Here is a 55,399-nt window from a genome sequence, read left to right on the forward strand (position 1 = left end):
AGATTTTGGAGTTTCTACCTTCTGTGGACTTCCTCTTTTTCAGGATTCCTTTTTCAATTCCCAGCCATTGTTGAGAGTGGGGGAAAAACATGTAAATATGGATTGCAACGAGAATATTTCCTTTTTTTCAATCATTTTATTCCCTCAAGTATCTGCCTGCTTATCACTATCCTATGCTTTCAAATAACTATTTCATATGTCTTGTTTGACATTTATAATTGCTAGTAGCAGAAATGTTAGTATAATAAAATCTGTGCCAACATTATTCAAGGCAAGATGTCCTTAGGAAAACTTTAAAAATAAATTCCTGAAATATAAAACTTAAGCAAAAATAAAATACATATATTACACACACACACACACACACACACACACTATATATATATATATATATATAAATTAGCTGGGTGTGGTGGTGCATGCCTGTAATCCCAGCTACTCTGGAGGCTGAGGCAAGAGAATCACTTGAACTGGGGAGGCACAGTTTGCAGTGTGCTGAGATTGTGCCACTGCACTCCTGCCTGAGCAACAGGCAACAGAGGAAGACCACATCTTAAAAACACACACACACAAACACACACCTCATGGGACATTTTTGCAATTCCTTTAAGTTCACCAGCTATCATTAGCATTAGTATTTTTAGGTGTGGCCCAAGACAACTCTTCATTTTCCATTGTGGACCAGGGAAGCCAAAAGATTGTACTTCCCTGGAGTAGATGGTTTATAAGGCCTGTTTTAACCTCAAAGTGCTTGGATTCTACTCTCTTGGTCCCAGCCGCTGAGCAAGCATCTCAGTTCAGACTCCACCCCACGGTGTGGTCTGATAATGACCTTGATGAGGACCAATGACATGGCTGGTCCTCACACATTGGCCTGATAACATTTATCGGCCTCTGAGGAGTGGTGTAAGAAGTTTATATTTGATCAAAGTGCTGCCTTGAACTCTGACTTTGAAGAGAACTGCTGGACTGAAACGTTCACGGTGAATCAACAAACCCTTCCTTCCTTCTGCCGACCTCATCTTCATCCGCTTCAAGGTCGGCCTGGCCTCAGGCCGTGTCTGGACAAGGTCTTGTCCATGACTGCCAGCCTCTGGTAGCAGAGAAGCTTACTTGTCCTGGTCAATTCCTAAGTAACCTACATTTTTCTTGGTTTCCTACATACTGTATTCCCCCTGCCTTCTATCAAGGTGAAATGTTAACAAGTTTAAATATCCAACGATGCTCTTCCTTCCTTGAATGAAACTTTCTAAGCTCTATCACTTGTTTATAGGTCTGGGGAAATACAATGATCCTGAAGAAAACCTGAGCTTATGTGAAGCAACTTTGTTTTCCTTTGACAAACTCCCATTTCCAACACCAGAATCCAACTGCAAGGAAATGAAGCATGAACAGCTGAATTTACAAATCTTCTAATTCTGATTTTTTTATTTTTGTTTTTGAGACAAAGTCTTGTCCTGTGGCCCAGGCTGGAGTGCAATAGTGTGATTATAGCTCACTGCAGCCTCAAACTCCTGGTCTCAAGTGATCTTCCCACCTCAGCCTCCCAAGTAGCTGGGACTACAGGCAAGAGTCACCATGCCTAGCTACTTTTTTTATTTTTGTAAAGATGGGATCTTGCTATGTTGCCCAGGCTGGTCTCCAACTCCTGGCCTAAACAATCCCACCTTGACTTCCCAAAGTGCTGGAATTGTAGGCATAAGCCACCATTCCCAGCCTAATTCATATTTTTAAGCAGGAAGCATAGTCTACCTTATAACTCCTATGCTCTTCTTCCAAAACCTTTACCCTGTAGTTTATGAACTGCGATGAAGCACCAAGTACATCTCCATTCTAACAGCACATTATAATGTCCACACAATATATAAATAAAAGAAAAGCAGGCCGGTCACAGTGGCTCACACCTGTAATTCCAGCACTTTCAGAAGCCAAAGTGGGTGGATCACTTGAGGCCAGGAGTTCAAGACCAGCCTGGCCAAAATGGTGAAATGCCATCTCTACTAAAAATATAAAAATTAGCCAGGTGGTGGTGGCACATGCCTGTAATTCCAGCTACTTGGGAGGCTGAGGCAGGAGAATCACTTGAACCTGGGATCAGAGGTGGCAGTGAGCCAAGATCACGCCACTGCACTCCAGGCTGGGCAACAGAGCGAGACTCCATCTCAAAAAAAATAAAAAGAAAAAAAGAAAGGCAATGTGGTACCATGCCTTAGAATCATATATACGTCACCCAACTCGCTTACCTACTGTAATGGACATTTGTTGCTCTTGCTTGTACAGCACTCTTTTTCTAGATCTTCCTTTGGACAACCACCTCCTCCCTGCCTTCATTCCTGTGGTTTGGTGAAGCTGACACTTCTCCCAGCTATAGGGAGGGGCATGAGCCACAGGCCAAAGTCAATCAGTGCATTCCATCCACCAGCCCAGAGACTGAATCAGCAAAGGTCCCAGAGCCCCACTTGGGCCAATGACAGTCAGGCCAAGGACTTTGTGGAACTGTTGCTCAGAGGACAGGTACTCTCCTTGCACTGAGACTGGAGTTATGGGGGTATGAACCTGGGGCTACTAACAGCCATCTTGCCCCAGAAGGAAGTACTTACCTAAGTTTAATGCCTACCCAGAGGAGGGCAGAGCAGATAGATAAGAGACAGGGTTCTGGGGTCAACTGTGTCTGAAGTCAGAGATGTGAAATAAATTTCGTTTTTTGCTCAGGTAAGTTTGAATTTTCTGTCACTTGCAAACCAAGGGAATCTTAAGTGATCCATCCTCTCTGGATCTTGATAGCTAAACCTTTAAAATGAGAATGTTGAAAACTACTCAGTGCTGTGGAGGAACCATTGGCTTTTGGGGTGAGACAATTCTCTAGTGTGCAAACAGTCCTGAACATTCATTTTTGCCCCTGACCACTAAATTCCAGAAGCACCCCTCAGTCTTCATGACAAACATTCACCACCCATTCCACTACATAAACACAGAAATGCATACACAAACACACACACACACACACACACACACAACACATATTTTCAAATGCCCCCTGGGGGTAGCTGAAAACCAGTAAGCCAGTGAAGTAGAAAATCTCTAAGGTCCCCTCTAATCGAGCTGAAATCAGCCATGTCATGTATCAGAAATTAAGTTCCCTAGAGTCTAGTCTTAGCATCAACTGAGAATAATTTAAACTCTGTGTTCACTTATTTGTAAAATGAGGACACTAATATACAGCTCTATGGGTAAACCTATGAAAGGATGATCACAATCAGTTACTTGATATGGAATCATTCTAACATAACCTAAAATGGAGCTTTAACATTCTCGAGGAAAATATCTTAAGTGCTTTTGAATACCATTGTTGCTTATAATTTTCCTCATTAAATAAAGTTTTAAAACTGAAATTTTAAAGTTATCTTTTCGTAGCATTAATTTATCTATTCGTAAAGGATTAAAATCACTTATAAAGCTACTCACTATAGCCAGCATTTTTCTAGACATCTCAATAACATCTCCAGAAAGAGCAGTTGGCTTGGAGGAGGGGTTCATTTTTACAAAGAAATGGGGTTTATCACTTCCCAAGTGTTACTGCAAGGATGACGAGAGAACAACAGTGAAACTGATGGCTGGTAGTCAGCTATGCTCATTTATTTCTCCACGCCAGTCTCTTAGCTCGTGTAACTTACTACATGTCATTCTTTGTTAATCAAAACCACAAATGTTAAGTCCATGAGTGCCAAGGACGTCCTGTACCACACAGTGCTCAGTAAGTGTAAGAGAATAAAGTTTCCAGTGCTGTTTATAATTTATGAGTTTTAAAATCTATTTTCATATTACCTTTGTAACCTTTGTGAATTTGGGGGTTTTTTATTTTGTTTTGTTTTGTTTTTTTGCTTTAAGCCATGCTGTTTTCCCTTCTTGGCAATTTTGTGCTCTTAATGTTAATGCTCAAACAAATGGTCTAAATAAACTCTTCACTGGCAAATTCAGATAAGTCAGGAGAGTGGGCGCTGTTCCATGTGTTGCCTTTGAAATATGAGCACAATGAGATGACTTCACATTGCGTGTGTACGCCAACCAAATTCCGGCTGAGGAATACAGCCATGACACAAGACAGTCCTTTCATCCCAGCTCTCTATAAAACTGTCATAAATTATTGCTGTTGGATGTCTTGCCAGGAGCCTGGGGCCAATGTTCATGTGTAGGAGCATTTGAGGGGTATCCTATGCCACCCTACTGGCTCAACCACCTAACAACCTTTTCTCTCCACCTCAGCCCCTTGGAACACAGCAGTAGCTTTACACAATGCTATCTGCCCCTTGCAGCAAAGCAGTAATTTCACTATTTGAGGGATGGAAAAGATGTACCATAAAAGACACACAGGCGATAGACAAAAGGGAAGTAAGGGGAGGCAGTTAAACCACTTCAAAACTACTTTTAGAATTTCAGGCTGCGTAAAAAGTGGCCCTGAAACTGAGAGTGAAACCTCAATCTTTCGTTCATTCATCTTTGAAGCCAAAAGTTAGCGGGAGGCTGGCTCTGAAAGCACAGCCTCATGACTTAAGATGAATAGCAAATTTAAAAAATTTCCCCCAAATTTTCTACTTTAGCTTTGCTTTAAATTACTGCAGCTGCCCTGAATAGTCTCCCTCATCTTCTCTTTATTTCTTCTATTCCCCCCTCCCACCTTCGTTCCTCAGATTCAGGTCTTGCACAGAAACTGAGCCTTGATTTTCCGCAGAATATACTGTGAACAAGCCTCCTGCAGGGCTGTCTGTACATTAAAGAAATGGAAGCGTCTTGAATCGTGTCCATCGTCCCTCCTTTACACAAAGTAATCACCTCCAGCTGGGCCAAGTTGATTGAGGAAACGTTCAGTTTTCACATGATTTTGCTGCAGCACCATAATGAATGTATGTCTTTGATGGAAGAAAGAAGCTTCATGAAATAAAGTGCTTAAGGATTTGAAGCTGGAGTTGAAAACATGGGCTGCTTTGTTCTTAATGACAACTGCTTTGCCATCTAAAACATTTCTCCATTTTGAAGGATCTGTCTTTTCTCTTCCAGCCACAACCCTCAAGCTACAATAACAGGCTCATGATTTTTTTTAGATGCCAAGGTTATGAATACTCTTTTATGAATATTTTCCTTTGAACTCATTTCTCTTGAAGAAGAAAAATAGCCCTACGTATTGCAGGGTTGACAATAACAGACTAAATGTACAAATTGTTCTCTTAGGGGCAGTAAAATGCTCCAAAATGCACATAGAAAAATTCCAAATGCAACCTGATGTTTATGGAGCACTGCCCTTACAGCTATAATTTTTAAAAAGTAATATTTCTGACTGGCCTGAATTATACAGAGCATATTTCAGAGATTAATATCAGGTTAATGCCTTACAATGTCTCCGTTTATGACATCATGGCTGCTTTTCCCATATCAGTGCAAACTCTTAGTGAGTAGAATTTGAGGATATGTCTTTTCAAAGGAAGAAAACCTTCACTGAATTAAGCTGCTTATGGTTTTATTTTTTCTTTTATCCCATTTCAACATATCCACCAACCTCCTCTAAAAATAATTCAACTAATGTGAACTCAACAGATTATAGTAGATCTCTTATTAATTTCATTTTGCCTCCAAAGGAGCTTATCATTTAGGCTTATAATTATGTATGCAGTACTGTCAACTAATGTTTAGGTTCCTCATTAAAACTTCATTTCACTCTGTTTTAGTATCATCAGTCTGTTAGACCATTTATTTTCTCATATTAAAAAACGTGTTTTCCCTGAACTCTTTTCATATGTTTTCTCTCATCCAAAACATTAATCCAGAAAACTCAGCTCCCTTTAATCCTGCTTTGTGGCTTAGATACTTTAGCCCGGAACCACTCATGTTGATTTGTATATACCCATGCTTATGCAAAAATAGCCTTCACTACAGCAGAGTAATCATTCTGCATGGAAATTATGTGTCTCTGAAGCCTATGTTGTCAGGTGAATCGTGGCAGCAATGACCTAAGAATGCATCCCCAGTTTGAAACGACCTATAAAAATTTCAAGATACAACTATTGCTTTGCATTTGGCATCAGGAATATTCTGCATAGTTCTTTTCATGTAAACGGGCAATATTCTAGAGTGATTCCCAAGTATAAGCTTTAGAGCTAGACTTCTTGGGTACAAATCCCACTATTACCACTTACTAGTTATGTAATATTGGAGAATACACTTAACTACTCTGAGCATCATAAAGTAAGCTTACTAACACCTATCTCACACAATTGTTGTGGGGATTAAGTTAGTAAAACATATAAAGCCCATGTGACTCTGTCTGGCACAGAGTTAGCACTCAGTAAGTGTTAGCTCTTAATATCATTAATTCACAAACACACAACTTTCGTTTACATGACTTTGGAAGGACATGCATGACTTTGGAAGGACATTTGGAAAATAAAAAAGAATCCTAGAAAAATCTAATTCTGTAAAATTTACCAACATGAAATTATAGACAGGTAATGTAATATATAAATATATATAAATGTAATATATATTTGTATATAACTGTTATATATAGCATAGAATATATCTAAGTATACATACATAATTCTGGCTATATTCTTCTATATAATTTATGTAGTCAAATAGATGAAATTATTTTTATCCTTTTCTTACCTGAAAACTATGTTTTAGCAAGTAAATTACTTTCCCAATGACTTCCATTGTCATTTGGCACATTAATTCACTGAGTATTTACTAAACGTCTCATCCAAACAGGGAACACACAGAAGACAGTGGCCCCAACTAACTTCATCTGTATGTCAGGAACGATTTCCTAATTATTTAATTGATCAAGTTTGTATTTCTAGATAATTGTTTCCTATAGCTAAAGACAACTTATGAACGCCTATGTATTTCCAGAAAAAAATGCTCTAACTAACCAAATTGAATACCATATAATCTACCTACATAAAAATTGTCACAACTACTGCAGTACTACTGTGTTACCTTAATATTGACTCTAGAGTTCACATTCAGCAGTCTTATTCTGTCCTCACCTCAATCCAAAACCAAAACAGCAAATATATGCCTGGTAATCACGTAGTTTAACAGGAAAAAACAGGCCAAAAATTGTAATACAGTTTGATTATACCTTTATAAGAAAAATCTGCATTTAAGAAATGTGAGGAGGCTGGATGCAGTGGCTCATGCCTGTAATCCCAGCACTTTGGGAGGCCAAGACAGGAACATTGCTTGAGCCCAGGAGTTCAAGACCAGCTTGGGCAACATGGAGAAACCACATCCATGCAAAAATACCAAAAAAAAATTAGCCAGGCAAAAAAATTAGCTAGGTAGTGCATGCCTGTAGTCCCAATCACTCATAGGGTGGAGGTGAGAGGATCGCTTGAGCCCAGGAGGTCAAGGCTGCAGTGAGCCATGATCATGCCACTGCACTCCAGCCTGGGCAACAGAGTGAGACCCTGTCTCAAAAAAAAAAAAGAAAAAGTGAGGAAAAACTAAAAAGCGAACTAATGGTGATTCTGTTAATATAATAGGATTATAGTTTTCTTCTTTTCTCCATTTTCCAAAATTTTTGTTATTGACTATTATTTTTACAACGAGAACGTTAAATTTGCAAAACCCTATAAAAACTGGACTATGCATTAAATTATATCATTATTTTTATATATAAAAAAAGACATCACAACATAGCATTTAATTCTGATTGTAATTTCCATAAAATTAACCCTACAAAGATTTCTCAAAGAAATCTGACTGCTTTCAAACTACATGCTTGTTTTGTATTACATGTAATAGATTCCCACATATGAAAAAATCATAAAATGAAGGCTACATTTTCCAACCGCTATTTAAGTACTGTTTGGAAGACTATCATTGAATAAATGAACCTGATTTTGCCTCATCATGTTTATCTAAAAGAGTTTTTCAAAGATATTTATTTTCCATTTTCTTTACACGGTCCCTCTTTTTCAATCTGTAAATAAAAATTAATGAGCAATTTAGGACACAATATCACAACACAATTATTCTATAATTGATCTGATAACCAAAGACACCTAAGAATAGGATGATCTATAGGACAGATGTTTCCACACATCATTTGTCTGAAATCAGATTATTTTAAATGATGCCTTGACTTTTGAATTCAATTCTAGAACCAATTGTCATAAACTAAATCAGAGTACTACAAATGAAGATATTCCAACACAAAGACTTGTAGGATTTTGTTTAGATTGTCAATGGTTGATGCATCCAAATTTTCTTCGTTGTCATCCATGGTGTGCCAGACTTCAGGGAAAGGAGATGGTATCAGATGCAGAACTGGAACACCTATTAAGAAAGAACCAACTTATAACAATGTGCATTACTCCAGTGAGTAAACTAGAAAGGGTCATTCTTCAAGCAGAGGGAGCTCTGTACCATATAAAGACAGCTGATAATTCATCATCATCTGTGTACTTTCTCATATCCCACCGTTGTACTCCAAAATCAGGCTGCGCACACACACACACACACACACACACACACACACAGACACACACATTACCTCTTCTTAAAAATGGAATATGGTCATCCTGAATCACACCTCCATAACTGTAATTCTGGAAATACCGCCTCTCCAAAGAGTGATCCTTGAGCAAACCCAATTCGTGAAGTTCATGTTCTGTAGATGACAATTATACAGTAAATGAACAACTATTTTTATCTGATCAAGACTCATAATGTATCCTTATTTAAGGAGTTTGAAATCTTAGCACATGTGTCCATAATTTTTAAAAGATTATGCAACAGCAAGCATGGCCACACCCATGACAATAAACATCTGGGTTGAATAGGGATGTGTACATTTTGGAGCAGGAAGAAAGAAGAGTCACATGTGGCTCTAAACTTACAGGTGAGAACCTCCTTAGAGGTAGAAACTCCACAGAACAGTGGAGAGATAGAGAATGAAAAAAACAAAGGACAGGTGGGTGGAAAGGGGGAACACAGGTGCAGGTGTAGATGCTTATAGGTCCAAGATGCTGCAGGAAGAATGCCTTAGATGAGATATGGGGCTTAGAAGGGGAATACTCAAACAGAGTAGAGATGAAGTATATCAAGTGGACACTCTATGGGAAAGGGATACCTAGTGTGACCTACATCAGTGGTTCTCAAAATGTGATGTCTGACCAGCAACATCAGCAACACCTAGGAACTTGTCAGAAATGCAAACTATCTGGTCCCACCTCAGACTTACAGAAATTCCAGGGCTGGAGTACCGCAATCTGTGTGGAAGAAGCCCTCCAGGTGATTCTGATGCGCTTTAAAGTTTGAGAACCACTGGCCTACATAAGTCACATATTGTGTGTTACAAGATGACAAGAGATTACGTGAATATTATAAGACAACCAAATGAAACTTCCTAGGATAGCCAGGAACTAGCTAGGGTAAAACTAAACCAACTAGTAATTAATCATATGTAATATGATTCTAGGAACATTGAGAAAGCCCTAACTACCACCAAAAACAATATTCTTGTCTGTTTATTGATACTTGTAATTCCTTTACCATGAGACACAACTTTTTCTTATACAACTAGAGATATGGTTTGAAATGTAAATACCAATAGGAGGGGCACAATGGGTTAAAATTGAATGAAGGTGCAAGTTATTGGCATAAGTTCATTCTGGTACAGGACATACTAAAAGTGCACAAAATCTTTGGAAGAAAGCCAAACTCAGTTTCTCGAGGCTACCATCAAAGTAAGGAAAACATGCTACAAGGAAGAAGCCCAAGAAGTTTATATTAATAACACCATTATAGTAATTCTTTCAAACTAGGAAATGAAATTTGTCAATGACGTGCATCTGAAGTTCAAGTAGAAGTTTCTCTAAGATTCCAGACAAATTCTTTACTCATGGCAAAAGTGTGAGTTATGATGGCAGTGTTTTTCCCACCGCTTAGAAGTAATACAAGTCTATCTTGCTCCAAGAAGTTTGTGTGGCTAATAAGGAATTTCTAGCATGAAATTCTTGCCTTCAAAGCAGCCCCCTGGCCTGGATTCTACGATAAAGATCAATGTCATTCTCATCTTTCCCTGATGCCTGAAGAGTTTGCTTTGTTTTGTTTTGTTTTGGGTAGGGTGAAAGTACAAAGTTATTCTCCTTTTCTTTCTCCAAGCCCCAAGCTCCTCTCTTCAGACACAGATACATACGTTTCTTGGGCTGGCCTGGCCTGACCTGGTCTGGCCTAGTCTACTCCCATTTATTTGACTCTAAATCTTAAAGGGTCTAGTTACTCTTCATCCTGATCTCTTGCTTCTTTGGAAAATTGGCAGAGATTGTACTAGATTTAAAGGAAAATAATATCTGGATAAGGTAGAAAATAGAAGATGGCAAAGAGAGATGGAAAAGAAAAACTGAAGAATATCTTTTGGTATCATTATAAGGACATCATATTCATCATTAGCCAGCATGCTTTGTTGAGTAAACTTTCCTCTCGAAATGCATTCTACATGCTTCAAACAGGACTCTGGGAAAATATTTTCAAATATTTTCAAACCATTTTTAAGGATGTGCAAACATGAAATGTGCTATTTTATGTATCCATTTCAAAATATAGTTTCATGCAGGAAAATAAACTGGGCTTACTACAAAGATGAAAAGAATAATAAACTAATCAATTAAGCAAGAAAAAAAGCCAATAAAGTATATTACACATTTAAATCATATACTTAAATTATAATTTTTTTTCTTTTTTGAGATGGAGCCTCACCCTGTCACCCAGGCTGGAGTGCAATGGCACCATCTTGGCTCACTGCAACCTCTGCTTCCCAGGTTCAAGTGATTCTCATGCCTCAGCCTATCAAGTAGCTGGGATTACAGGTGCCTGCCACCACACCCAGCTAATTTTTGTATTTATTTTGTATTTGTTTAGTGAAACTCCATCTCTATTAAACATGAAACCCCCGTTTCATGTTGGCCAGGCTGGTCTCGAACTCCTGACCCTAGCTGATCTGCCTGCCTTGGCCTCCCAAAGTGCTAGGATTACAGGCGTGAGCCACTGTGCCTGACCAAATTATAAATTTTAAATTTTAAAATGTAGTATCTGTCAGTAGCAAGAAATTATGTTTTATTCATTAATAACAGTGGTGCTTACCAATTGCTTGAAGTCTTTCAAACCATCTGGCTGAGTCTGGAAAAAAATTGGGAAACGTTGGGTTTGGAGCTCCAATCAAATCCAATAAGACCAATAAATCCTGAGGGAGAAAAAGTAATGTTTAATCACCATCACCAAAACGCATTTTATATTCATCAATAGGGAAATACAATCAGTCGAAATTAACTGCATTTCAGTAATTGAGAATAATATGGCAAGCCATATGAATGAACCAAAGATTTACTAACATTTTATGCTAATTATTTTGGAGAACTCTTTAAATCTTGCTTATGTAATGTGGACAAATAGCAAATTATTGATTATTTGTGTATGTAACTCCAAGAGGATATCACTAAGGATAAATTAGAAAGAAGACATTTGGATGAATATTTTGTGAACTTTAGAAGCATACATTTATTTTCAGAAAGGAGTCCAAGCCTATCTGATCTTCTAATCCACTCTGTTTAGCCATTTTATCCTTAATCTGTAATGATAAAACTCCCAAAGGAAGGCACTTGGATAGTAACTATTTATTGATCAAGTAGCATCTAAGAAAAATTCATTGTACAGGAGCTATATAACATTGTGTCTCTGGATCTCCATTTCCTTGTGTATCAAATAAGAAGCTCAAACTAGCTGATCTCTAAAGCTTCCTTCTTGTTATAGCTCTCTATCATCTCATCACGAGGACTCTCTGAAGACTACTCACTAGATTAAGACCTCCTGATTTATCTAAGTAAAATAATGCGTGGATAAATATTTAGCGTACATCCTAACACACAGTAGATAAATATTTTCAGGGTCTGTGATCCTAAAGACATAGTATGAATAAATTCATAAACGAAAATTCAATATATTCATCGTAGGAAAAAATAGGCTTCTTTGAAATAGGAACATATTCACAAGGTTGGATAATCTATTAAGGGTTTGTTTCTGGAAAAAAAAGATCTTCATTCAACAAATTTATTTATCAGTCCAAATACATGAATCACTGTGGCTTCATATATTTGGACTGATAAATAACTTTGTTCTACTACTGATCAACCAGGCCTCTCCTCTTGTGAAGATGTTCTGAATGCTTTTTGGGCACTTGGGCACAAGTGAATGAATGAGATGCCGACCACATTCCCCTGGCCCATTAGGAGCTACCAATGGATAAGAGGAGGGAGCAAATGCCAACTGGAGGTGTGCTAGGGTCATAGGGGACACAGAATGTGACCATTTGGACTTTTATAGGGTGAAGGTCAGTGATAGGGCAACGGATAGGAATGAGTGGGGTGCTGGGAATAAGCTATCAGTTCACAGATGGGGTGAGCATCAGGGAGGGATGAAGGCACTGGGGAGAAAGAAGTCTCAACGGTAGCATGAGGTTCCAAGCTGGGGTTAGTGAAGATGTGGGGACAGAATGAAGATCAAATATGGGAAGAGAGTCAGAGTCAGGAGAAGATGCAGGGGTCGGGGGAGGGATTAGGGATGGAGTGTGGGCCCAGGAATGGGGATGAAAATGAGGCTGTGTGTTGCACCATTACTTAGTAATAATAGCAGGGTTTTAAGGCAGCATCAAAATATCCCCACCCCCATGTCAAAAATGCCACATCAAAACCAACACATCAAACTGTCATAGTCACACTGGAGTCACGGTAATACTTTGAAGCCACCAAGGAAATTCTTCACCCCCACCCCTCTTTTATTCCATTTCCCAAAGCCTCATGTTCTTCAGACTTATAAAAGCCTGAAAGAACGGGTTTGCTCTCTCCGCCTCCATACAGTACTGGGGGAATGTGCTCCCATTGAGCCCAACTGAATCTGATGTTCCTGTAATCCAATTTTTTACATCATTTTATCATTTTAATTAAGCTCAGTCAAACATGGCTTCTAACCAGTAATTTTTCTTTCTTTCTTTCTTTTTTTTTTTAAACAGTCTCCCTCTGTCGCCCAGGCTGGAGTGCAATGGAGCAATCATAGCTCACTGCAGCCTCGAACTCCTGGGCTCAAACAATCCTCCTGCCTTAGCCTCTTGAGTAGCTAAGATTACAGGCATACACAAGACCCAGCTAATTATTTTATTTCTCGTAGAGATGAAGTCCCCCTATGTTGCCCACTCTGGTCTCGAACTCCTGGGCTCAAGTGATCCTCCCGCCTCAACCTTCCAAAATGCTGGGATTACAGGTATGAGCCACAGTGCCAGCTCAGAATCATTCTTTTTAGCTCTGGGATTCCTCAAAAACCCAATGCCTACCAAAGAATGTTCTACCATAAACACTGTGCTCCAAGGATGCTGTGGCATTTTTAGGTCTTTACTTGGCTTTTGCAACCTTTTCCTTGGAGGCAGAGCCTACAGCTACAGTGCCACGGAAATTGCCCAGACTAACCATGCCATGCAGTTGGCTGGTGCCTCTCGCTCCAGGTGGGTGCGGGGTCGATGCCATCTTTGCAGCTAAGTGTCGAGACCCATAGAGAGAATCTTGAGGAGACCAGTGAAGAAAAGCCTCTTCACCATCAAAGAAGATCAGCTGGAGTGACAAATCTGGCTTGGAGTCTGAAACAGTCTGGTAAAAACAACAATAAAAACATAGCAAAAAAATACTGTGATGAGGAAAAATAGCATGATTTTCTATTAATTGGGCAAAAAGATAGATGTGCCATAAAGAAAGGAAGACACCAAAGCAAGTGAAACTATGGCAAAATTTATTCCACACCACTTCCTCTTCAAAAGTCATCACACCTCCCACAGTCTTCACCCATATAAACCACCTTCTTCCATTCCCTCTGAAAATAGAAGTCTTTTATATTTTCTCTTACTCCTCACAGAATTTTGAAACAATGAAAGTGCTGTGATGAATCGTGTGATACACCACCCACTTCCCCTACAGGAGGGTGTGTTGCCTCAGCTGCTGGAAGAGCCGTCAGTCACTTTAGGAATTGCCTCAGCTGCACCTTCCGGGAGTGTCTTACATCCAGTGCTGACCTACACGGGTACAGGGGACTCTCTAAAGAGCCATCATATCTCCAGAGCTCCCCAGGGGTTGGCTGAGGCCGTTGCTGAACCTGCACTGCAGCTCGACTTCTCCCTCCATCCAACACCATTTCTTTCCCCTCCCTGATACCTGTGTTGATCCAAGGCCACTCCCTAATAAGTGACCTGAATGCTAAACTCCATATCAGAGGGTGCTTCCTGGGGAATCCAACCTGAAACAACTGTAAATCTTTCTTGCTTCTCACCTTATTTAAGTCTTCAATTTTGTACTGAGTCTAGCTTCAAGAGTCTGCCCTAGGAATGCTACAGACACAAAGAATAATAATTATAGCCCTTCCCTTGAAATAGCCTATACTTTAGTTGGGTTGGGGAGAGATAAAACAAATACATGAGCATGGCAAAATGTGCCACCAGCCACAAATGTAACATAAAAGTCCTCTAGAAATTGGATAGAATGAGAAGCAAAATCCTGGGGGTGTCAAGGAAGGCTTTATGAAAAAGACAGTATTTGAATGGAACTAAGAAGAGTGACTAGAATTCTAACTGATTTTACACTTTCCTCTGTCTGACAATAACCCCTGTCTTTCAGATTGGTCCTGGTACTCTAAACTCCAAAGTCCTTCAATCCCACTGGAACTCCTAATCTACTGAATGTTTCACCTTTTCACGGTCCTTCACCCCCATAATGTCCTCACTTCACTCTATATTTGGCTTAAATTCCAGTCAATCATGCCAGTCACTCACTAGCATACAATCTCAACTCCCTTGCCCCTCTCTGCTTGGTCAAACTTTCATGGCAAAAACATACTCTACCTACTTCGTGCCAGCACTCATGCAGCTAAACCTTGCCAGAGAAAAAAATATATAACCACACTGTCTGGCCTTGCTTAAAGTTCATGACCACAAACCTCACATTGGCCTTTCATGTTGACTGGCAAGTCATGCTATATTTTCTTAGTTCAGTCACTCTGGCACTCTTCTAGGATTTCACATTCCTCCTCTCCCTGCCACCTCACCCATCTTCATTCCCAACCGACGACCTTGATTTCTTTCTGTCATGCTCATATCAGATGCCAGTCTCCCTGCTTATGCACAAAATCCTATCCTCTCTCATCTGCTCAAGGACATTGCTCTAGCAAATACCATTTCTCTCCTACATCATCAACTTTTCTATCTCTGCTGGATAATTCCCATCAGCCAACAAACATACTGTTGCTTTTCTCATCTTAACATATTTGACCTCACTATCTCCACCATCTACTGCCCAATTTTGTAATCCCATTTATAGAAAAACCCCTTGAAGGAGTTGTCTATTCACACTGTCTCCAATCCCGCTTCTTAAACTTAGCCCAGTTGGGTTTTATCTCCACTGTGTACTGAGACTGCTCTTGTCAAGACACCAATGACTCTACATGGCTACATCCAGTGGTCAACTCTCAGTCTTCATCTCTCTTGACTTATTGTCAGCATTCAGCACAGTTAATTACTCCCTCCTGGCTACACTTGCTTCATTTGGTTCCTAAGACATCATATTCCTCCTACCTTAGCACTAATGGCTCCCTTCATCTCCCTTCCCTCTTAACACTAGAGAGCCTCAGGGGATTGCTTCATGGTTCTCTTCTCTTCTCTGTCCACACTCACTCACTCTCTTGATATCTCTTCTTGAGGCTTTAAATCATATATGCGTGGGTATGTGTGTGTTGTGTGTGTGTGTGTGTATGTGTGTGCTGTGTTGTGTGTGTGTATTGTTATATATATAAAATTTTTAATATAATTATTTTAAAATAATAATAATAATAATATTGTAGAGATGGAGCCTTAGTATGTTGCCCAGGCTGGTCTCTCTATATATACATATTATATGTTATATTATATTGTATTATATTGTAATAATACACACACACAACACAACACACACATACATGTAAATATCAATTCCAAAAAAATATATCTCCAGCCCTGACTTCACTGCCGATCTCCAGACTACATATTCTGTTGCCAAATGAAGATCTCCACATAGACGTTAATAGACACCTCGAAAAAAGTGTCAAAACTCATCTCCTGAGGTTCCCCTGGAAATCTGTATTACCAACAGTCTCTTCAACCAAATGGATGGCAAAACCACCCTTGCAGTTACTCAGACCAAAAACCAGTGGGGATCTGTCTCTTTCTGTCCTTTTCTATATACACAAACATCCCGATCCAGTTCGTCCTGCCTCTGCAAACCTGTTTCCCACCATTCCTCACCACAGGCCTCTCTTTCCATTTGCTTTGTTTTCTTTGAGCCTAATATGTCTTCACCATTATGTGGTCAAGCGTTCCAGACACTATCACACCTTTATTTCTCGTGTCTGTCTGGTTTTGTTTTTTAAGAATGGGCCCTTCCGGAGCCCTCTGCTGCCTGCTCCAGCCTGGACCGACCACTAGGCCTGCTGCCCATCTGTTTGTTATCTTGGGGCTCCCCTCACCATCAACCTGCAGATTTCTGCCTCTCCTATATGGGACCCCCAGTGAGCTGAACTCCACGACTCCCTCTTCCTTGATTTCTTTCTTGATTTTTCTAGAGCACAGCTTTAAGCAACTTCCAGGGGAAAAATACAGTACATGGGAGTGAAAATTGTTGAGATTTACCTCTGAAAATGTCTTCATTCTATTTTCCTATTTAATTTTTCTGGGTCTGAAGATTCTGGGTTGCAAATTATTTTTATTTAAAATATTTAAGGCATAATTTCATTGTTTTCTAGCTCCCAAAGTTTCTATTGAGAAGTCCAGTGCCATTCTCATTCCCAATACTTTTTATATGACCTACTGGAATTGTTACAATTATTCTCCAAAAGTCATAATCATCTCCTTTTTGTCATTCCTCTTTCTAAAAAAAGATATTTCTTCTACTTTAGGATCCAACTGTTTTATTGATTTATTTATTTTGAAAATAGAAATTTTAATTTCCAAAAGCTCCTTCTTATTGACCAATTGTTCTGTTATTGCAGCATTCTGGTTTTGTTTCATAGATATAATGTCTCCTCTTATCTCTATAAGAATGTTAGAACAGTGTCCTTTAAGTCATTTTCTGCTCTATTTCCTCCAACTTCATTTTAAATTTGTATTATTTGTTTTGCTTTCTTTTTTTTTTTTTTTTTTTTTACATTTTAAAAAAGTATTTATTTATTTAAGAGACAGAGTCTCACTCTGTTGCCCAGGCTGGAGTGCAGTGGCTCAATTATAGTGTACTGCATCCTTGAACTCCTGGGCTCAAGCAATCCTCCCGCCTCAGCCTCCCAAGTAGCTAGGACTACAGGTGTGTACCACCATAACCAGCTAATTTTTTTTTTTTTTTGTAGAGAGGGAGCCTCACTATGTTGCCCAGGTTGGTCTCAAACTCCTGGCTTCAAGCAATCTTCCCACCTCCGCCTCCCAAAGTGCTAGGATTACAGGCATGAGCCACTGCTCCAGGCCCTTTCTTTCATGCTGGAGTCTGTCCTCAAATGTCTGGTCATCCTTTAACATTCATTCATGTTAAAGAATAAGATATTAAAATGCTGGTTGGAGACACAGATTGGTTGGCTTCACTGCAAGGCAATCTGGTGCCCAGCCAGTGTTTTCATTGAGAATTACTGAATGTCACCATCTGGGATTTTTCTGCGGGGTGGTTCACATTGTCTGAAGAAGAATCCTCCAGTTTCCTATCTGATGGCTTTCTGGTGCTGAAGATGGGAGAGAAACTATAGATCTCCCTGTTCAATGTGTAGGCTTTTGCCTAATCTCCCTGATTTCCATGGGGTGTCTCACTGTCACCCTCCTGTATACTTGCTATTCTCAATTCCATAACCTCCCTGGTTCAACTTCTCCAGAAAAATATTTTCTCATCTGTGGCAAAGGCACAAGGGGGCACTCACCTACCTGCCTGGTGTGGGGTGAGAATCTCTACATCCACATACTCCTTAGACAGACTTACAAACACTCTCCACACCAGCGCCTTCCTCACCTCTGCCTTCCTCAGCTTATCACATCTCTAATCCCTGAGCCTTTTTAGGATTCTATCAGGGAAACCACTGGCTTCTTCCATTTCTTCCCTCTCCAGGACAGTGTGACTTCTCTCCACTCTGATATGTCATCTGCCATTTCTCCATCCAACTTCTGTCTTCATATTGTGGTTCCTATTCACGGATGTTCTCTAGTTTCTTCAAAAAACGGAGTTTCCCTGATTGTTTTAACGGTGATTTCAAAGGAGAAAAAAATTGTCTTTATCATCTGAAAACTAAGTTAATTTTGTATGCTAATCATTTCATATTGCTCCTTAATTATACTATGAGGAAAGGACAGTTTAATTTGATTTGAATCCTCCATAACTCCTGGAGAGCATTAAGCAGAGGACATGTTTGTGCACTATAAATGCACTCAGGGTTTAATAAGCATTAAATAATTAAACAGATTTTCTCATTGGCAAAAATTGTAAGGTGCTTACTTCAGTAGAGACATTCTAAGCTTCCAGTTGTTTAAAGGGCCTTGAAAGTTCTAGCTTCAAATCAGACAACATAATCACAGAACAAGAGGGCAGAATGGGACCGGTTGGGACAAGAGGCATTCTGCTCATGCCCAGGGCAGAGGCAAACGGAGATAGTTTTTATCTCTTGCAGGCTTGACAGTTCAAGTACCTCAGTGAAACTTCAACAGCTGGGTGACTCCATTGATCAGTACAACGATTTACTTTCATTCTGTTCGCCTAATATCCATTCATTTAAGCAGCAATAAACTGTTGTGGACATTCATCCTGAGTCCCATGAGGCAACCTGCTCTTTTTGCTTCATTTCAGGAATGGCAGAAAAATAGCCATGGCCTTCGTTGCTAGTAACTCAGCCTAGTACCTTGGAGCTAGGAGAATCTGACTGGCCTGATGTATGAAGGTCTTCGTGGTAACACTACAAATGCCTAACTACCAGCGTTCACATAGTCAGTGGGTTATCTGCAGTCTTTCCCCATTCAAGGCTGTATCAGTTAGCTAATGTCGCAATAATAGAATAGAATAACACCCCATCAACACAGTGGCTTAAAATACCATTATGTATCTTCCTGGGATACATAACCTCTGTTGGTCAGCTAGGGAGCAGCTGATCTAGAATGGGTTTGGCTGGGGCAGCTCTGCTTCACTGTGCAGTCAGCGAGGTTGGTTCTGCTCCAGGTGTCTCATCCTTCTGCTGGGACTGGCAGGCTAGCCAGGGCATGCCATTCCTATGGTTATGGCAAAGACAAGGGAGAGCAAGCCCAATGGCACCAGCACACTTCCAGCCTCTGCTTGTGTCACCTCTACTAACATCCCGTTGGCTAAGGCAAGTCAAATAACCAAGTCCAGAGTGAAGGGATGAGGAAGTTCAACAGGCTACAGTGGGAGGACACAGCAAAGTTACCAGGCAAAGGATGTGGATGTGTAATGACAGTCCTATTACTGGAGAGAAGTGGGGCTATGAAGAGTTGGGAATAATCCAGTCTACTTATCCAGAGCTCTTTCAGGTCACTTCCCACCACCGTCTACCCAATCCATGACAGCTGACGAACTTAACTTCTCAATACAAATTTAGTTAAAACATATAACTGGAAGAATAAATCTGATACTCTCAAAGTCTGCATTCAAAAACAGCCTCTTAAAAAAATCCCCCACCTAACCATTTATCTCTAACAGAAAGGATTACTATGAGAATGTACATGTTGATTCGAATTTTTTTAAGGATGACCCCAATTCAATAACTCATTCAGACCTTTCTATCAATATTTCTGGTCGCCAAAAGCAGATATGAGCTATATGGGAAAAAGCAAAGGAGTTCACTCAGAGAAAATATATCCATTACACAGAACAATGTCTTCAAGTCATACTTCATTTTGTGTCCTTATACTAGAAGTGCAAATATGAAAAATTAGACTTTTGCATCAGCTTCTGAACTCCTTCATCCAATTGCTGGAGAAGGAAACTACTTAAAAGCAGGGCAAAGCATGGGACAAAGGGACTGTAGAAGGCTCAGAAAACAAAACAAACCAAAAAAAGAAGTGAAAAGGAGACTGAGAGGGTATAAACAAGTCTTGCTTTCTTCAAGTTCAGCATATCCAGCAAAAATAGAACCAAATATCTCTATTACTTCCATTACAAGATAAACCTTTTACTTCTTTATCCCCATTGTATCAAAGGCTGGACCCTTCATAAAGCTCTGAGCGGGGAACAAAGCATTTGTTGCCTGCGAACAAAGTTTTTTGTTTTTGCTTTGTTGTGTTTACTTGGTTATGAGTGATATCAGAACAAAATGTCTTCATCTAGTTTAGCACTTTTTTCCAATATACCCTTAAGAACACCAAGACTGAAATAACATCTGAGAGTCCCAGAAGTATTTTGAGCTGAGAGCATAACAAAAGCTCTGCTATGCTACATAAAATGGAGCTGAGATTCACAGATAATAACAATAATGCATTTCTGCTTCATGTTTTTCATCTTGATAGGTCTGAATTACCCGCTCTCCACTTCAGAACCACTTTACTGCAATTCCCTCCTCCAACCCAAGAGCCACCATCTCTCAGATCAGAAGGTTGTGATGTTTCGTGGCCATAGAAAGAAGAAGAAATAAACATAGTTCATCATAAAACACAATTCTCATACGATACCTGAAACAAACTTTTGTCTTCATTTTTCACAAAGAAATGTTGCATTTAATTTAATGTGCATCCAAGGCTGAGAAATCAGGTGCCAATTAATGAATGCATTGCCACGTATCTTAGGTTTATTGCCCATGGTTGATATTCCAAATCATGCAATCTTTCAATTAATATTCACAATAAAAATGTACCAAAAGTCTCCATTTCTAAATGGCCTTCTCATTCCTCCAAGGATTCTAGAATTCACTCTGAGTTACTGCTAATGTACTTTATCCTAGGAATCAACAAGCAGAAAACAGATACCTTTAAGGAAAGGAGTTTCTTGTCCAAGGCACGAGCAAGTTCCAACATCATTGCACATGGCACGGCTGAATCAGTGGCTCCTACAAACACTCTGTTGTTCCAGTGGGAAAAATACTTGGAGTCATAGTGGCAGGCGAGGACCAAATGTCGTTTAGCAGTGGGATTGAGGGTGCTGATGACATTTGAGAAAGACCGGTACCCATAGGGTGTCTGACTCAAGAAGGTGTCTATTTCCAAGACCCAGTCAGCCTGAAGCCTCTGAATTCGCTGCATGATGTGCTGATCAAAACAAAAAAACAAAAAATTTAGATCTAAAGAAACGGCTTTCGTTTTTTAACTGTGATTCTAAAACTTTAAGCAGTGCCTTTCAAATTAAAATTGCAATACACACTTATTGCATTAATAGCAATATTATTGCAATTAATAATTGCTTTGTATTGTTATTGTAATAATAGCATTTGTCCTGTTTAAAAGAGAAGCTAATCCTCTTGCCTCTCCCTTAAACTTCCTCTTACTAATCAATCTCAACCAATGTTAATATTAACCAGTGTTAATAGTTTGATGCAGATCTTTCGACATATCTTCTCCTTGCTTATGCAAACCTACAGTAGCATACAAACACATATATTTGGCAGAGGGGCATATGTTTTTGTAGGAAAAGAATCCTACCTTTTACATTACTCTCCCCTTGCTTTTCTCTTTAACAATATATTATGGACATGTCTACAAGTCAGGAGACAGAGATGCAGTTCGGTAATAGTAAAGTACACTTTTAATATTTCTAGGAGGCTACAAAGGCATGTTTAAAAAATTAAGTAAACCAGCATCCTACAGGTCTCTATCTCTAAGCTCTTCAAGAACAAGAACTGCAAATGGTAGCTCTTTCTGTCCCAAGTGCATAACATGTGTCCAAGTCCAGCAAATGCTTTATATGTAATGAACACTAATAAAAGATACAGATGCTCACCTGCTAAGGAAAATGTAGAAAGCTCCCATAGCTAGGGGGTGGTTGGGGTTATTTCAGATCTCCACTCACTCTAAGAATTAGTAAGCAACCCTGAACCATAATAACATATCAAGCAGCTTTCCCTCTGCACCCAAGGCAGGTTGAGACGCACTGCAAATGCTGGCAAATATAAAAGAGAATCTCTTTCCCCATCTCTGCTGGCCACCTTGAGCCTTATAAGGCAACACTGTGACTGACAGAAGAAAGCAACAGGTGGAGAAAGTAGCATCACTTCAGAAACTAGAAGTATTTTTTTAAAGAACATATTATAGACTTTGTGATGTGAGAAGTTATAGGTGAGTTCATTGCTGATTCATTTGCCTTTTCCCATGCTTATTTTATCTTGGCTTCACTTTCCTATGTTCCTTGGTTTTTTGTTTGTTTGTTTGTTTTGTTTTGTTGTTGCTGTTGTTGTTTAACAGGGCTTCACTCAGTCACCCAGGCAGAAGTGCAATGGTGCAATCTCAGCTCACTGCAACCTCTGCCTCCTCGGTTCAAGCAATTCTCCTGCCTCAACCTCCTGAGTAGCTGGAATAACAGACACATGCCACCATGCCTGACTAACTTTTTTTTTTTTTTTTGCTTTTTTGGTTTTTTGTAGAGATGGAGTTTTGCCATATTGCCCAGGCTGGTCTCAAACTCCTGGGCTCAAGGGATCCATCCACCTTGGCCTCCCAAAGAGCTGGCATTACAGGTGTGAACCACCATGCCCAGGCTGTTCCTTTTTTTTTTTTTTTTTTCAAATATCATATACATCATTGTAAATTGCCTTAAATTATTTTTATAAAAAGTCAAATGACAAACTAACATCAAAATAACTGACAATTTGTCCTTCAATTAACATCTAACCAAAAACCAACATTTCAGATCTAACAGTTCAGATCTAGACAGTTTAGATCTGGGATGGACCTTAAGATGATAAGTGAATAACTGGAAATGAATGTGAGGGCTTTTATTTATTTTTTTTTCCTCCTAAGAAATACAGGATTTTCTATCCTAGCCAAGTCCCATGTGGCCTGTGCTCACTAATGCGACATGACACGTAGGCAAGAGGCTCAAAACAACTGCGGCAGGAAGCTTCCAAGGAAAGGGGAATTTAAATAGCGGGAGGACACTGATCCTACAGTCAGTCCTGCAAAAGCCAACTAAACAAATGATTCCCCAGCTAGAGACTCCTTGCTTTTTATAGTGGGTGGACTTTGTCCTAAATAGCATTGTGTATGCAGTACCTTAACTTTTCTATTGCAAATTTACATGCTGTCTTATCACATCATCAAAATAAATGTTTATAACCTTTTTTGAAATCAGCATTCATAACTCTCCACAATTTGTAGTACTGTGCTTTGCTCACAGTAGGCTATCAGTAAATATGGGTTCATTCTAACAGTAAATATGAATTGATTTAATGAGAATATATAAAACTATATGATACAAAGCATTAGTAGTTTGAATAGAGAGAAATCACTATGCATCTAACATGAGTTTTTCTGCAGACTATGAAAATGAGTTATCCCTGGACTGTAAAAAAAAAAAAAAATTCCATAAAATGGGTCATTTAAAAGAAAAAAAGCATATACTCCAGAACATCTGGTATCCAGATGATAAAATGCTCCATAAAATGGCTTCTTCAACACGAATTGCAGATTGCAAGTTCACAAAATGAATTGGAATTTTAAAAAATATATCTGTTAGCATTACTCAGAAGTCACACACAAACTTATTTCTCAACTTGTTACCAGGTCTTCATCATAATTTCTGATGACCTTGTTGACACTAAAATCCATAAGAGAATCAGCATATAATCTCAAAAGAGTTTTTCCTGAAGCAACTTTTTTTTTTTTTTTTTGAGACAGAGTCTCACTCTGTCGCCAGGCTGGAGTGCAGCGGCACAATCTTGGCTCACTGCAACCTCCAACTCCCTGGTTCAAGCAGTTCTCCTGCCTTAGCCTCCCAAGAAACTGGGATCACAGGCACATGCCACCACGCCCAGCTAATTTTTGTATTTTTGGTAGAGACAAGGTTTCACCATGTTGGCCAGGATGGTCTCGATCTCCTGACCTCGTGATCTGCCTGCCTCAGCCTCCCAAAGTGCTGGGATTACAGGCATGAGCCACCGCACCAAGCCCTGCAACTTTTTTGTTCAGTGTAAATATTTTTTGTTTATCTTAGCAGCTAAGATAAATCATCTTTATAAACCATCAAATTGGCTGCATAATCTAATTAGTTCACCAATATCCCTTGTTGTTTTGTTTTTGGCTTTCAGACTTAGTCTACAAGTCCCCACCAGAAGTCTCTAGGGGAACTCCCCAAACTACCACTACTATCATTCAAATACCCCTAAGCAGGAGTATGTGGCTGTGGCAGGGACTCTAAAGCAGCTGCGCTTCCCCAATGCCAAAGCAGCAAAGGGCTGGGCCCTCCAGGAGTGCCGAAAGGCAATTTAGAATATAGATCACACTTTGGGTTGCCATATATCTATGTTTTAAAATGGAGAGGAGAGAAAAAGGGAGAAAGAGAAAGAGTGAGAGAGATGGAGATAGGGATAAAGCAGAGATAGATGGAGACTGAGTAGAGAAGAAAAAAAGTACAAAGATGAAGACATGAGCGCGAGAGAGAGGCTATTACAAGATAGTCTACTTCCAAAGAGTGGTAGGGGGATTTATTCTAGGTTAACACTAGTGAATGATCCTGGGTTTCATTTAATTAAACATAAATTCTAGTTTCCAGGTTCTGAGAAACAATGACATCAGTAGACCAGATTTGTTTGGAGGAAGCCGATTTTCCAGTATTTGTGCTAAGTCTGCAAACACATCATCGTCAGGATGCTGACATCTGCCACCCAAAGACTCAGGTACCTCTTTACTCTTGAGTGCACCATATATGAGTCCCTCGGGCTCCTCCTCTTAGGGGGCTGGACTGAGGGTGCACCTGGGATCTATGTACCTGATGACGTTCAGTTTCGGTGGCTCAGATGCAATGTGCACCTGTGGGGGATTTTACCCCCTGAAGTTTCTAGTTTGCCTCTTTTAGACAAAGGATATTGCTTGCCCATTTGTGAGACTTTATCATCCTAATTTTTAAATTTTTTTATTTCTATCTTATAAATCAATGAAATAGCCCCAAATGTATTATCTTCAAATTATTTATTTAACAAATAACTTATCTCCTCAAAATAAAAATATCCTAATAATCCAATAGGCAGCTTTGGGGTCATTGATCAGAGACCAGGAAAACGCATAATGTGGGACAGGGTTCCCCCAAAATATTCTCTTTCTGTAAAAGAGAATCCATAGTAATGCATATCTTTACTGGTAACTACAAAAGTTAATTCACAAACCAATTTTATATCAAGTTTACCCTTTTTTAATATTTGAGGATCTTCTCTAGTTAAAACCTTGAAACTCTAAATTATAAAACATCTCATCTAGTGTTCAAAAAGGCCTCAGGAGAAAAAAAAAGGTTCAATCATTTTTGTTTCAATTCAATTCTACATGAAAGGATCTAATCTTAGTCAAATTAAGGCCATTAGTGTAGTTCCCTCATAATTACTCTGTCATGTACCTCACTTTCAAAATGAGAATTCCTTTGTCTTCCACAGCTTAGAAGATAGGTCTCTAAAAATTAATGGTAATTTTCTTCTCAAAAAATTCTAAAATGGAATCTAAGTGAGATATCTAACATAGCCATCAGCCAGCCCATGCATAGGCAGCCCAGCAGTAGTTCCCAACACATTCTAAAATACTGTCCATAAATTTCTCATTTGCCTCCACCCCCATATGATAGTGGAGAACGTTACTGAAACTTCAGTAACACTTTTAAATGAATATGTATCTTTTTAACCACAACAGTATCTATGTATATTATGTATCCTATATACTGTATTCTGTTGAAGCTAAAGATCAACTAGCAATGTTTATTGTGTTCATGGATTTCCAGAGCCTGCAGGCGAGGAACCTCAGGCCTGAAGTATGCATATCATTCCTGGTTATATACAGCGCTCTGGGCAAATGGTATGGGAAAATAAAAAAGGTTGAGTTGAATAGGAAGAGTAAGCATCATAGACCTAGATTTTTTTCTAACAAAGAACTGAGGCTTTTGGAAAATGCCAATTAAGTGCCCTGGCCTTCTTTTAAGGAAATGCTTGAGAGATAAGGACCAGGGAATATTGTTAAAGTGAATGGTATGTGCCTCACTCTCCAACTTGGGCACGAGAAGATCGAGAGCTGGAGACATTTGAGTGCACAAAGCAGAGCTGATTCCTCCCAGCTCTCCAGTGATAGGATAGAGATCTCAAGCGGATTCTGGCCTCAACACTGGTACAAGTATAACCTTGAGCAAGTTAATTCATATACCTCAACCTCAGATCTTTTTAAATTCCTAACATTGAGATAATAATAGCATCCACACACTGTTCTGAAGGCTGAATGAGATGATCTATGCAAAGAACTCAGTAAAGTGTCTGACCCAGAAAAAACTGCTCAGTGAAAGTCAGCCATCATTGCTATTATTCTTCACTCTGCCTAAAGGTTAGACAGAACTAAGCTGCCTGCAGGGTGTCTACCGTCTAATTCCTTGGGAGAAGCCACAGCTATTCAGATGGAAGACAAGAGGCTAATGGGGAGACAGACATGTGGATATCTAGGCTAGCCTGAGAGGCAGAGGCTGTACACCGGGCAGAAAGGAAGAGCTCAGCTGGACGCGGTGGCTCACGCCTGTAATCCCAGCACTTTGGGAGGCCGAGGCGGGAGGATCGTGAGGTCAGGAGATAGAGACCATCCTGGCCAACGTGGTGAAACCCCGTCTCTACTAAAAATACAAAAATTAGCCGGGTGTGGTGGTGTGCGCCTGTAGTCCCAGCTACTCGGGAGGCTGAGGCAGGAGAATAGTGTGAACCCAGGAGATGGAGGTTGCAGGGAACCGAGATCGCGCCACTGCACTCCAGCCTGGGTGACAGAGCGAGACTCTGAAATCGAAAGGAAGAGCTCAGAGCTGGGCACCTGCGCCTTGCAGTTCTCATTCTGGGCACAGCAGTGGGTGCCAAGGTCTTTTGCCTGAAGAGTTTCAGAAGAGGATGTGAAGAGCCAGTCCCATTACTTCCCAAGTGACCCCTTAAAATGGGGCTAGTTTGAAAAAAACAGATATTCAGAGGTGAGGTTTCAGATTGCTAAGAAGACTGACATCAGGGAGGCAAAGAGGCATCCAAGATCTGGCCCAGCTTATTCTACCCTCCACAACAGTGGTAAAATCAATGGGTCTTGAAATCAGTTTAGTGGGTTATGACCAGCATTTTTTAAGAACCAATAAAATAGAACTGACCATATTGCAGTAAAATGCGGTAAGGATATTTTTCATGGAAGTTTTGTTTCAGTTAAATATGCCAGTACGTTTGTGTGTATAAAATGTAAAATTCATTTTTTTTTACTTTGTGTCAGAGTCAGAAGTTTGAGAAGCACTGCCCCGGAGAAATGTAGCTTATCACCAGCCTTAACTCTCCCTCCAGGGAGAATACAATTTCCCTAAGGCGAGTGATGGCCTGACAGTATACTCTTGACCTACAACCTTCAAGCAAGGACTCCCTAAGCCTGTTGCTGTTCATTGTTTAGGATTCAAGAAAACTTAATTGGGAGCCTCGGGGTGTGTTACTGAATGGTCAAGAGTGAAGGACTGTGTAATGTTGTACCCCAAATAGAGATTTCACACATAAACTATTGACATTAACATGTACCATTTAATTCAGAACAGACATGTACTCTCAGCCATTTGATTTTTCTTGGTTGACTATTTGGTGAATAAGATGACAGATCTGAATATTAGACACCTCAGAACTTCAGCCATAACATTATCCCTCATGGGAAAACAAAGTATTCACACAAGCTTGAGGTTTATGTCCCATGTTCTCACCTGACGAGCAGCATAGCTTCCAGGGGATCCCGGGTATCGCTCTACCAGCAACGGCTGTAAGTCATTTTGCCACATTTCAGAGATACTGGTGCCTTCTGCAATTTGCCGAAGAGCCGATGAATTCAAAATGGCTGGTTGGTGATAATTCTGAGGATTGAATGAAATCGTTTAACTAGCTATCCTTTCATAACATGTTTAAGACTCTGACATGTTTTCAATTAATTGCTTAAAACTTCAAAATAAGGGAGAACTTTATGTCAAATGAGGTAAATTAAACTACTCAACTTTAAAATTGGGCTGTTACGGCCAGGCACAGTGGCTCAAGCCTGTAATCCCAGCACTTTAGGAGGCTGAGGCAAGAGGACTGCTTGAGCCCAGGAATTTGAGACCAGCCCTGGCAACATAATGAGACCTTGTCTCTACAAAAAATGAAAAAATTAGGTGGGCGTGGTGACGCATTGGTACATGCCCATTGTTCTAGCTACTCAGGAGGCTGAGGTGGGAGGATTACTTGCGCCCAGGAGGTCGAGGTTGCAGTGAGCTGTGTTACTGAGCCCTCCAGCTGGGCAACAGAAGGAGACCCTGTCGCAATAAAAATTTTAAAAATAATTTAAAAACCCAACTGTTAGCCTAAGTAAATCTTACACAGTTTAGAGGGAGAGTAGTCAGGGAAGACTTTACAGATGAGCCACAAATTAAGGGGTCCTCGAATTTTAATAGGATTTTAATAGCAAGCCTAATTCAAAATTTTATAATGATTACATGTTGAAATGGTAATTTTTTGACATATTAGGTTAAATGAAGTATATTATTAAAATTAATTTTGCCCCTTTTTCACTTTTTTAACGTAGCTACTGGAAAAATTAAAATTACATATGTTTCTTTCATAATCTTTTTTTTTTTTTGGAAGTTGGGATTTCTCTCTGTCACCCAGGCTGGAATGCAGTGGTGCAATGTGGCTCCCTGCAACCTCCACCTCCCGGGCTCAAGCAATCCTCCCACCTCAGTCTCCTGAGTAGCTGAGTCATTATTTCTTTTTTTATTATTATTATTTTAGATGGAGTTTCACTCTTGTTGCCCAGGCTGGAGTACAATGGCATGATCTTGGCTCACTGCAACCTCCGCCTCCCAGGTTCAAGCAATTCTCCTGTCTCAGCCTCCCGAGTAGCTGGGATTACAGGTGCTGCCACCATGCCCAGCTAATTTTTGTATTTTTAGTAGAGATGGGGTTTCATCATATTGATCAGGCTGGTCTCAAACTCCCAACCTCAGGTGATCCACCCGCCTCGGCCTCCCAAAGTGCTGGAATTACAGGCGTGAGCCACCGCACCCAGCCCTGAGTCATTATTTCTATTAAGACAGTGCCAACTCAGATGATAGTTGCAATTCCTTTCAGCCTGAGCTTGGTGAATCTATAGCCAACTAAATAGTAAACTTTTTAACTTCAATTAAAATTATTTTTAAATTCCATTAAAGTTCACATAACATTCAAATTTGTATTTTGGATGACTTCACACATACTGTATATTCTTATGATACTGGTAATGATGAACCATTCATTCATTACATGTTTATCAGGCACCTAATAATGGAATGTGTTACTCCTCCTCAACAGGAAGAGAACAATTGATCAGATGACTTCTTCCCTAAGGGGAAGGATGATGATGACATAAGAATATTGAATTATTTGGAAGGCAAAACAGAAATTAGCGGAGGCCTATTTTATAGTTCCTTTCAGGACCAGTGTTAGCTGCATACACTTAAGTAGTCATGCAAGTATTTTCATTCCATGTGATCCACTCCATGGGACTGGTGTGAAACTGGACTTCAAAGAATGCTTATTGCCTAATTATTTACACTCATCTACACTCTGAGATGGCTGTTTACTTTCCAGTACTTACCATGCAAAGAGTATGGGCTATAGGATCAGACAGACCCTCTCAACTCAGCACCCCACCACCTACTAGCTGTAACTCTTTCCAGGTTACTAAACCTCATTAAGGCTCAATTTCCTCATCTGTAAAACAGAGGTAGTAATACCTGAATCCTAGGGTAGCTAGAATTAAGTGAACTAACATATGTAAACTGCCATAGTAAATATTCAATGTGTTAGTTATTATTTCCTTCTATCAAACACTAAAGAGCCATAGAATGAATTTTAAAGTTGGAAAAGCCACTTAGAGATGCTCTAGTCTCCAACCTCCTTCATTTATATTAGTGTAAATTGAGATTCATAGAAACCAGTTGACTTCCTGAGGTTGAAGGAGAGTTACAGGTAAATCCACAGAAAGATCCCCCGTCTGTGGATTTCCAATCCCATGCTGGTTTTACTCTGCCTCGCTGTCTCATTTATGCACTTCCAGTTTATTCCTCAGTATTGATGCTGTGCCTGAACATCAGAACATTTGTCTTTGTTTATTGGTAGGACATTTTTAAATATATTTCCTTGATAAACTTGTCAGTGCAGGCTTTAAATCCCTTGGTACCTCCAGGATCTAAGTCCTCATGCCAGCTCCCAAACAGCAGTTGGAAAAGAAAGCTGGAGCTGAAGACAAAGCAATACAAATGTGCGAAGGGATAAGAAGAATATGGAGGCAAGATGTCAGAAGACTTCCATGGTTAATTATTACTCAACCCGGCCAACAGAAGCCTGTCTGGTCTCCCGCCTCACCCTTGCTCACCATGCTTCGGTCACTCTGGCATTTGGCCAGGCCCCAAATGCTCTGAGGTTCTGCCCCCATGAGGCTTTGGCGTCTGCGGTGCTTTCTGCCGTACAAGCTGTTTCCCTTCCTCTTCACCTGGCTAACTCCTGCTCACTTCAGCTTGCAGCTTGGAGGCCACTTCTTTGTGTGTTTACTTGTTTAATGTCTGTCTTTCATACAAGACATCAGCTCCATAAGGGCTGGAACTTCCTCTCTCTCTGTTGTTTACCTCTCTCTCCCACACAGGCCACACAGGGCCTGGTTCATCTTGAGCATTTGATAAATATTGGGCAAATTAATCAAAAAAGCAATCAACAGATGAACTATCTTTCTAAAATTATCTTTGCTAAGACTGTATTTATATAATAATAAAGTAACATGGGCATTTTTCTGCCGTTGTAAATAACAAATCAGTTGAATGCACAAGCAAGCATAAAGACAGAAGAGACAGGTGGCTACCTGCTGCAATGGCCAGGAAGTGCTGTGGTTCAATGTTATTGGGCTTTGCTCTTTTTGAGTTTCTGACATTCGATGCTTCTGATGATGAACAGCTGGGTTGACCCAAGCAGTCACTATGACAACCAGAACTGTTGTGTCAAAAGCTGTTTACCAGTGGCTCCTTTCCTATTTACTGTCCAATACGCTATCCCAAAGCCCATCTGGTCACTGTGGATAGAAGCTTTCACTCCATGTCCAGAAAGAAACGAAATCATTTCTAGAGGCTTGAAAGAGCTCTTAAGATATTTAAGAAAAAACAGGAACAAAATAAATGCCCCCTGCCCCAAGCATCTCTAACTACAAGAGATACTGCAGATGAAACCTAATTGGCAAATAGCACCAAAAAATGCTTAATGGATAACTAAAGGGTAAATCCAGCAGACAGGCCAGGCCTATTGATGCTTACGAATCTAGAGACTTACACGTGTTTGCTCCTCAACCTCCTGGGCTCAACCATTTAATTAACATACTTCAGTAAAGAGCCCTGACTCTCCTCGCCCCTCTGGGGGCAAAGATGCCCCTGTAAAATCGCAAAGCTAAAAGCTTCCCAGTAACTGAAGGACAGAGAAGAGGAAACAACCAACTACACTCAGTCAATTACTTAAGCCTTCTATTCATTAAAGCCCTGTGTGGAAAAGCATTTGACTTTCCCAACCTAAATAGCATGCATTCAATGTTTGAGGGGTCTTATTCTCAGAACTCAATAAATATACAAATTTAGGTGGAGATGAGATGAATGAGTAAGAGGAAAAAGCTGGAAAGAAAGAGTGAGCTCAGCAGGGGGAAAGTAACTCAGGCAAAAACAAAGTTGAGCCCAATGGTAAATGCAAACCCCAATTTATTGTAGGTTTATCTCAGTTAAAAGACACTTAGACAATTTTCTATTGGTGCAGGTGTTCTCAGAGGAATGAGGCTCTGTTACAGCCCCTGCCTTGTCTTTTCATCCAGACAGAAAGGACAATAAGTCTGCTCTGAGTGGCAAGAATCTTTCAGCCAAAAGTGTGAACCAGATATCCTGAAGCATCTCCTCTAGGCTAATCATGTGGTTTTAAAGAGGGTTTTAATTACATAATTGATAGAGTTGGCCCAGCTTGCAAAGGGTTTTGAGGTTCCAAAAGACTGAATTAAAGGGAGATCATTACAGAAATGCAGCCAATGCAAGTCCAGTTTCTATTCTCTATGAGTGTCTCCCAGGCAATTCTCAGATTAACACCTCTGTCTGTCTGCAAAGTCAGCTCAATCAGCAGTTATTGAACTCCTTCTGTGTGTCAGATGCCACTGATATTAAAAATTCAGTGGGGGAATAGTTAGGAACTGAACAAGACAACATCTGTCTTTTTTTAAATGCAAGCAGCCCTCTACTTAAAAGCAGAGCCGTGCAGGCTTTAACCACAACAGCTTAGGGTGAAATCTCAGCTCCCTCGCTTATTAGCTGTGACTAGGAAAGAGTCCATATCTGTAAAATGGATCTCATAGTACTTACCAACCAGATGGTAAGGCTCCAAAATGACATTTTGTCTTTCTCTCCCTACCAACACCCAGCCCCCGACTGACTTCCACGTCACTGCCTGAGAGTCTCCATCGTTGCTTCCATTAGAATGCAACAACAACAATAACACACACACACACACACACATACACACACACACAGAGAGAGAGAGAGAGAGAAACAGAAATAAAAACACCAAAATGGTTAATAGCCATTATCTCTGAATAGTGGGATTATGGGTGACATTAGTTTTCTTTTTAGTGTATTTTTCTGTATTTTCCAAGTTTTCTAAAATTAGCACATGTCAACTTTATAATTAGAAGACTTCAATAGAAGCCAGACTTTTCAGTTTATTGGAACTAATATTTTTTAAAGAATATATAAAGCCCTCAAAAGCCATCAGTCATTCACACCTAAGGAAGAATGATTTAATGAGATTCTGTTTAACAGCTGGTTGACAATGTTGTACTGAAGGAATGGGCCTGTACTAAAGGAATAAGACTAGTGACCAAAAGGCCTGGGGAAGGTTCAGAAGAAGTAATTCTGGAATATGGATCAACACCCAGAATAACGATGACCTTTAAGCTGCATGAAGGAGATCAAGGAAAGGAGAAAATAGGGGGTGTCAGAAGAGAAGGTACCAAAACCAAACTACCTGTTTTGGAATGCCATTTAGGGTCCACCCTGACGCAGAAAGAGAGAGTAAGCTCTTCATCTGGCCCTCCAACTTCCCTGCTAGCCCCACACTTTTGCACTACCTGGGCACTGTTCGGGGTACATCAGCCAGGACTCATCTACCATTAGAAAAGCATAGAAGAAGAAAGGAGAGATCAGGGCTTAAGCCAAACCCTAGCTCTTCAATTCGCTGGTGTAATAGTTGTCCAGTTTCCTCAACCATAAATTGAGGATGAATGTACCTTCCTCATGGGGGTTGCTGTGAAGTTCAAGTGAGGTGGATGTATATATATATATGTTGTGTATATATATATATAAAACACCCCATACCCAGATGCCAATGCCTCTAAATACACACGTGTGTGCCCACCTGGGAGTTTAACAATTTATAATATTGTTACTATGGAAAAATTGTTTCCAGGTTTCAAATATATAATCACATCATGGCCTCTGAATGCCACCACAAACTAGAGTTGATCTGCTTTTACATATTCAAAACCACTGAAAGAGACACACCTTTTTTTCAAAACGAAGGAAATGGATTTCAAAATCAATGCTTTCTTTACCACACCTCACCTGTTAGCAGACCAGTGTACCAAAGACATACATCATATGATTAAAATAGTCAAACACCATAAAAAGTATGAAGGCACATATTTTAGTGTGGACCGATTCATCACCCAGGCTGCAAGACTTTATGAAGGTCTACAGAATAAGGGGAGGAAGCTAGAAACTGGGAAATGTGATGGCTGATTGTCATTTGCTTTTAATGATTTGAAAACATTCAGTTGCTCAATGGAACAGTGATCAGAAGCTTCTTAAAATAAATATAAAAGGGATTCATGCTTTAAAAGATGTTTCTCCGAAGTTAAATTCGCATTGGTTTAAAATATTTTAAGAATCACAGCACCTTTTCCCACCCATAAATACTCCCTGCCTACACACACCTACAAATGATCTTTTCAGAGTGGTTTGTTCAGTTTCCATCTCATTTATTCCCTTCCATTTAGATGTATCACAAAGATACATTTGGTGTGGCTCCATATTCTAGTTTGTAATGTTCTCTTCCCAATTTCTGACCGGAAGGGTATTCTCAGTGAAGTGAAGAAGGAGAGGATTTTTTGTGTGTCGTTTCACGTTCTTCTTCATGGGCCCCCATGGGGAGTTGTTTTCCTTATAATAAAGTTATTCGTATGTTACAGACTTCCCTCACTGCCACCAGGTTCCCTGTGGCCTGTGGTCTCCATGTGTAAGTGGGGCCTGCTGTGACCCCTGAGTGGTGATTACATTAGATCCGAAGAATTGAAATGGCCTTATTCATATACATATGCATGTAGCTGGGTGGGAGTGGGCATTCACCAGTGTGCCCTGTATTTCAAACATTTGAGTAAATACAGGCATACTCTAAGTGTGTAAAAGGTCTGCTCAATAACAGTGCCAAAGTTTATATCGCTTCACTTTGCTGCTTTTCTTAATATCTCTATAACATACTATTTTATGCTGACATCATTAATATTTGCACAATCCCTTAGCAATTTCATGATTTCGAAACTGTTACACAAGAAAAGGAAGTAATTGTGACCCCATATACTTTTTTTTTTTTTTTTTTTTTGAGACGGCTCTGTCGCCCAGGCTGGAGTGCAGTGGCGCGATCTCGGCTTACTGCAAGCTCCGCCTCCCGGGTTCACGCCATTCTCCTGCCTCAGCCTCCCGAGTAGCTGGGATTACAGGTGCGTGCCACCACGCCCGGCTAATTTTTTGTATTTTTTAGTAGAGACAGGGTTTCACCATGTTAGCCAGGATGGTCTCGATCTCCTCACCTCGTGATCCACCCGCCTCGGCCTCCCAAAGTGCTGGGATTACAGGCGTGAGCCACCCCGCCCGGCTGAACCCATATACTTCTTACAGAGGGAACTTGCAAATCACTTTTATCCTAAGTTCCTTATATGCGATTTCTACCTACAACTAGATCCATTTTCTCTGAAAATAGCAGGTACCCTCTTTTAAGGGAGGAAAAAAGGCTTTTAAAGTAAGCAGGTCTCCAGTAAAGGTCCTTCCTGCCGAGTTGCTCCTTTTAAAAATCTAAAACAAACAACACACATCCGTCCTGAGACTGTAGGGACACTTCAGCGCCCCAGCAGCATCCTTGGATGAAGCAGCGGGGCAGCTGTGGGCACACCCCCAGGCGCACCCCGCACCCTGGCGGCCCCAGAGCGCCGGCTCCGTTGCCCTCGCGGGTCCCGAGTGGGCGGTGGCGCCGCTATGCGCCCTCGCCTCCCGGCTCAGCAGCCGGTGGCGAGACACATTTCCTGTGCCTATCAGCACCCCCATCAGACCGCAGCCCAGGAGAGGCCAGTGACATCACCCAGCCCCCCTGGCGTCTCCAGAACAGCCCCGGACCGGCCGAGGCACCCCGGCGAGTACGCAGAGCCCCGACTCCTCCGGGCGCCGGGTGGGGCGCCGGTGCCTGGGCTGGGGACCGCGGCCCTGCCCCGCCTCCCGCTCTGCCTAGGTAGGGCTGACCCGGCCAGGGGTCCCTGCACCGGACCAGAGCCGCTCAAGTCCAACTACGCAGAAACAGCCCCTCACCTTCTCCTCTGGCCAGGCTAAGGCACTCGGACTGACCCCCCTGGATGCCCAGTGCAGGGCGGCCACCAGCAGCAGCAGGTGGAGGGTGCCCACGACGCGCCGGTGTCCTCCGCCTGCCATCTCTCCGAGGCTGTCTGGGAGCGGGTTCCCCGGGCCGCTGGCGGTCACGAGCCCGGGAACGCGCGTCCTTCGCCTTTCCTCTTCTCCACCCTTGGGTCGACTGCGCCCGCCTTCCCATCGCCTCCGGGTAGCCTCCCGCCGCGTCGCGCAGGCTGCAGCCCTCCTACCCCGGACCTTCGCAAACCCTGGGGCTGGGCGGCCCTGGGTGACAGACACAAGCTTCCGAACACAAGCTAACAAAGGCGGCCACTTCCTTCTCTTGGAGAAGATGAAAGGAAGGAAGGAAGAGACATGGAAGAGCCTTTTTATGATCTCCAATGCCAAAACAGGGAATAGAAAAGGGAGGAAGGGTTCACCAGACCCTGGGGAGTTACGAAGTGTTTCCCACAGCTCCTAAAGAAGGAGTGGACAGGGAATCGACGTCTGCTGAACATGGCACCAGGCACCGTCCTAGGTGCTTGTCCAACCTTCCCGGATTTAATCCACTAATCCCATTTTACAGACGGGGAAACTGAGACACCCCCCCCCCACCCCCCATAGAAAGCCTGGACTGGAACCCACAAGCAAAAGTATGACAGTGCATCTTTGCCTTTTCTCTTTTTTTTTCACAAATAGTTGCCTTGCCTCGCATCATACTCTCAAATTGAAAAGGATGGTCAAAGTAATTATCTGAAATAATGAGATCTAAAATATTCACAGCGGCTCTGAAGGAGTCATCTTCTCCAAGGCATGGCCCCAAAAGGAAAAGCCAAACACAATTCTATTTACTTTGTAACATCAAAGGTCATTGTTATCCAGATAATCCTAGGGCAGGAAAACTTTTCAGTTTTGTCTGTAGGTTTTTGGTCCAAGTTGTCAGAACAGTGACTTTCACCAGCCTCTTTTGCTTCCACAGTGAGGATCAGAGCTTGGCCTGCTCTGAGTCATCTCCCAGTAATATCTAGTTCCCAAAAAAATCAGAACAGGGATACTGAAGCAGAACCATTTCACAGAGAGCAAAGATTTGAAGGTAAGGAAGCTGCCAGAAGGCCCACCCACTCACTCTGTCTTCCCAGTCTTGGCTATGAGTTTTTAAAGAGAGGGCTTGCTTGGAAATACACTGTTCTGCCCTCCTCTGGAGCTGTAGGAGAAGACAGGATGTAAATAACTCCTTTCCTGGTGTACAGATTTGCTAACCCTATTCATGTCTGAGAGTTTTGAGTGACAATTTAAATCTCCAGGCTTAAATAAAATTAAATACACCTTTATTACACCCACAGACAGTTCTGATCATCGGACCCCTTCAGAACTTTCTATTGGCTCCAGTTTCAGAACTAAACCACTGTCACATTCCCCAATACAGTTTTCTCTTGCTGCCTGGGTCAACCTTGAAATAGTGCATTTCCTGAGTGGCTGGGTAATAAAGAGCCTATTTGTTTTTTTTTTTTTTACCCTATTACCTTTGTGTCTTTTCACAATATGGTTCCTATAAGAAAGAGAACGTGGAAATAGCAAACCTAAATGAAACAAAATGTGAGAGGTACTATCATGCTAAGTATAAGCAATTCAAAACAAGAAATATAGAAATAAGCTAAAATGTCAGCATATAAGGTAATGATGATTTTCTGTTTCCTAAGGTTCTCCAGTTTTGGTTATATTTAAGTCAATAAGATGTTCTTACAGTTTGGTATCTACAGGAAGCAGACTCTAAGACAAGAGTTTAACATGCAGGATGTGTATTAGGGAGTGCCCTTGGGACAAACCCCTGTGGGAGGAAGAAGGGGAACAGGAGAGAACAGAGGGAGAAGTTAGCAGCAAAGCGGGCCCAACAACCTCACCCAACTCCATGGGAGTCCTGAAGCTGAAAAAGGCAGTCAAAATTGTTCCATACTGGGCCAGAATGGCTGGGGCCTTATCTCTGCACCTCCATGGAGTGATTTCCTGCAAGCGGCTTTCCAGCCAAAAGAGCTTCACTGCTAGAGGCTGTGGGCCAGCCGGCCTCCAACAGCTGGAGCAGGGTCCTTCCCTGGGGGCAGATCTGGGCAGCGCATCTCCTGTATCCACCACAAATGCATCCATGTATTGTATCTGGTACAAATCTAAAACACTCCACATAGCTAGTGAGACTGATTTCAATACATCGGTTTTTTTTTACATGTGAGCTTTTCTGCCAACTTTCCACAAATCTACAAATCCAACACCACTATGTATGTATCACTTCATTCCTTATGCATATCTTTTCTAGTGTCTTACACACTAAATATCCTTCTCCTTTCCTTTGCTCATTCTTTTCTCTCTTCCTTCATTTGGGAAACTTTTAGAAATCCCTTATATCTGCTATTTTTGCCCTACTTCAACTTTTCCTTTCTTCAAACTCTTCCTATGGAAGATAAATAATGACTTTTCCATTTTAATTAAAGTTTCAGACCCTGTTTTTCATCATGGAAAAAATGTGTTGTATATACAGTGATAACACTGTTCTCAAGTGGAGAAATTTTTACCTCTATTATAGTATAGATTCTATACTGTGATGTGAAGGAAATGAAGGACCCAATTGCCAAAACAGATCTTCTCCATGAAGCTGCTATGGCAGGATGTTCCTACACCCAGTCTCACCTTTAAAGTGATACAATTAGACCAAAGTAGTAATGACCAGAAGGTTCTATTAAAACAATAGTTTTCAAAAGTGTGGTCCATGGATACTGGGGATTCCCCAAGATCCTCTTGGCTGTCTCCAAAGTCAAATCAACTTTTATAATAATACCAAAAACAAGATTCGCCTTTTCTACCGTACAGACTTTGCACTGATGTTGCAAAAGCAATGATGGGTAAAAATGCTGGCATCTTAGCAACTATCAAGACAGGACACAAAACTGTACTATTGAGGAGGAAAATCTATACTTGTAGTCATTGTATTTTTCTTTCTTTTTTTTGAAGGAGTTTCACTCTTATTTCCCAGGCTAGAGTGCCATTGTGTGATCTCCGCTCACTACAACCTCTGCCTCCCAGGTTCAAGCGATTCTCCTATCTCAGCCTCCTGAGTAGATGGGATTACAGGCATGCACCACCATACCCAGCTAATTTTTGTATTTTTAGTAGAGACAGGGTTTCACCATGTTGGTCAGACTAGTCTCGAACTCCTGACCCCAGATGATCTACCTGCCTTGGCCTCCCAAAGTGCTGGGATTACAGACGTGAGCCACCGTGCCCAGCCATCATTGTATTTTTCACCGCCACGCATAAAGAAAAAAAGAAGAGAAAGATAAAAGAAAAGAAAAAGAGCCAGTTTCACTTAAGAATGTCATTGACGAAGTAATAAAATTGTTGTTTTACTGCCTTCTGAAGTTCTCTCTCCATGAACCTAGATTTTAAATCTAGCAGGACAGAGTACAGGAGGAGAGAGAGCTCCTCAAGTCTGCCTTTTCATCTCATGGAGACCACCAGCTCTGTGTGGACTCCTCCTACCTGCACTGCATCCTGGAAACTCTTATAGCAGTAAGCTGGAGAAAACATCAGGCTCATCTCATTTCGTTTTCCGTTTTCTCACCACTTTCCTGTGATACCTCTTTTCCAATATTTAAACATCATTTTAAAAATTTTTATACACTTAGACAGTACAGGAGCAGTTTTGGTACATGGATATACTGCACAGTGGGGAAGTCTGGGCTTTTAGTGTAAGCATCACCTGAAAACATAGTATACATTTACCCATCAGGTAATTTCTCATCCCTCCTACCCTCCCATCCTTCCAAGTCTCCAATGTCTATTATTCAGCTCTTCATGTCATTGTGTACACATTATTTACCTTCCACTTATAAGTGAGAACATGTGCTATTTGAGCTGTTTCACTAAAGATAATGGCCTCCAGTTCCATCCATGTTGTTACAAAAGACAAAATTTTATTATTTTTAATTGCTGGGTAGTATTCCAGGGTGTGTGTGTGTGTGACATTTTCTTTATCCAATCCATTGTGAATATCATTTTTAATATATTTTAGGTGGGATGACAAATCCAGTTCCATCTTAACCGCAAGCACAAATTGAGAGTATGCAGCTTTTTATACTTACATGGGAAAATAGGAAGTAGAAATCAAACACTTCTGCTGCACACCAAAGGGCAATTGTCTCAAAGAAAAGCATTTGTACCGTTGTTTGAGAAGTATAGTGGGCCGCAGTGGCTCACACCTGTAATCCCAACATTTTGGGAGGACAAAGCAGGTGGATCACTTGAGGTTAGGAGTTCGAGACCAGCCTGGCCAACAGGGTAAAACCCCCATCTCTACTAAAAATACAAAAATTAGCTGGGCGTGGTGGCAGGTGCCTGTAGTCACAGCTACTCCAAGACTGAGGAAGGAGAATCACTTGAACCTGGGAAACAGAGTTTGCAGTGAGCAGAGATCACACCACTGCACTCCAGCCTGGGCGACAGAGAGAGACAGTCTCAAAAAAAGAAAAAGAGAGAGAGAGAAGCATAGTGAACTTGCTACTTTTTTCATGAAATTCCAATTTAATTGAAAGAACAATGACTGATAAATTATGATTATTCAGACTTGGATATTTGGCAGACATTTGAAAATGAATAAAGTGCGCCTATGCCTTGAAGGAAAATAACTGACACTGTTTGTTGCCAGTGATAAAATTGGATCTTTCCAGTAAAAATTGGAATTTTGGATAACTTGTATCTGCTACCATAAGCTTGACAGTTTCCTGATATGTAACAACTTTTATGACAAAATTGGTGATTTTAACAAATGTGATTATTTATTATATATAATGAAATGCTCAACATTTGGAATATCTGCATAACTCAGTGAAGCAATATTTTCCAAATGCTCAATTCACCATGTTACAAACTCACAAAGAAAAGTTCCATTCAAAGTATAAGAGACACCCAGTGGATTTTAATGTAATGGAATAAAAACATGTATTTAGAAGCAGATTTTAAGTTGTACCTTTTATGACACTATCATTTGTTATGTTTTGATTTAATAATGAAGAAGATTATCCACAGTTATCTGAAGAGGCTATTAAAATACTCTTCCTTTTTCCTACTATATGTCCGTGTGGGGTCAAATTTTCTTCATGTACTTCAACCAAAATAATATATCTCAACAGATGGAATGCGTAAGCAAATACGGAAATCCAGTTGTCATCTAAAAAGTCAGAAATTAAAGAGATTTTTTTAAATGCCAATCTTCTCACTAAACTCTTTTTACTTTGGAAAATATATTTTTTCATAAAACATGTTTCTTTAGATGCATTGACTTTATTGTTTTAAAATAAATTCATAATTAAGTATTTGTAAAATGCCTTTTCTAATTTTCAATACAATAAATATTGATAGACATGGTCCACATAAATGAAAGCTATTTGTGGTCCTCAATTACTATTACTAATGCAAGGAGTTCTGAGACCAAAACATTTGAGAATCACTATGTTAAAACCATTCTACTTGAGAGAGACAGATGATAATACATTAAACCAATGCTCACAACTGTAGCTACACATGGAAATTATCTAGAAAGCCTTTTTAAAAAAATGGTGATGTCTGGCTTCCACACCCAGAGATTCTGATATGATTAGCCTGGTGTGTGGTCTGGGCATCAGATTGCTTAAAAGCTCCCCAGGTGATGCTAACGTGCAGCCACAGCTGAGAATCATTGCATTAAGTCACACACTTTGAGAAATACATCAGCAAAAATTGTATAATCAGATTAACTATAACATTAATAGTCATGTTGCATTGTAGTTATTTCATAAGGCCCTGAGGATAACAGCAAAAAAGATTGGGAAAGTGGCCCAGCCTTAGACAAATTATGAAGTAGGCAGCTTAAATTCAAACCCCCCAACTTTCCCACAACTTTTTGGCCCCATGCAAGTCTAGTACTGAAGCACCCTGCCTTTTGTTCCTTTAATAGTCAGAGAATGTAAAGGGTCCTACATTATATTCTTGTTTGAATCTGTCCGCCACCTCTTTCGATAGCAGAGTGAAAAATTAAAATATTTGCCTCTGCAGTCCAGAGTCAGATTTTTAGTGTTCCTTAGAAATCTCAGGAATCCAGATTTCCTGTAAATATTCCCAACTTCTTTCACCAGATCAGAGGTCGGGTCAAGGTGGCAGTAAAACCTAGGAAAAAAAAAACGTTCCTCCTCTCTGGTTTTCTGGCCCTCTCACTTCCCAGTCCTATTAAATAACATGCACTGTCCTCTCAAAGAAGGAAAGAGGAACAGTCCCCATAAACCCTGATTCCTTTCACCAACACTAATTATGCCCCTCAAACAAAATTCCTTTTATCCCGTTAATAATTTATCATGCTTTTGATCAGTTTTTCTCTGAGAGCTCTGAAAACCAAAAGTGTTCAAGATCCAAAGAAATGAATCTCTAGTAAGAAATTTCAGTGCACTCAAGGAGACGAGAAGTAGAATCAAAGATGAAGAGAGTGAAGGTCACCTGGTGACCGTCAAGCCAGCCATCCAGAGGGAAAAACTCCTCGTCTGAGGAATTTAGAAGTAATTAGACTTCCCTGTTATCTAAAGCAGGCATCTGGTTCCAGGTTTCTTTCTCAAAAATTAATAAGTAACTAGAATTTCCATACATCTCCAGAATGTATGTATGTTGAAACTCATTATGCAACACTTGCTGACATCAAGGCACCAAAATGCCTACAAATTTAACCATTTATCATGATCTATGTGGCTAATAGGGTCCAAATTACCATTAAACTCCCGCTTTAAGGTTCATAAACACGCCTAAGGGAAAATCCACCACAATTCCTCCCTTGCTGAGGTGCCCTGCTGCATTCTTCTGCAGCTTTCTTTCTATCTAGTAAAACTTTCCTTTTCAAACCTATACTGTTGTCAGTAAATTCTTCTCACCAATCTGCAAGTCGACCACCTTCCAATGCCGGGGCTCTGGCACCTAGCCCAGCAAAAGATAAAGACTCACACACAAACTTCATTCTTTACAGCTCACAGAATAGACAGCACTGATCTACACAGTACCTAAACTGACTATGATGTGAAGTTACAAACAACTGATTGTTACCGGAAGCATCTATGCATATAATGTTTAAGTCTGTATATATATATAGAAGCATACATGTTGACATTTTATTCAAAAAATTTCATATATGTTTAATTTTTCCATCTTGTGGGATCAAATAAGATAAAGCACCAATTTCATATATATATATATATTTTTTTTTTTTTTGAGATAGTTTCTTGCTCTGTCACCCAGGCTGTAGCACAGTGGCATGATCTTGGCTCAGTGCAACCTCCGCCTTCAGGATTCAAGTGATTCTCACACATTAGCCTCTTGAGCAGCTGGGACTACAGGTGTGCGTGCAACACCACACCAAGCTAATTTTTGTATTTTTAGTAGAGACAGGGTTTCACCATGTTAGCCAGGCTGATCTCGATCTCCTAACCTCAAGCAATCCACCCACCTTGGCCTCCCAAAGTGCTGAAATTACAGGTATGAGCCACCACACCTGGCCTTCTGCAACATATTAATGATAGAACATGAAAGGTAAAAAGCTGTTAGTTCAAGAATTTTTCATTCAGAATTACTAAATTTTTATGGTATAAGTTAAAAATATGATCACAGATGTTAAGTGTGTCAATAATTTGTTTTTAAGACCTAATTCTATAAATAAGTATGATGAGAGATATTATTATTGTTATTATCCTCATTGTTAATAATAAAAAGTTAAGGTACAAGGTTAAGTCATTTGTTCAAAGCCATGCAAAGCTGATTCAGTTGCAGGCAGTGTACTTTTACTCTACCCTACAGGTTTTTATAGCTTCAGAGGAGAAAGTTTAAGTAGCTATTAAAACCTAACTTTCAATAAGCTGAGGAAAGCTTTTACTGAAGTTAAAATCAGATACCATTGAAAGTATTTTATCTGTAGATTTTAAGTACAATATTCATTTTTGTATTTGTGTCTCCTTTAATCATATACCTAATATCATATCTATTAGTAGAAGGGGGAAAGGGAAATTTTTTCAAAAAATTAAATGCCAAAATGTAAACTAATACAATCTAAAGTCAAGACGAAGCCACTCAGTTGTCTTTTGCTTTGGGGTCATTTGTGGATTTTCTACGGTGTTATATTCTACTTATCCATGTTTTAAAGTTATGAAATTGTGATATTTTCCTACTGATCAGGCTACACAGACTGTTATCAGACAACTGAAAAAGCATCCTTTCTCTCAATCTTATAATGTCAATTGTGCCTGTTAATTAGTCTCTTTGTGGCTTTTCATGAAAGAACAATCATTCTAAGAATAATTTTCAAGTCATACCAAGCAAACAACAAAAAAAGTTTGCTTTTAAGACTCAGGTTAGGCCCATCGGTGTCAAGTAAGAGGAAGAAAGGCTCTAAAACCTCTTTCCACAGGGTCCAAAATAGAACATTAATTAAGCAAATAAAAATGACACATTCATAGAAAATAGCAACAGTTATTTAAAAAACAAGTTGGCTATGCCACACATAGCTATTAACAATAATAATAGTAGAAAGTTGCAACATAACACAATAACTCAAATTCGGCCCTAAAACCACATATGCTCCCATAAATATCTAATTTTTGCTTAAATTTAGAATGAATTTATGCTGTTTGTTTTATTTTTATACGTGAAAACATTCACAAAGTATTTTGAATGTTTTAGTAATACTTAGTACAGATTGTGGTCATAAAAAATCCTTTCAACACTACAGTTCATATATATGCTATTGTTCAGATTATAATAAATTAGATGAACTAATCCATCTTCAATTTTAATGTTTGGGAAAGCATTTCAACAGAGCTCATGATTAGTAGCACCAGGCCAAGAGTATACCTAAATTTCCCTAAAAAGGAAGCTTAAATTACTTAGCATAGAATTTTAGTAAGACTAATCCCCTTCTGTTACTGCCCAAACCTTGATCTTTTATGGTCCTCCCTCAGTAAATCATATACCTATTATGCAGAACACTAAAGTTTGAATTTAGAGATCTGTGAGAAAGGAAGAGATTAATTGCCTTTTATAATATCTTTGTTTAGTCCTCCAAAAAATTTCCTTCTAACAGTGTTAGATCTGTATTACAATCAGGAAGAAGCACAGTAGTAATTTTAGAATGGGGGCCAAAAGGAAATTTCATAAGCAAAAAGGAGGGGCCATAAGAGAACTGTACATCTTCATTCCACTCTAAGGCAAAATGGTCTTCTTTTGATTCTATTCTTTGATTAGAGAAAATGACCATCAATCAGAGAAACAAACTAATGTCTCAGACAGGAAATAAATGACATTAAAGACAAAGCCATAGGCTGGGCACGGTGGCTCACACCTGTAATGCCAGCACTTTGGGAGGCTGAGGCAGGTGGATCATTTGAGGTCAGGAGTTCAAGACCAGCGTGGCTAAAATGGTGAGACCCCCGTCTCTACCAAAAATACAAAAATTAGCCGGGTGTAACGGTGCATGCCTATAATCCCAGCTACTCAGGAGGCTGAGGCAGGAGAATCATTTGAACCTGGGAGACGGAGGCCGTAGTGAGCCAAGATAGTGCCACTGCATTCTAGCCTGGGCTACAGAGCGAGACTCCATCTGAAAAAAAAAAAAAAAGATTGAGCCATAGATAAAGAATGCAGTAACAATTATTATTCAGGATTTTTTTTTTTTTTGAGACGGAGTTTCGCTCTTGTTGCCCAGGCTGGAGTACAATGGCATGATCTCAGCTCACCGCAACCTCCGCCTCCTGGGTTCAAGCGATTCTCCTGCCTCAGCCTCCCGAGTAGCTAGGAGTACAGGCATGCGCCACCACACCCAGCTAATTTTGCATTTTTAGTAGAGACGGGGTTTCTCCATGTTGGTCAGGCTGGTCTCGAACTCCTGACTTCAGATGATCCTCTGTCTCGGCCTCCCAAAGTGCTGGGATTATACGCGTGAGCCACTGTGCCTGGCCTATTCGGGATTTTTAGAGACTGAAAATATGAGGGAAACCTGGTAAAGTGGATAGACAATAGCCTAATTATAAAACTTCTCTGTGTGCTACAATTACATGTTAATCTTTATTCAATTATGCAGATAGCTACAGAATACTATTATTTTATAGTACACACATGCACACATCTTTAGCATATCCTTTGCAGGTGTAAAAAAATTATGATAATATAATCCTTAAATGGCAGGCACCTGGTAGTATAGTAAGTTCTTGAAAAATATTGTGTCTAAAAACACATACCTTATGATTATAAAACCTAGTGCCTGCCACAAATATGGAGAAATATTTGATTCATTACAGTATGTAATGTACAGCCTAACCAGTAGGCTAACGACAAGCAGACAATGATCTTCCCTTGACCCTGATATCTCCTTTAATTATTACTCTCTTTCCCTTCACTTCCATTTTTTAATGTAATCTACACCATCAGTTCCCAAATGCTAGTTCCATATTAATGCCTGTCCATGATTATGCTTGCTCAGTTTGTTGCAAAAGGAGAACATTTTTAAAAATGTTGTTAATAAGGCAATTATATTTAATCAAAGTCTGATCTTTGATCTTACATTCTTCCTCCATATTTGGGAATAATCAGTTGTAGGTTCTTGGGTTTGTCTTTTATTGTCTTGCTCTCTTGTTGTTTCATTGTGGTAAAATACATACAACATAAAATTTGCCATCTTAACGTTAAATACATTCAGTTCATTAAACACATTTACATTTTTCTGCAACCATCACTGCTATCCACCTCTAGAATTATTTTCATGTTGCAAAACTGAAACTTCACCCATTAAACAATAACTCTACATTCTCTCTTCCCCTCAGCCTCTAGCAACCACCATTGTTCTTTCTGTCTCTGTGAATTTGACTATTCTAAGTGCATACCTCACATAAGTGGAATTATACAGTATTTGTCTTTCTGAAACTGTCTTATTTCACTTAACATAATGTCTTGAAGGTTCACCCATGGTATAGCATGTCTCAAAATTTCCTTCCTTTTTAAGGCTGAATAATATTCTGTTTTATGTGTATACCACATTTTGCTTATCCACCCATCTGTTGATGGACACTTGGGTTGCTTCCACCTTTTGGCTATTCCTAATAATGCTTCTATGGAGATTTGTGTATAAATATCTCTTCAAGACCCTGCCTTCAATTCTTTTAGATATATACCCAGAAGTAGAATTGCCGAATCATATGGTAACCCTACTTTGAATTTTTTGAGTAATCACCATAGCAGCTGCACCATTTCACATTCCCACCAACAGTGCCTAAGAGTTTCAATCTCCCTACATCTTTGCTAACACCTGTTGTTTTCTGTCTTTTTTTCACAGTAGCTATCCTTATGAATGTGAGGAGACATCTCACTATGGTTTTGATTTGCATTTCCCTAATGATTAGTGATGCTGAAGTGTTGCTTTGCTTCAGTGTTCTTAACTGGTAAAACAAGAAGTTGGCAACTTGCTTAGTCTCCATTTTTAAACAAATTTATAGGTTATTGATATCTGAAAATCTGAAAATCACCAGTGTACTCTCTATGTCCTCTTCTCATCTAAAAATTACACCATCAATTCACTGTAGTCTGGCTTTGGCCCTCAATCTTCTCCTGACTTCTCTCATCAGAATTAACAAACTAACTTGTAATTGCCAAATAGAATGGACCTTCTTCAGTCTTTATGTAATTAGTGGAAAGTGCAGAGTCTCTGGGGCCAAACCTAAAGTCCCACTTCCTTCAGCAGAGTAGGATCTCAATAAATGTAATTCCTGCTCCTGGACTTCCCTAAGGGAAATTTCATCCCTTCCCATAGTTTCATTCTCTACCCTATGCAATGATTCCCAAACCTCTAACACTCAACCATGTCAGTGGAGCATTAATACTGTTCAAGGCACTCTGCAATGGATATATGGATAAATTAACTATGGCTTCAGTGCTCCAGAAGCATGTGGTTTAGTAAGATAAATAGTTGTGCAATAGTGTCACAGGTGCTATGAAGGAACATGCCAGGAGCACAAAGAAAGGAATGATTCCCATATGACCTGGAGTGGACAGGGAAGGTTTTATAGAGGAGAAACTTGAAGTGAATGAATATTGGAAGTACTTACCAGGTAGCAGAGGGGAGACAGTTATCACCACACGTATCAATTCTTAAAATTAACAGAAGAGAATATTTGAGGTAGGAAACCTTAGAACATCATTTCAGTGGACTAGGTGAGGGCTAGTTAAGGCCTGAACTAAGAGACAGTGGAAAAGAAGAAAAGAGATACCATACAAGAAACATAATGGTATGAAATTGATGGGACTCGGTCACCAATTAGATCTAGAGAACAAGGGAAAAGAGTTTAGGCTGACTTAGTAGGTTCTGTCTTGGATAAATAGACAGTGGTACCATGCACTAAGATTGGAAATATAGGAAGAGGAACAGGTTACAAGGAAAAGATGAGTTTAATTAGGGACACTATGAATTTGTGGTCTTTCTGTGGGACATTCAGGTGCTTATAGAAAGATCAAGGATAGAGATGCAGATCTGTAAGACAGACATCAAAGCCCTATGTAGCAGATGCATTAGGTGCCCTGCCAGTATCCCTCCATACTCACGATTCCCATGCATGCCCTTTCAGGGGCTTCCAACAGCAAGCATCTGGGAGTCTTTGCCTGAGGGCTCCCGGCAGAGCCCACTGGGTGGGCCTGCCAGCTCCGAGACTAATGGTGTTAACAGGGAGTGTCTGCTAATAGATTTCTTTTTGGAGGTGATGAAGATGTTCTGAAATTACATAGTGGATATGTGGCACAACTTTGTGAATACACTAAAAACCCAGTCAATTCTACACTTTTAAAAGGTGAATTTTAGTGCTTATTTCGACAGCACATATATTAAAATTGGAATGATATAGAGAAGACTAGCCTGGCCCCTGTGCAAGGATGACATGCAAATTCGTGAGGTGTTCCATATTAAAATTATAAAAAATAAAATAATAAATAATAAAATAAATAAAAGGTGAATTTTACAGTTTTTGATTTATATCTCCATTTGTAAGAATTGTGTGAGAAAAAATACATACACTATGGCTCAGCTCAACTGAAGTATTTGGTCCACAAATATGCCCAATGTCTTCACATCTGTGTGCCTTTGCTTGCTCTATTGCTTCCACCTAGAATTTACAGTTTCTCTTTTCTCCCACTCCTCTCCCCCATGTTTCCTAATCCTATTCTTTCTTCCAGGCCCAGCAAAAGTCCTCCTTTTCCGTTTATTCAGTCTTCCCCAGGTCAGGGATTTATCTCGTACTTCCCTGACATCTTCTAACCCTTTATTTTGTTTCCTGCTTTTTTTTTTTTAACTCTCTTCTCCGTATTATAGATTTTCACATAGCTTACCTAATAAATTTCAGATTCCTGAGAACAGGGGGTGTTTTACCTATAGATCCTATCAAATGTCTTGTACATGGTAGCCTCTCAAAAACGTTTAGTGAATCAATACATCAAGGAATATAAAATCTCAAGGGGAGTGTAGGAAAAAAACCAAGCAACCTAATTAAAATCAATTCGCCTTCAGCTAAATTAGCCATCATCATTTAAAGAACATTAAAGGAAACAGTTTAAAATCTAGGGGAATATGGTCAGAATTCTTTCTGGAAATACTTAAGGTTTTGAAATTTGAAGTGTCATGATAAGAGTACAAATTATAGTAAAATGTTCAGGTCATTATATTCTGACTAACTATATTAAAAATAAACAAATATAAATCTATTTAGTGACTTTACCCCTACTATAGAATACTTCAAGCTGTTAGTACAGAAAATGTCATAGTGACAGCTTCTGGTCACTTGAGGACCTGTGCAGTAAGATCTTCCTTTGAGGATGTAAAGAGGAACTCATTCTATGACCATAGAAGTTCCTGTTCCTTTTCAGTTCTTTATTATCTTTCTAAATTTCCCTCCATAGAATCAAGCTTAGCAACTTTTCTTTCTCTGTGCTGCCAAAGGACAGGAGGAGATACAGAGATGTGAAAAGCTCTAATTCTTTAGCATGAATCACAATATTAATAGTTGATCCTTATTGACCATTCTCTGTGTGCCAGGCTTTTTAAAAAGTGTTTTTCATGTATTATCTCATTTAATCCTTATAATAATTCATGGAGGAAGAATTATTATCATCGTAGTTAACTGACGACAAAGAGACTGAAGCACATAGAGGCTAATTTGCCCCTGGTCACACAGCTTGTTAAATGGTGGAATCCTGGTGTATAACAAGGCAGATGATATTACGTGCATAATACATTACATTTATTTATTTATTTATTTCTCACAACAGCACTGTGAGGTAATTATTCCCCCCTCATTTTACACATAAGGGAATCAATTTTTAGTGAGATTAAGTAGCTCAAAACTACTAAATGGCAGAACCCAGATTGTACTCTGTCTTTGAAATCACATCCCAACCCTTTCTTCTAACTGGTTCCTCTGGTGTAGTTTCCACGCTCCAGGAAGGGAGTCCCAACTCCTCTGTTTTGGTCAGTCCTGGTAAGAGTTTCTTTGTTTGTTTTTTTGTTTGTTTGTTTGTTTGTTTGAGACACAGTCTCCCTCTGTCGCCCAGGCTGGAGTGTAGAGACCAGCCTACTGCAAACTCCGCCTCCCCGATTCAAGCAATTCTCCCGCCTCAGCCTCCTGAGTAGCTGGGATTACAGGCACGGGCCACCATGCCTGGCTAATTTTTGTATTTCTAGTAGAGACAGGGTTTCACCATGTTGGCCAGGCTGGTCTCGAACTCTTAGGCTCAAGACCCCTGGGCTCAAGGGATTCGCCCACCTCAGTCTCCCAAAGTGCTGGGATTCCAGGTGTGAGTTGCCACGACTGGCTGGATAATTAACTTTAATACTGGCTTCCTATTCAGGTCTGTAGCATCTTTGTTCTCTTCCTCTGTTGGCTTTTTAAAAATGTTATAACCAATTTACAGTATTTTAAGAGTTTGTTTGTTTTTGTTGTTGTTGTTGTTTGAGAAACAGTCTTGCTCTGTCACCCAGGCTGGAGTGCAGTGGCATGATCTCGGCTCACTGCAACCTCTGCCTCCCGGATTCAAGCGATTCTCCTATGTCAGCCTCCTGAGTAGCTGGGACTACAGGAGCGTGCTACCGCATCCAGCTAATGTTTTATTTTTATTTTTATTTTTATTTTTTTGAGACAGTGTCTCACTCTTGTTGCCCAGGCTGGAGTGCAATGGCACGATCTCTGCTCACTGCAACCTCCGCCTCCAGGGTTCAAGCGATTCTCCTGCCTCAGCCTTCTGAGTAGCTGGAATTACAGGCGCTCGCCACCACGCCCGGCTAGTTTTTTGTATTTTTAGTAGAGACAGGGTTTCGCCATGTTGACCAGGCTGGTCTCGAAATCCTGACCTCAGGTGATCCGCCCACCTTGGCCTCCCAAAGTGCTGGGATTACAGGCGTGAGCCACCACGCCCAGCCCGCATCCAACTAATTTTTGTATAAAAGAGAACTTTAAAATTAATATTCAGTTGAATAAAATCTAGAATAAAAGCAATAATCCATAACTCAAGGGAATTTAATGTTAATTCCATTTTAAAATCGATGAGCACATTTATATATTACCTACTCTTTCCTGGAGAAACTTATTTTGCAGTCACAAAGATAAACAGACATTATTGGAAGTGGTTAAGGTAATTGGTTTTTTACTGCAAATTATCTGAATATTCATTTTTGTTTTTGCAACAGGGTCTCGCTCTGTCACCTAGTGGCACAATCTTAGCTCATTGCAACCTCTGCCTCCTGGGTTCAAGCAATCCTGATCCTCTCATCTCAGACTCTGGAGTAGCTGGAATTACAGGCGCGTGCCACCACGTCCAGCTAATTTTTTTTTTTTTTTTTTTTTTGTATTTTTAGTAGAGACAGGGTTTGCCATGTTAGCCAGGCTGGTCTCGAACTTCTGACCTCAAGTGATCTGCCCACCTTGGCCTCCCAAAGTGCTGGAATTATAGGCATAAGCCACCACGCCTGGCCTGAATATACTTTTAAGAACTGCATATGAAATCCTACGTGAAACATATGCAGTAACCACTCCCTTTAGTTACCAGATTTTCCTAATCTTTTTAGTCAAGCCATCCTTATCACACCTCTCTTTGATTATATACTATGTTGTAAATATATATACAGATATATATTTACAGATACCATGCAAGAAACATGATGGTATGAAATTAATGGGACTTGATCACCAATTAGATTTGGAGAACAAGGGAAAGGAGTTTAGGCTGACCAAGTAGTTTGTGTTTTGAATGACTAAATAGATGGTGGCACTATGCACTAAGACTGGAAATATAGGAAATATATATGCAGATATATGAACATAGTAATATAACCAAGTGTAAAATTATATAAAGCTAAATATAAGTGCAAATAAAGGAAAGAGAGGAGTTATATGGAATAGAGAAAGTTACATTAAAAATGAATGAATGTGCCTGGCCCAGAGCTGGTGTTCAATAAACAATAGATATTATTAATAACCTTTATACCCAAGCAGAAGAATTTGGATGTGGTAAGGTAGGTGATAAGGAATGATTGCAGAGTTTATCATGTGGTACTTTAGGACTACTAGACTAACTACTATCATCAACACATATTGAAAAAATTCACTGGTTTAATCAACATTTATTGAGCACTGTGCTAAATGATGAATAAATTTAAAAAATGGCCGGGTGCAGTGGCTCACGCTTGTAATCCCAGCACTTTGGGAGACTGAGGTTGGTGGATCACTTGAGGACAGGAGTTAGAGACCAGCCTGGACAACATAGTGAAACCCTGACTCTACTAATAAATAAAATAAATAAATAAATAAATAAAAGATCTGGTCTTCTTCAAGTTCAGAAAAGGGAAGGGCAGATAGCGATCCCAGGAGGATCTGATAAACACTCAATCCACAATAAAATGTGATGAGCCACGTGAGAATTATCTCTCAAGGGCTATCAGAACACAACAATTATTGATAGCCTGCAAATCAGACAAGACAGTTCCAAGGATGTAACAGTTTGAGCTAGTCTAGGAGACCAACTAAAAGTCTGTTGTGGTAATCCAGATGTGAGATATGGACTAGGATAATGGCAGTGGAAACTGAGAAAGGACATTTTGAGAACTATATCATCACGTATGTCTCTGCTGATAAAGAAATAGATCCTAAAGCATTTTCTCCCATAACTATTTTACTAACTCTATATTGACACCCAAATTCTTTATTGAATTTTTCAGCTGTGTTTCAAGGTCATGGAAAAAGACACAAACACAAAATAATTTTCCAGTGACCACATTCTATAAATTAAAGCCAGCTGAAGTTTTAAAATGATGACAATTTCCTCTAGCTGGAAATTGTCATCAATTTCCCTAGTGAAAAAATTCACTGATGTAATCAACGTTTATTGAGCACCGTGCTAAATGATGAGTAAATAAAAATAAGGACCATGCGCAGTGGTTCATGCCTGTAATCCCAGCACTTTGGGAGACTGCGGCGGGCAGATCATTTTTCCCCCTGCATTTAGGTTTCTAAATCAGATGTCTCTGTTATCTCAAGTCACAAGAGTGTTGACTTTCTTTGCTTGCATTAGGTAACATATTTGAATGGCTATGTTGTGTGTCATTAAGTACAAGGAGCCCAATAATGCGGGACAAGCTCTCCAACTGCAGCCATAGAAGAGCAATATTGTAAGCTTGTTTTCATAAAACACCAGCAAGAAGAAAAATCCTTTCCATTTTGAGCATTCAGATTATATTTTCTCTCAAGGATTAAAACATTTCACATGGTAATACACTTATTTATTAAATTCAATCTTTATCTCTGTAATGCTCTTAGAACAGGAATGCAACACCTTGAGGAAACTGTAGTTCATGTTAAGCAAAAAATTAGATACAAAGATAGTTCTTTGATCAATTATGCTGAAAGATTTACCCAAGGTGGAGGAGACCGCCTTATTTTTAAAAAGAGAAGCAGATCAGTGGAAATAAAATGAAATATATACAGTATATATTTCTATTTTCACACATGCACACAAATACTTAAATCTCTGTATAACAGCAGTTTGAATCATCTGGAAAAGTTACTTCTAGGAAGAGTAACTTCTGTCGCTTTAAGTACTACAGCAGAAAATGGAAGTTAATAGTGAGATAAGACTGGCTGTAAACTGCTCCAATGAGGTCCTGGGAATCTTGCTCAGAGGCAAAATTTGGGGCTGGACTAAAACGTCTGTTGGGAAGTGAAAGGAAGAAAAGGGCAAAGTTAAGCAAGAGAGTCCTTTAAAAAGAAGGCAAACTTGAGTAAATCTACTTTCAATTTTAAAGTAAAAGAATAGCTGAATAGGACCCTAATAACAAAAATATAGTAAGATTGAATTAGATACTGCTGGATGTAAGACATTTAGCAACTTCCAATTCCTGAGAATGTTTCAGAAATCTTTTTTTAAATAGCTTTTTAAATAGAGTAATCAAGGTTTTACACAATCTTACCTGCCTTACGTTTAATATAAATTATCTTAATATTTTCATTTCTTAACTTTAAATCCAAGGACATCCATTAAGAGTGATGATTTTGTATCAAAAGTAGGGGCTAATTTATGTTTATTTTTCTTTCTATTCTTGAAAACTGTCCTCTTGGCTGGGCGTGGTGGCTCAAGCCTGTAATCCCAACGATTTGGGGGGCCCAGGCGGGCGGATCTCTTGAGGTCAGGAGACCAGCCTGGGTAACACAGCAAGAGACCTCATCTCTACAAAAACTAACTTAAAAGTTAGTGGGGCGTGGTGGCACACGCCTGTAGTCCCAGCTGCTTGGGAGGCTGACGCAGGATAATCACTTGAGCCCAGCAGCTCCAGGCCGCAGTGAGCTATGATCGTGTCACCGCACTTCAGCCTGGATGACAGAGTAAAACCTTTTCTAGAAAGAAGAAAGAGAGAAAGGGAAAAAGAAAGAAAAAGAGAGAAGAAAGAAAACTGCCCTCTTGATTGTAGTCCCTCTGATTATTTCAATATATTTAAGTACTTTTGGGATAAAATCTTGACATAAGGAGAATCATGTGGCTTTGCGACAATGGCTGTCAGCTTCTCAGGCCTTTCTCTCACATAAGACATCGAAAATTTATGCACAGTGTATTTTCCCTCTAGATCCTTATGCTGCTGACTCCCACCCCCGCCCCACTCACCCGACACGGTCACACTTTATTTTGGAGCAAAACAAATGTTAACATTGTGTTTCCAGACACCTGGAAGCCTAGGTTTGGTGATTCTGGACTGCACTTCACTTTGATGGTAGGATCACATTCGCGTTTAAAGGCCGATGGGGAGGAAACACCAAGCACCGGGAAAACCCCTGCAGTCACCGGAACGTCGGGCTCGGGACGTGCCGGTTTGGGCGCCG

The 55,399-nt window shown here is 40.0% G+C and overlaps 1 protein-coding gene and 1 non-coding gene across 2 annotated transcripts; one reads left to right on the plus strand and one right to left on the minus strand.

Annotated features, from left to right (window-relative positions):
• Window positions 1-7,692: 7,692 nt before the first annotated feature.
• QPCT (glutaminyl-peptide cyclotransferase) lies at window positions 7,693-36,220 on the minus strand. Its single transcript, XM_054475361.2, has 7 exons — window positions 35,919-36,220; window positions 27,966-28,112; window positions 21,059-21,337; window positions 13,515-13,691; window positions 11,143-11,242; window positions 8,552-8,668; window positions 7,693-8,334 (listed from the first exon to the last, which is right to left on the minus strand). The coding sequence occupies exons 1-7, from the start codon at window positions 36,036-36,038 to the stop codon at window positions 8,189-8,191; spliced, it is 1,086 nt and encodes a 361-aa protein (XP_054331336.1). The 5' UTR covers window positions 36,039-36,220; the 3' UTR covers window positions 7,693-8,188.
• A 12,625-nt stretch (window positions 36,221-48,845) lies between these two features.
• Window positions 48,846-48,952, plus strand: LOC129030904 (U6 spliceosomal RNA). Its single transcript, XR_008500803.1, has one exon. It is a non-coding gene; the product is annotated as a U6 spliceosomal RNA (small nuclear RNA).
• Window positions 48,953-55,399: the final 6,447 nt, after the last annotated feature.

Source organism: Pongo pygmaeus, chromosome 12 (genome assembly GCF_028885625.2).
Source record: "Pongo pygmaeus isolate AG05252 chromosome 12, NHGRI_mPonPyg2-v2.0_pri, whole genome shotgun sequence".
NCBI classification, from domain to species: domain Eukaryota; kingdom Metazoa; phylum Chordata; class Mammalia; order Primates; family Hominidae; genus Pongo; species Pongo pygmaeus.

What these genes read in the sequence shown, in the direction of transcription:
- QPCT (XM_054475361.2), bottom strand. Translation starts at nt 36,038, where the DNA reads ATGGCAGGCGGAGGACACCGGCGCGTCGTGGGCACCCTCCACCTGCTG. An exon ending in TGAAAGACTTCAAGCAATTG is followed by an intron (nt 8,669 to 11,142) that starts GTAAGCACCACT and finishes TGTCATCTACAG; the next exon opens with AACATGAACTTCACGAATTG. An exon ending in TATTCCATTTTTAAGAAGAG is followed by an intron (nt 8,335 to 8,551) that starts GTAATGTGTGTG and finishes CTTTCTTAATAG; the next exon opens with GTGTTCCAGTTCTGCATCTG.